The 69,566-nt window shown below is 43.0% G+C and overlaps 4 protein-coding genes across 12 annotated transcripts in view; 1 reads left to right on the top strand and 3 right to left on the bottom strand.

The window, feature by feature from the left end:
• SFRP2 (secreted frizzled related protein 2) overlaps nt 1–3,492 on the top strand; it is a 4,810-nt gene extending 1,318 nt beyond the window's left edge. The window contains exons 2-4 of the mRNA XM_017736746.1: nt 6–304; nt 945–1,025; nt 2,427–3,492. Coding sequence (XP_017592235.1) covers nt 6–304; nt 945–1,025; nt 2,427–2,731 — 685 coding nt within the window. The 3' untranslated portion in view covers nt 2,732–3,492. The remainder of the gene's footprint in view (nt 1–5; nt 305–944; nt 1,026–2,426) is intronic.
• A 33,467-nt stretch (nt 3,493–36,959) lies between these two features.
• Nucleotides 36,960–44,349, bottom strand: LOC103617360 (toll-like receptor 2 type-2). Its single transcript, XM_017736870.1, has 3 exons — nt 43,100–44,349; nt 37,636–39,476; nt 36,960–37,519 (listed from the first exon to the last, which is right to left on the bottom strand). The coding sequence occupies exons 2-3, from the start codon at nt 39,466–39,468 to the stop codon at nt 37,001–37,003; spliced, it is 2,352 nt and encodes a 783-aa protein (XP_017592359.1). The 5' UTR covers nt 39,469–39,476; nt 43,100–44,349; the 3' UTR covers nt 36,960–37,000.
• A 93-nt stretch (nt 44,350–44,442) lies between these two features.
• Nucleotides 44,443–64,418, bottom strand: LOC103617361 (toll-like receptor 2 type-1). 4 transcript variants are annotated; one of them, XM_017736868.1, is made up of 4 exons: nt 64,264–64,418; nt 52,427–52,711; nt 49,007–49,076; nt 44,443–47,207 (listed from the first exon to the last, which is right to left on the bottom strand). In XM_017736868.1, the coding sequence occupies exon 4, from the start codon at nt 47,201–47,203 to the stop codon at nt 44,822–44,824; it is 2,382 nt and encodes a 793-aa protein (XP_017592357.1). In that variant the 5' UTR covers nt 47,204–47,207; nt 49,007–49,076; nt 52,427–52,711; nt 64,264–64,418; the 3' UTR covers nt 44,443–44,821. The 4 variants fall into 4 exon arrangements, with proteins under 4 accessions (XP_017592357.1, XP_017592358.1, XP_008633869.1 ...); XM_017736869.1 differs by lacking the exon at nt 64,264–64,418 and adding an exon at nt 52,851–53,028; XM_008635647.2 differs by lacking the exons at nt 52,427–52,711; nt 64,264–64,418 and adding an exon at nt 49,232–49,460.
• Nucleotides 64,419–68,461: 4,043 nt separating this feature from the next.
• Nucleotides 68,462–69,566, bottom strand: part of KIAA0922 (KIAA0922 ortholog) — a 73,911-nt gene continuing 72,806 nt past the window's right edge. For all 6 annotated transcript variants that reach the window (XM_017736809.1, XM_017736808.1, XM_017736810.1 and 3 more), the window contains exon 33: nt 68,462–68,873. In XM_017736809.1, coding sequence (XP_017592298.1) covers nt 68,595–68,873 — 279 coding nt within the window. In that variant the 3' untranslated portion in view covers nt 68,462–68,594. The remainder of the gene's footprint in view (nt 68,874–69,566) is intronic.

The raw sequence follows: 69,566 nt of genomic DNA, 5'->3' as shown, positions 1-69,566 counted from the left end.
GAGAGGGGACAGGAGGTGCTGGAGCAGGCGTCCACCTGGATCCCGCTGGTGCAGAAGCAGTGCCACCCCGACACCAGGAAGTTCCTTTGCTCCCTCTTTGCCCCCGTCTGCATCGACGACCTGGACGAGATCATCCAGCCTTGCCACTCGCTCTGCGAGGAGGTGAAAGAGAGCTGCGCCCCGGTGATGTCCGCCTTCGGCTTCCCCTGGCCCGACATGCTGGACTGCAGCCGCTTCCCCAAGGACAACGACCTCTGCATCCCGCTGGCCAGCAGCGATCACATCCTCCCCGTCACCAGGGAAGGTAAGAAGGAGCGGCCGAGTGGCCCCGGGCCGGCAGCATCTGCGCCCGATGAGCCGCCCCGACAGCGGGGTCCCTCCCCGGCTTTCCACAAGGGGACCAAAGCGTCTGCCTTGAGTTACAGCACGCCCCGGTGCTCCGGGACGAGGGGACCGGGGAGGTGGCCGCAGACCAGGCTCAGGCAGGCTTTTCCAAAGGGGCCGGGGAAACGGCAGGCGCCGTCGGGGGACTGTCACCGGCCTGCACCCGTCTCCACCCTCAAAGAAAAGGTCTGGGATTCGGCACTGGAGCCGCGCGGCATCCAGAGGGTTGATCGCCTTGTGCGAGGGTCGTCGCTGTAGCGCGGAGCTGGGGTGCTCTGTGTCGTGTTTCGATCTCCCTCCCCACCCCCTTTGCACTTTTTTCCCCGTTAAAACAAAAACTTTTGGTCGAGGCATGACCTTAAAAGCCCACCGTGACCCCTGAAGCGGGTCTGCAGCAGGGTAAGGCGCCACAAAGTGCTCGGGCAGCTCCGGAGCTGGGGGGAGAAGGAGCAGGCTCTGGGGTGAAGGGAGGGAAAGCTGGCGTTTCCCAAAGGGTTCCCAACGCCACCTGCTGTTCCTTTCTCCCCGGGTCTGACGGGGGCTGTTGCTTGCATTTCCAGCACCCAAGGTCTGTGATGCCTGCAAAAATAAAAATGAAGATGATAATGACATCGTGGAAAACCTCTGCAAAAACGACTTTGGTAAGTGGAAGCAGAGCTCCTCTCGCTTGAAACTTGAGAGTCGAGGATCAGGTACACCTCCCGCTGGAGTCAGTAAGAGATGTGCCTGAATAAAGGCAGGGCTTTGACCGTTGGGTCATGAAACACAAAATTCCACCTTGGAGTAAAAGGCAGCCCTTTTTATCATTCTTTTCTGTTTACTGTTTTGAAGTACTGCTCTTTTATGTGGACGTTGCTGGCAAGCCCAATAGAAAGTAAAATGAAGAAAAGAAAAAAAAAAAGAGAGAATCTTTCATGCAGACTATTGCCTGGGGAGAAGTAGAGCAAAGCTTCATTTAGATGTTTGAGACAGAGCCGCATGACCAATCTCAGTCTATCGTAAGAAAGACTCTCTCTGCAGATTAAGAATGAAGCTCTATATATCATTTGACAGAGAAGGTAATGCACAGACAATTGGGGATATAAACTTAATGGGAAGATCTGGGGTTAGAAGAGGACAAGAAAGCCCCTTCAGCACAGACAGCTGAAGGACACATTATCCACACATTAGCATTTCAAGAGCAAAAGGGAATAAGGAGGGGAATCCTTTTACAATAGGTCAGTGTTTAATACCTGGAAACAGATTTGTAGTATAAGTATCTACAACAATTCAAAAGTCTTTCTTTAAAAAAAAGAAAACAAAAACCCACCCAAAACCTGAAACCATGATTGTGGCACATAATTGCTAAAACAACCAATAGTTTTGGCCTGGCAAATTGCACTCAGATAAATCCTCCTAAAGCTAAACATGCCCCACAGCTTCTTACAGAGCCCTGTATCCCCCTCCTAGTTATTTTACCAAATCTAATGCAGCTGTTGGACCAATTTGCCCTCCGTGGGATCTATTCTTTCAAAAAAACAATGCATGTGAAATATCATTTCCTTGCAGGTTTGCCTAAAATCCTCTCCAGCCTAATAAATTAAGTGTAGAAGTTTTGAGCTGCAGCAGAGATCAGGTTTCAGATTAGGTCTAGGTACTTGCCTCCCCACCTCCCCTTCAAACGCTACTTTCGGGAAGGCTGTCCTCTCCTAGCAGAAAAAATGGTGCTCTGGTTAGTGTAGCAAACCTGCCCTCTCTCTGTTGCAAACAGGAGAAAAGCTGGAAAAAATATTAATTTAGAAAGGAAGGGAAAAGAGGGGGAGGGGAAAGAGGAGAAAAGAAATCCAAAAAACCTCAGCCCTAAGGTTGATTCAAACTGAAATGACTTGCATGCCCTTTGTGGCTTTAGAAATGGAGCCACCTGCTGCCTCTTCTGTCAGCCCTGACAGTTTAATTAGCAATAGAGCACCTCCCTCCCCAGGTCCTCTTTATGTGCACTAATGGGAAAAAAACCTCTCAATCTCTCTCCCTCTCCCCACTTCCCCCTCCCCTCGCTCTATTAGCCTTGAAGATAAAAGTGAAGGAGATTGCCTACATCAATGGGGATACCAAGATCACCCCCGAAACAAAGAGCAAAACCATCTACAAGCTGAATGGGCTGACAGAAAGAGATCTGAGGAAGATAGTGCTCTGGCTCAAAGGTGGCCTGCAGTGTACCTGCGACGAGATGAACGACATCAACGTCCCCTACTTGGTGATGGGGCAGAAGCAAGCTGGGGAACTCGTGATCACCTCGCTGAAGCGGTGGCAGAAAGGGCAGCGGGCTTTCAAGCGGTTCTCCCGCAGCATCCGCAAACTCCAGTGTTAGTGGCGTCATCCCTGGCTGTCTCCAGCAGCCACCCCTGCCCCAAGCTCTCTGGGCCTCCCGCACCTTCCTGCTTTGGCCCCTCTGAGCCTCGAGATGCCGTGGGCACAAGACACAGTGACCGCTCTCCGAGAGGGGAAGAACCCCTCCGTTTCTGTACATAGGTTAAAATGTAATAAAAAAAAAAAATAATGACTATTTTTGGGAAGTATTAAAGTATCTCGCTTAAAGCTTGGGGGGTTTTTTATGGTTGCAAACGTGACTTTGGTCTGAGGTCTTTCCCTCTTTGTTTCGGTAATGCTGGTTCATTTATATTGCTGCTTCTCTGTAAATGTGCATGTTTGTTGTGCCACAGTAGGAGATGCAGAGAAAGCCAGGCGTGCTGCTGGCCTGTCACCGCGGGCACAGCGCTTCCGCTGAGGTGACATGGCTTGCTGTCTGTATTAACTCTATAAAGGTCACATTACGACTCTTGCATGTGATACATAGGCACCAGTAAGAGTATATTAACCATTCTCACATTTTATTTTCTACAAGTCTCAGCCCTTCACTCTCAGAAAAAAAACCAACAAGTTTTGGAGCTGATTAATCTGAATGCAACTTTTTTTGGTTTTTAATTGTTTTGCAAATTAAACCATCTGTAGCCTAACTGTAATATACCCAGTGGTTAACCTGAAAGAGTTGTAAAATATTGCTTTAATTAACCTTGTAAATACTCCAGATGAATGTTATATTCTTGTATATAAACTTTACATCATAGTTTACTCATTGTCTCTGTCTGTATTCACTTTAATCCATTTTGGGAGAACTGGGAGAAAGCTGTCCAACTGGGCTTTGTAATGGCAAAGCAGGATTTGTCATTCCACCCTAAGTGGCCAGTAGAAAAGCACGAGGAAGCCTCTAGTGCTGCAATCAGAAAATCGTAGTGGACCTCATTTCCCCAAAAATGAGCCCACAAGACACAGGACTGGGGTTCAGTCAGCTCATTTTAATATTGTCTGTGGAGCTTTAGGAGATGAGGCTTCTTTTCTGTGGCTCTGTTGTTCGACTGCCTGCATTTCATCTTCTCAGAGGACTTTCCTGACATGGAATTTCAATGAGACCACTGTCTTAAAAATTAAATCCATCTTTACATTTCTTGAAAAAGACATATTAAGGAAAAAATGTCATTCGCAACTTGCAATTCAGAATAATGGTAGAGAAAGGCATTTTTTTGTGTGTATGTACACTCACTATTCTTATTGAAAAAGAAAATAAAACCTACCTAATAGTGTAACTAAATGAATGTTTTTTAGCATTTTTCTTACAAATGTTTTCTGATGAAGAGTATTACCTGAATTTTACTGTACTTACCCTGAAAAATAATCTTGCCTCCCAGTGCTGTTACACGTAGCAAATTCTTCTTAGCTTCACTGACAGGATGAGCAGTCCCATATTCCCAAGAACAACATTTTATGTTAACACTTCACTGATTAACTACAAATCCAACACTTGGTTTTTCTTTAAAGTAAAAAAATCACATTATTTTCATAAATTTAGTGTTATTTTTCACCATCAGGATCAAAAGGTGAAATGTAAAGATCCAACATGTATGTTGTTTTAGAAAAATTGTTTGCCCTCTCCCACAGTCTTAATGCATTCACTACACCTCATACAGAGGTAGGATGCTGACCAGAGCAAGAAAAGAGCAATCCTCACAAATGTCCCCAAAAGTACAAGAATTTTAAAACAAAATTTTTTTAAAGGAAAAATGTAACCAATCACCAAACAAAAAGCCCCATTCCAAACTGGCTCTTAATTATTTTGTGAAATAGCATCTGTATTTAAAGGCCAATACCTTGCTGAAATGTCATTAAAACTTTTCTTCTGAATGAACCTGACTTACCAGGATACAGATTTGACTCTTTTCATGTTATGGTGTAATTATTTTAACACCAGCACTATGTCCATCATCTTACAGACCCATTGCATATCACTCTACACCATTACATGTGGTGTAATGCCTGTACCTGAACAGCTGTGGTTTTAGAGGGAACGAGCTCACAGATAGAGAGAAGCTGTCTGAAGGTGAACCTTCAGGAAACAGGCATGTGTGCCTCGTGGAGGAAAGCACTTTGAAGAGGCAGTTGTTGCAATGCAGTCATTGGGGACTGAAAATGAACAGCCAGAACTGTTGCACACAGCCTGCCTTGCAGATACTAAGTTGTCCTACAGCAGCCATAAAATTTTCTTAATTGGGCTGTCCTAGAAGGCAGCAGTACTGATGCTGATGAGGACAGACAGGTCACAAGTTACTCACTCCGGGGTCACGTTAAGGTCAAGACCATACAACAGATTTTTGCCAAATTGCTTAAATGTATGAGGACGTATTACCTATGATCAACAGTGCCCTGTCTTAAAAACCTATACCACATTCCTCTTTCTCTATCACAACATAAATACAGTTATACCAGAAGAATCCTGTTCCTGTCAGGACAAATTCAGGAGAAGAAGAACAAACTAAACTGGCAAACATTGAATTTTACTAGTATAATCAGCATCCTGGATTAAGAGCACCCTGCCATACAGATGCCCTAAGGATAAAGCCTTCTGCATGTGGCCCTTGGCTGAATCATTTGGACTATCCACCCTCAAGGTGAATTGGCAGGGGTAGGACTACCTTTCAGATAAATAGGATTTAGGCAAATGTGAAGAGTAGTGGGATTCACCTTTTCCCAAAGTTCCATTACCTTGTTCCAACAGTATTGTATTTAAAGATGGGTCATATCCACCTCACCAAGAAGTGTCAATGTTTGTTGTACTGTTTCTAGTGGTGTAAGAGCCAGACACTGCAAACTACTCAACTGAAAATTAGGATTAAGTCACAGCCTTAGGAAACTTCACCTCCCAGATACTGGCAAAGAAGTAAACACATACATTTTTACTCTTACTTACTCAAAAATAACTGAAAATCTTTGACTGTGCCAGGAAAATAGTGAGCCAAACATATAACAAAAATTATCAGAGCCTGTTACTTCTCATAATTGTGTCACATATACTTCAGAGTAACTTTATTACCTGGTATGGTATGGTTCACTCCTAACAAAGATTTTTGCAATTGATGAAAAAAGGCAACCCACTGCTGCATTTTTTCAGACACTTTTTGTCTTTTTTCTAAATAAAACAACATTTTTATGCTGCCAATTATGTAGCTTCCATTGTATTTGCTTTCATAAAAACTATAAAAGCAGCTGACTACAATGGATTAGTTTAAGAACAATAATAATGACACTTGACATTTATACAGAAGTTTCCATTTAGTTTCTCAGACTGCCTTCACAAAAATAGGCATTAATATCCTTCTTTTGCAGATCAGGAAAATGAGGCACAGTGAAGTGAAATAACTCATTCAAAACCACCCAGCAAGTCTTTTACAGTCAAGAAAAACAGAGTATTTTTTTCTCCAAGTTTTATGCTCTAATCACTAGCCCACAGCAATCAGAATGATGTATAATCACAGCAGCACTTAGATTATAATTCGAAAGCATAACAGCAACCAAGGCTCCCTCCAACTTCTTCCCCCCAGGTGTGTAAAAAAATGTCCACCCAAATTCAAATTTAAAACCCATCAGCAATATTCCTCACAGTCTTTTTCTTTCTTTCTTATTGATCATTCTCTTTATCCTTTAACTATTTCTTAATCCTTTGTTTTCTCCGTCACTTCTCATTCACTTCAGACACCCACAGAGAAGCCACCCAGTCCCTCTCTCCCCTCTCATACAGACACTTTTGCCCTCAGAATGGTTTATTAAAGAACTCATGCAGTATAACTACACACAAGCCACAAAAATCCTAATGACCGGCTCAAGACTTAAAAAGACCCATGTGGGAAATCCAGCAAGAGACATGTAAATTTAATTTATGATTTTTTCTGAGGGCAGGAGGGCAGTTAGGTGCCACAAGGAACATCACAGGCACATGCTGGTCAGCTCAGGCCACTATACCTATTCTGCAGCAGGAGAATATGAAGATATTTAAGGAATATATGAGCAAGAATGAAGACTAAACAGATAAAACACACCTTGCCTTGCTGACCAGGTCTCCTGTATATCTCCCTGTTGTTATAACCCTTTGTTCTCCCATCTTGGGCCATGGAGCACCTCTCTCAACCCTCTTCCAGGGGTCTCGCTAGCTCTCTTCAGCCATCAAGGGTATCAACCAAGAGCAGAGCCACCAAGACTCCAGAAAGGACCACCACCTCGTCCCCTGGGTGCCTGGTGGGACATGAAAAACCCCCATGCAACCAGCAGGGCAGCTCGGCTTCAGCTGCTTTGGCAGCACTCTGCCATCCTCACCAAGCCTATCAGCTCTGACAGCTGTTGTGATGTGGCCACAGTTGGCAATGCCAGAGGAAGGGGGATGGATTGATTGCTTCCCGAGCAGTAGGCAGCCTTCCCTAGGCTGGGCAGCCAGGCTTTTGTTATTGGAGCCAGAAGTTCTTATTTCTAGGCTTCAGAGACCTGCCTATATGATTTATCTAGAAGTTGCTTTCTTATCAGCAGATGTAGTTTTAGTACAGCCTGACTGTCTGGTGAAACAACCACAGGAATGGATCTTGTTTGCCTCTGTACGAAAAGGAGAGTGCAAGATATTCACATCACAGGAATCCAAGACCCCAAGCTCTCATACAAACATAAATTAGCCCATACTATATCCCTTTGGGGTGAGTTTAATAGAGTAACATTTTCCAAATGCATCAACTGCTTTCAGGGTGAGCCACGGGCTCCTAAATCACCTAGATGCCTTGGAAAATATTAGCTGCTATCCTGCACCAGAGTTAAAGCCAGTTGGCCGGGGTCAGCCAGCAAGGCTGTCACCCAGCCAGGAGGAACACCTCAGCAATCAGCCAGCCAGCCCATCGCTCTCACGGCTGATCAAAATAACCAACCAACACAGAAAGCTGCGCTGTGGAGCAGCTGATGGAGCAAACTCCAAAACCAATCACCTCGCACACAGAGCAGCTGTCCGGCCAGAAGGACCAGCACAAGTTAGAGGTATGCTCAGTGTCTTACAGGACAGACACGAGAAAGAATTTATATACCTTCTAAGACTCACAGTGAGGCAATATTACTAAGGCAGCTCTTTCAAAACCCAGATGCTGCAGATCATCCTTTTAGAGACATTTTCAGACCACAAAAGTGATGCTAAAATAGTGGAGAATTTTCTGTTTGGACACAACAGGTTGCCATTAGAGGCACAGCCAAAACTAGCAGCAACTGGCAGACTTAGGACTGCTCTAAGAAGGTAGCAGAAATGCTAATTTAAGAACATTTTCAACTTTCCAGATCTTTGTTTTCAGAACTTAACCCTGACAGTCTTCATTAGACATAAAACTTTCCATATGGAGCCACTATGGAAGGACAATTAAAGAGTTTTCCAGTGATACCTGTTTTTGTCAGGCAAGAGATAACTAATCCTTCCCAGGCAATTTCCCTGCATTGTTAGTTAAATTCAAATCCCTAACATTGTCTAATTGCCTTTTTTGTTATGTGAATCTCCAGCCATGCACCACAGGGAACCCTGGCTGGTTACACACTGAGACAGGTGCTTTAGTGGCTGCACGGCTCACATTGTTAGGCACACGCAGAGCTATTAATCATTTCAGTTTACTCCGAGGCACAAACCTGAATTAAGTCAGGCCACTTTCCTAAGCAAAACAATAGCTTAATTGTAACAGGTAAGGCAAAAGCGTTTTGAGAGGTAGAGTTTCAGGAACTAGGGCACCTCCCACCCTCCCCCCCCCAAAAAAAAAAAAGAAGAATCAGGCAAGACAAGAAAATACACTGTAATTTAAGAATTAGGAGGTTTAATCATTTGTTTTCAACAAGGAAAGAAAGATAATTTGAAGATAATCTTTTAGCCTCACACAGCCTGTTTCCTTCAGATGCTGAATTCTTCAATATAGGAAAAGTTGTCTCATTTGCATTCTGTGATCTGTAGCACTGCAATCATCCCAGTGATATGAATGGCGGGTTATTTGGGGTTTTTTTCACACAATGGGGAGTTTTAAATAGAGATGGATTTTCAAAATCATCTACTAAAGCACACGTTCAAAGATTTCAAAAGTATTCTTAGGTTTTGATTTTGTAAGTAACTTACACGACAGAAGGAGGAAAAAAAATAACTGTTGGAATCAACGTAAGAAGACATATTTAAAATCCTGTTAGATGCTTACAGATGCTTATCTGTTTCTTGAGGTACCCACATATATTTAAAAATCTGGCTGCAAGACATATCCTTAGAGAGTTTAATGTACCTGGCACCCAGGGATTTTGGAAATGGGACCTAGACTGTTGAAAATATTAGCAAGTAGTAGTGTTATAATCTATCCCACACATGTGAAATGATAAATTTATCTTTACTCTTTTGTTTCAGCCTTTCACTAGAATACGATAGTTACTGGAAGAGCTGAAATAAGACATCTTAGCTTCCCCACAGAAACAGACTTTGTAAATTCATAAGGTACCTCTGGAATTCTAAAGCTAGCTCTGCCTTCACAAGAAAACACTGGGTGGAAATCAGTCCCTAAATTCAGAACTAAGCTTTAGAAACCTTGCTAGAAAGATTGACATCCTTCTCAACTTTGTACTGCTCATTAAGTAGATGAACAAGAAAAGATTTGTATGAAAAACTTCTGTCTACGACACAATACAGCTGGAAACTACATTAACTGTTAAGGCTTGCCTTGCAACTGCTGCAACTAACTAGTAAACAGCAAGGAGTAGTATGAAAGTCAAAAGTAAAGTTCACAGAATCACAGATTATTTTGAGTTGGAAGGGACCCACAAGGATCATCAAGTCTGACTCTTAAGTGAATGGCTTATACAGGTATGAGACCGGCGAATTTGGCATTGTTAGCACCATGCTCTAACCAACTGAGCTGATCTCAAAATGGATGGAAGAGATGCATTTTCTCGCATGTGAAACTCAAAAGGATCACTGGATCTAGAATGTGGATTACAATATAGCACATCTATGCTGGTAAAGTGCCACAACCTACCTTAGGGTGAAGTTCACCCAGTGATAATTACACTTATTGTTTGTATATTGTATCCAAATGTGAGCTGCTCCATGGAGCATCCTTCTTCTGCACACCTGCCAACTGTGTGCTCCCACCATCTTCCTCAGTCACACAAGGGTTAAGGGTGTGGGCTCAGCTCTTTTACCCAAGCCCAAATGAGCACTGAATGAAAACAACTAGATACCATGAGTGGTTTGTGATGAGTTTGGCAGCCGAGCAGGAGACCTACCTAGTTCCATGGCTGTTCCTGCAATCTCCATTTCTGCATGGGAACCAAGCAATGCAGGGAGGTCACATAAAGTGCACCTCAAAAACAGGCCCTCAGCCCAGACATTTGCAAAGAAACAAGTATGTTACAGCAGGTTCAGTTTTGATTTGCTGCCATGGCTTGCCCAGCACCAAGGTAAGTTGGTGAGGGCAGATAAAGCATTTGCAGTATCAGTTTCATCTTGGTGTAGCCTGTCTCTGGAGCACATTAAAGGGTCCCCCAGGGATGTACCCTCCATCACAAGGAGCCAGGGCTGGGGTGCTGTTCCACAAGCCAGGAGAGCAGCAAGCAGGAAATGGCAATCTAATGACCATCTGCAGGGCAGGGCTAAGCACACCTGAGTCTTGGACAGGAAAAATATACCTTTTCAGTCTTATGGTAGTCTTGATAAGGCTGAGCACCCCAAGGCCTAGGCTTGCAGCATTTGGCAGCTGAACTCCCCCCTGCTTGTCTGTCTCTCACACTCATTCTATCTTTGATCCTCTCAAGGAGAAAAAGGATCTAGAAGAGCTTGTGGAAAACTTTACACACAGCAGTACTCAAAAAAGAGATAAGAAGGAGGTGCTGGTGAATACTGTAATGGCATAATCTACTTCAGTGGGAGATTCTCGTCTGGCTGATGCATTTCATTTCTGACACACTATTGAAAGGACAGTGCAGAAACAGGGGTAAAAAAAAAAAGAGGGCAAAATTTGCCAGGGAATTTGGTACCAACACATATTCTAGGTGGAGTTAATGAAGTGTGAAATGATGGCCTAGAGCTGGTCCTAGGGAAATAAGCAGTAAAATTCCATATACATTAATAGAAGCAGAAGTACCAGTATTGACTATTTTGAAGAGTCTGACTGTTCAATAGCAAGAGAATCTATTTTCTAATTTTCATGCTATGTCTAAGTCAAGGACACCAAGGATCCAGAAGAGCCACTCCTGCTCAAACTCAAATTAGAAGAGAAGCATTGTAAGTAGATTTAATGGAGCCCTACTGAAGCCACTGCACTATGTCTAATGTTTAGCTGATAGCTAAAATGCAAGAGCTGACAATGTCCGAATAAAACATGTATTTATATACAGATGCAATGGCAAAAGCTATCGGGAAGAAAAAACATCAACCCTGATTGTCAGTGTGTGGGCATATAAAGAGGTGGAGAAGTAACTGTGGTCAGGACAAAGTCATTCTCACGGTATAGTGTTGGGCAACTGGCTAAGTGCAAAGCTGCCCAAAGTTCAGTGAAGTCAGCCTGGTGACATGTGGAGCAGATGCTGAAAGCCTGACAGCTGGAAATGTTGGAAGCACTTGTCATCAAAAGGTGGCAGGAAGCTTATGTCAGCTGGAAAAGAGCCTGGATGCTTGTTGCTAGGGCAGCGGAGAGGGTTTTGACAGATAAAAGTGTTGGTGAGCAACGACTAGAGATAAGAGCTCAGATCCCTGGGAAGGCGGAGGAGGGCTGGCTCTTCACGTTTATCTTTAGTGATAGGGATACAAAAGGTCACTGCAAACCCCAGTTTGGGGCAAGGCCTTGCATAGTCCTCAAGTCATCTGCCACTAGCTTAACCCTAGAAGGGAATTGTTAGTAGGACATTTCATGCTCATTCTCAGCGTTATGGTATAAATGCCACAGCTAGCCAGGAGGCTGCAGATGGGGGGTGTGGAGAAGAAAGTATTTGTCTTTGGGAAGAGTTAGATTTGTTAGACTTGACCTTGAGAACTTGAATGACAAAAGTTACGTCTGTGCCTGGCAAAGCACCTTCTTTTTGTATTTTACTTCTCTCTAGACACATTCAGAGTAAAGCAAAAAAGACATAGCAGACCTGTCCTCAAGTAAATCTTACTTGGTCCTGTAAAAAACAGAGGGGAAAAAAGACCCAAAAGTTCTTTATTGGGATAGCTAAATCATAAGTATGTTAAAGAACAGGAAGAAAACCCAAGGACTATCAAAAAATGCAGTCTTCAGAAAGACTGAAAAATAAAACCTTGTTAGTTGCTGGTTTCAGTCCAGATCCAGTAAAAAAAACCTAGAAAACAACAAAAAATAGAAATCCCTTTGCAAGTTTTTTTTAAACAAGTTTCCCAAATGTACAATATTACTCAGAGATTTTCCAGAGCAAAAGCCTCTTCAAAAAACATAATAAAAGTTACAGTATTGATAGCAATTTCAGATAAATGGAACACCCAAGGTCTTCGTCAATTTTCACACTATGAGAAGTTTCATTAATCAAGTACAGCTGGTTGAACATTTTTTTCATTATATGGTTTATTGGTTTGGATGACTCAAATAAATTGGGGAAATTCACCTAGTGCTGTTTCCCTTTCGTTTCCAAGGTTGGCAGTGGACATTTCTGAAGTGATATATTCCAGTTCTGGTAACAGATTTGCACAGTCAGTCATCAGTTATACTCACTCATGCACGCTCAAACAGATAAGTGAGACAAGATGGCAAATACTTGTCTAGGCCATGGGAGACCCAGGTTCAAATCTGTCCTCTCTGCCCCTCCGTGTTCCATGTCTCTGTTCACACTGTGACCTTAACCAATAACCAGGGGATTTGGTAACTACACATTTGAATGGAGAGTATGCTCCAAATTATATAAGATTATAGAATAAATCAGAAAGAGGAAGAATAATCTTATGGCCCAATGACTGTGTTACTCACTTTGCACAGCAGTGAGAGGACATGGATTAGAAGGGTCAGAGCCCTTCTCTGAACCTTAGTGTCTCTCTTGCCTCTGTAGATGTGTGCTGTGCTCCCACATCAGGCTTGCAAACAAAGATTTAGCACAAGAAATCTGACCCACAAATTCTGATTTACTTGCTTGATGCATTTGGGTTATTTTTAAAATCTAGTTATCCTAGGAAAGAAACAGAGGTCCTGCTCAAAATACTTCATTTCCAGCATTAAGACTTTCGTCCAAGCGTTAGGCAAACCTTTTAGTAAAAAGTTTGAAACAGTTTGGAGTCTTGAATTTAAGTTGTTAACATCCCAGGTAAATTGCCCTACTCACTCAACCAGCAGATAAAATGGGAGAGCTGGGACTACTTACCTCTCATGTTTATGATCCAATCCTTTTCTTTTATTAAATATACATGAAAACCAAATGAAACAGTTTGCCAGGTGTTAAAAAATGTTTCTATAACCTCAAATCAATCCTTGTGCTGTGCTAACAAATCTAAAGAAATTAAGTTTCCATTCAGTCCATAACATTTTCTTTGCAGCTCAGCTGCCAAAATATTTTAAACCCAGCAACTATTTGCACAGCCCTATAAATTAGGTTTACTAAAGGAAACAATTAGCAAGCCTGTAGCTTACAGGAATTTCAATTGGTACTGTTACAGTGCATTGTTTAAGTAATTAGAAAATTATTCCAACTATTGTAAGTATTTGCAACACAAATCTGGTGCACTTAGATGCTCTCCTATTAATAATGAAAGCTATAAAAAGCTTGAAAAGCTATTCTGCAGAGGAGGTCACATGCTTATTAGTCTAATCCGTATATGTTTTTCATTGTTACTGAATAGCAATATTAAAATAAAATAGGAGCATACAGGGAAATGTGCTCCTGTGCTGCTAAATTTGTGAGAAATCTAAAGATACAGATGTGTCACTTACTCCATTCAAGTTTAAACATATAAGGATCTGGATAAAGACATTAATACAATAATTATTGATGTTAAGGTGTACCACTGGACTAGGGTTCTGTATTAAATACTTAGCAGAGCTATAAAATCAGCAGCAAAATGTCATGAAACCTAAATGAGTTTCCAAATGAGTGTCTATTTCCAAATGGAAATAGCGTCAATCCTAAATGAGATGCTTTCAGCACAATTTAGTACTCTCTACAATCCTGAAATGCAATTAATCTGCTAAAGACAGTAACACTTCCAATAATGATTAGCAGCCTTAAAAAATTCTGCACCTCAGATTTAGCTATTAAGCTCTAGACATGGGCTAGCAGCCAGATGTTTATAAACTCTTTTCAGGTTACAATTTAGTTACGGTTACAGGGTTAGACAATGTACTCTCATTTAGCCCTCCAACTGACTAGCTTAACCATTATCTGCCGCTACGCTGGGCATATGCACCCTGCTGGCTGCCACTGTCCAATGCCAAGTCATCTATTTCCCCGCTACTGCTCGGCTGAGGCTGCTCCATTCATCCCCTAGACAGCCTCCTTTCAGGGGAGCATTACAGGCTCAACAGACCTCTTTGTTGGAGTTCTATTTACACCACCATTTTTTGTTACTCAGACTGTGAAAGGAAACAACAGGAGATGGAGAGGAGACGGACTGCTAACACAGTGGACCAGAAGTCATCAACCTCAGTTCTTTGAAGTGATATGCACAGTAAATACGGAAACTATACCAATATGTGAAATAACCTGGTGGTCTAAGTGCAGTTCCCAGCAGACGTGCGGATCTATATCTACAAAAAGTCAGCGTCATAATCAGCAATCACTGGCAACCTTCCCCACTATTTATAAAGAACTGCAGTGTAATTATTCACCCGGCTCCCATTGATTATAATGGGATTTGGCCGGATAAATCCCCATGTAGCTCTTTGAAAATTTGGGAGCTTTAGGGCAGTTGCTACTCCAAGGTGTAAAACCCTGTACACATTGGGATGGAATGTGCTCCCTTCTGACACAGCTAAAATGCAGCAGTAAGTATTGTGAGCCCTTGACTTGATTACTGCTGTCTGCAAGCTGTTGTGAGATAGAAATGCACCTCCCTGCAGCAGGACAGCACAATGACCCTGTGCCTCCCGGGCACAGGAGTGCTGGAGCACATGCCAAACTTTGAAGACGTGTTTAATTCCCGTTGACTTCCACGTGACTAAAGCACGCACACGACTGCTTCGTGGCATGGATTTCAGCGTGTGACCAGGACGTAAGGCATACACCAGTGCTCGGGAGGCCTCACAGCAGCTTCAGTTGTCAGGTTTTATTTGGGGAAGCTGCCTTGCACACACACCAGGCTGCTCAGCAGCTGCATCCCCAGTGCGCCGTGGGCTGGCTGCGCCTTTCCCCCGCCACAAAGACACTTTCCGCGACGTTTTTTATTTCAGCGAGTGATGGCAGCACCAGGGCTTTATGTACTGAGGCGACAGACACGGTATATTGAACCACCAGCTGAGCAGGCATAAAGGGCTTGGGTTCAGTGAACTCTGTCTGTGCCTTTCAGATCTCCTACACCAGAGAGCAGCTCCATTAAGGGTACATATGTATCCCTCATTTCTTTGCCGCACTCTGACTGAAATACACCTCTTATCCCCCAGCCCTGTTATCTTCATTATTTACTGCAGCACCTTACCTCCAGCTTCAGCTTCCTCCCTCCTACTCCTTTCTGAGCTTCCCTGAATGGCAGCTCTGTGCCTCTTCAGTTACCAGATTTAGTTTGCAAGACCATGGCACCCTGGTCCCACTGGCCATGTTGGCCATTGGTTGTTCCAGCACTCTCCACTCCCATCTTCCCATCCGGTGGTGCCTTAGACAAAATAAACATCACCAGAGGCAAAGTTAATGTTACTTCTCTATGACAACTATCTCCCATTTCTATAGTGGGACAGATGCCAATAAGTGGTGTTGTGGAAGATGAGTCTGCATGTGCTGCCTTTACGATGGCCCACAACCAGTCTCTCAGAACATTTTATTGGTACAGATTCTGGGGTTCTGGCATGATAAAGATCTCACCTGCTTTCATTTTATAAAATGCACATTTTTGGATTTTCTTTTTCAAACAAAAAAAGATTTGAAATAGAGAAGCCTAGCACCTAAAAAATTTAAAATTACTAAGAGAAAGTATGTTGTTATTACAGAAAAGTTTCTCTTCCTAAACCAGTCGCACCATTGGGAAAACAAGGGGATTGGTTCTTGAATTTTCATTATTTGAAGTAAAGAGGCTTGCTTCACTAACTTTTGCAGATATGAGGAGAAAACACATTTTAATGTCCCGCTTTTTGGCAGATTAATTTACTATTACTTGTCTGGTGTGTTTTGCTGCTTTTTAAGAACACCTTCACAAGCGAACAGTGTTCTTCTTTTATCTGACAATATCCAGAAGCTGGACATAAAATAGACAATGTACAGAGCACTGTGTGTGCATGCATGTTTCAGTGCATAGAAATTTGCACTTTTAATTTTAACCAGAGCAAATGACAACTAAAAGCAATAGCCTTTCAACTTTTGCAAAAGGAGGTCCCATTTTTGCATTTTATGGGGTAGTTAGAAAAACAAAATTTTATTGCCTGTAGAGGGGAACAATTTTCAGTAATTTGAGCTTATAGTGAAACCAGCTGATCTCCATCTTGCTTTATCTGTATTGTTTTATTCTTTGATCATAAATGCATCCAATGAATATTTTTACTTTTTTTTTAATAAATTGTATGCATCATGAGATAAAAATTATACTGGTTACTATTATTTCCCTAATGGGTTTTCCCTTCCTGTACAGTATTTTCTGTAGTTATCATATTGAGAATTTGCCAGAGTTATCTGACAGACCCAGCCTAGAGCTTCAGCAATTCTGACATTCCCACAAAAGTTCCAAGAAGAAGAAAAAAATCTATTTTTTTTTACTTCCTAGGAGCCTCAGAATCCAGCCTAGTCAGTCAGAAAAAGTTGTTGTCTTGTAAGGGTAAAGCACGCTTTGAAGCATGTCAAGTTTATGAAAACATAGACAAATCCAGAAAAGCATTCTTCAGGGAAAAGCTCAAAGAATAAAATTTAAATTGTTTCTTATGTTCTTCTGATTGGTGGGTTAAAGATAACAACTTACAGGGCTGCCTGGTCATCAAGAGGTTGGGATGGAAAAACAGAGCCCCTGATGTTAATTGCACACAATTTAAATTTGGCTTAGGCTATCTTACACAGCCCCTTGCTTTTGATTAGATTTCTGCCAAGTGCTCTGACGCTCTTGTTTGGTAAGTGCTACAAAGGTACAGTGTGCTCAGGCTGAACTTGGGTGCTGTTAGTTCATCCAGAAACATTCCTCTGTCGCCCAGTGCCATTTTGGCCGCCTACTCCTGTTTCTTAAAACACTGTAGAACAAAAGGGAAAAAGTAGGATAACAACATATAACTTTTCCCTTAACAATTTCTGCTTTGTGGGAGGTAAATTCTCTTTAGGTTTCCTTTTTTTTTTTTTTTAAGATTCTGCTGTTGCATTTTAAACAGCACTTGGAAATATAAACAAACTGCTTTTATAACAGAAAAACATCTCATGATTTAAGATTATTGCAAAGATTTTGATTCATATTCTGGGTTAAATGCACAGTATGGAAGCTATACAATGAAACTGCATTACATTATGACATGCAACCTACTGTGTTGAAATATGTACATATTTGAAAAATATATGTACTTGTAGGGAATATACCTAGGAAAGGTTCACCACAGTGATCAGGGACTTGCAAAGGGTGGCCATCTCTTCAGGATCCTCAATAACAGACTCAGAAAGGGTCAGGAGACCACAGGCCACTGCCATTTTGGTGTCTCATGCACCAGATAACAAAATGAAGTCATTATGTGGCAACAACAAACAATAATAAAGTTCAATTTGCTGCTGCCTTGGGAGGTTTTGAGGAGGCTGCTCAAGAGATCTCTCAGGCTGCTTCCCCACAGCTGCTCATCAGGCACATGAAGCAAACTCAGCAGGGGGAGTAATAAAGACACATGTCCTCCCTCATGTTTAGAACAGAGAGTGGAAAGGCCAACAGAGGGCTGCATTGGGTCAGATGGAACAGAGGCAGCCTTGACTGCTCTTGATGCCAGCCTGCCAGCCCTGCCACCAAGAGACCATGGGCTTGGGTGGACACCTGGCAGTGGCACCTTCCTCCCCACCTGCTGCTGGGGGCACGACTACTCCCATGGCTGTGGCATGGTCCTGGAGGGACAGCAGCAGAGCTGGAGGGAAGAGGAGGGCAGAGGGTGGCTGGAGAGAGGCTGGTGGTGGCAGGAGGTGTGGGGCAGCTGCAGCCATGTGTGTGTGCAGGGGTGTGTGCATAGACAGGTGCCTGGCTAAGAGGTGGTGTTGGATGTGTGATGAGAAGCCACATTTTCAGCTCCAGTGTCCCACAGGCTGGGAGGGAACACAGGTCTGGGGGGAGGCCAGATGCACCCCAGGCATCTGAAAGAAGGAGCAGAGACAAGCCTGCACCTCTAAAGGAAAACCCAGTGCTCCTGCTCCAAAAGAGGCACTCATTCTTCTCAGCCCGCTGGCTTGGCATCACCCATCCTTCCTGGCCAGCCCAGCAGGACTGGGCACCCCCTTACCAGCTCACTCCTGGGGAGCAAGACTGTCAGGCCTCCTCTGCCTTTATGCATTTTTCCTTCACTCTTGGAAAATGGAGCAATCAAGAGACTTTCAACCATTTCCTGACCTAATACAGCTTTCAGAGAATTTTACAAAAGCTGGCAAGGGTGAAATGGTAGCTCTCTGTACAACCCTATGCGCTAACCACAATCACTGTTCATTACAACTGTAGTAGTATCAAAAAGCTCTAGCACAATTTTTGGGTAATGCTAATTTACACCTCATTAGCAAGTACTTTCTACCCAGCCACGAGAAGAGAGGCCCTGACTGCACAAATGGTATCTAGTCCTTATCTGAGTCTGCTGCTGACAGACACTGTGTTTACAGGAGAGTTTAGCATTTATAGCAAATACTTTTTGCCAGGTCAGTTTGCCACTACTGAGGGGACAAGTCATGCCATGGCCATACATTCACTGATCATCCATTACACACTGATGTTACGGATCCCTGCTGCAACCAAATCCTTTCATTGTTCTTTGCCTGGAGGCCAAATAAAAATTTCACTGTCACATCTATATTCTGGCACAGATAGGCTGATACATGAAGAAAAGATGTCATCATCAGAATGTGTTGGGTTAAAAAAACAACAACAACAAACTGAAGAAACAACAAAAAAGTCAGTGTTTTCTATAACTTCCTCACTTTAATAAGGTGGAAAAGAGTATACTAGCAAATGGTCTGCTGCCTTTGAAATAAAACTAATTTTGTTAAGACCCAGTTAACTGGGTTAACTCTCAACTGGTCCCTAGCTTGCTACAGAGACAAATTATGGTGTGCAGTGTTGAGTAAAGCAGGATCGAAACCATCCCAAGCGATTTCCAGTTTTATTGCATACTGACAACAGAAATCAGATTTAATTAGCAAGACATGAATGCATTTTCAGAATCTGCAAGTTTTTTATCACTTGCTAGCTGGTAAACAAATAAATTATGCAGTGTGAATTGAAACACATCTCTACTTGGAGCTATATAATGTAATTGTTGTAATTTAATTCAGTTCTAATGAGATTAGAGTTTGCAGACGTGTAATCCAGTATTTTTGTAAAGATACATTACCATACATTTGAAGTACAAAAGCAAGTCTGTTTTACTGTATTTGCTGACTTGTCAACACCTTTACTTGACTCTGCAAAAGTTTAGTGAGTGTTTTCTTTTCCCTTGTTCCCTCAATTTGATCCTCGTGACCTTTAAAAGACATCAGATCAGGAGCTTCTTGCCTTACACTTTTTCTGACAGAAACAGCAAAAACAACTGAGAAAGCAGAATGGCAGCTGGACATCTGGATAGCTTTGAAGTTCCTGCTAGGTGAAGTTGTATCTTTTGATACTTAAATACTTCTAAGAGTGTACATCTCTCCCCAAGTGAATGGTGACTTGCATTCCCTGTTTCTCCCTTAACTGAGTACAAAGTGCCATGCAGTCCTTTAAGGCAGATGGCATAACTGTAGCATATCCCTCAGTACTCAGGAGCAAAACTCAAGGGCACATCACCCATAGGGCTAAGGTGTATATGGCAAAAAACAACATAAAGGGGCACACTTCAATTCTTAGTAACCATAACAACGACCACTACATATGGACATTACAACTGAAAAAAAAAAAAACAAACCAAAAAAAACAACAATAAATATTTGTAAAAAATAAGGAAAATATTATCCTCTTCAGTTTTATAATTTCTATAGAAAATTTAAAGACATTTAAAGAATTGGAAGATTTGGGAGGAAAAACAGGAACAAAATACCATCTTTGATAATGACCACTTCTAGGATATTTCAGTTTGGAACCAGAAGTACTATTTTTAGACTTCATTGAGTACTCAAAGTCAACTTTTCAGACTCTTTCTGTGTGAGCTATACCACGGGCTTTATGGTGTACCTGTACAGTTGCTGGATTAATGCATCTGAAAGATCAGACCCAGACCTTTTTGATTAAGCCTAGAAGACACTTTGTTTAAACCTCAGCTTGCTAATCTTTTTGCAGTGATTTTGCCCCCATGTATTGAAGAAGTAAAAGAGAATTTGCTGCCACAGGAGGGGCCCAGAGAGGCACTGAAATATCCATCCATGAAGATTTTAATAATCCAGCTGGACTCAGCCCTGAGCAACACGATGTCCTCACTCTGTTTCGTGCTGGTCCAGATAACTGCCAAGGTCCCTTTTGGCTGAAGTCATGCTGTAACTGTAGGTCTCTAGAATACCCCATCATCTCTGTTGGTCAGTCACCCTGAAGGAATTGCATGACCACTACTGATGTACTGCAAGTTCCTAAGCATTTTCCATGCAAGAGGGGCAGAGGGAACTTAACAACATCCAGCAACTCGTGGGACAAAGGGGGTGATGAGGGTGAAGGGAAGAAACCCTCATCTGGCTGTTGTTCAACTTGAAGCTATAGTATTTGTTTTGAATGCATTTCAGGAAGGTGATTTATTATAAGCAGAGGAACAATGGAAGTAAGTTAATTTACATATTACTTGCAAATATTTTGATAATCAAGTTGTTTATGTTTACAGCAATACCAGAAACATTCAACATTTTGTTCACAGAAGTATAGTTAATAAGGAATTTTCTTTTCTTGCAAAACTGTACTGGGATTCTTATTATGTCAGTTTAATCAGTTCCTCAGAAAAACAAAATAGGGAGTGGCTTTCCAGTGATCATTATGCAGATTGCTGCTGTAGTACAATGTTTTCCTTTAGGTGCAATAAATATAATGCTTCCTGCAAGTGTAACATAAAGAAATGATCCTTTAACCATCATCTTAAGACCTGCTTCGCCGGGGGATGGGTGGGAGAGGGTGGAGAGGAAAGCTTGTTACAGCCCTGCTTCCGCCTCACCTTTTCCTCGTTCCTTAATTACTTGTTTTCTTAATCGCGCCATCTCCAGCGCTGGGCTTGCCGGTGCACTCCCCATAAGGGGGCATCCTTGGGTGCGTCCTGAGGGACCTCGACGGGCTGCTCCGAGATGCTGAGCGCCGGCACGCTGCCACCGGCGCTGATGTGGTGTCCGGTGGTGCCCACATAGAGCTGGGAAATGACACAGTCAGCTCTGGTACCAGTACCTGCTGCAGCGCTGCAACATCTCAGCTCAGCATCCATCATCTAGCCACTTCTTTCCAGATGGAAAAGAGTGTGGGTACTATTGCACTTTTTCTTCTGAAGAAGGCATGGGACGGAGCTGTGTGCTTAAAACCCATATCCAGATTTCTGCAAAGTCAAAAGTTTTGATTGGATGCAAACTTTGTCTAACATGAGATAGTAACTAATAGCAACAAAGAATGGCCTCTTGCTTTTGCCTGGTTGCTTGCTCCAATCTGGATCCCAACAGGTTTAACACCAGCTGTGTCTGAACAAAGAAGCTGCTGCCTGTCAGCCACCACGACACAAGGTCTGGGTCTGCAAACATCCCAGGCAGGCATCACACAGAATGCTGCAGCTCCCTTCCAGGAAGGGAGACAGTGCGCGTCTGTCTCTTTAGCTTTATTTCAGGTTGTAGTTGAGTCGATGCACACACAGATCTGTAAGCCAGGAGGTGCCTGCTGACTCCTTAAATGTAGGCCCAGAAGGCTCCAGGTCAGAGGGAAATCAGCATCCAGGTTCATCTGAGTCAAGCTCAGATGAAGAACAAGATTCTTAACTACAAGGACATGAGACTCTAATCAAACACAGAAGCTCACTCAGACTTAGATATGATAAGAGACTGATTTATAGCTCTAAGACAATCCCCTCCTTCCTTAGGGGCTCAAGGAAACTTTTATTAACTCTAGAAGGAAGAGAAATACCAGTTACAATTCTCACTTTATATAGAAGGAAGCAGAAGCAGGACTTTAAGCCCTCTTCTGAGTTTGCATTTACTTTGGATAGTGCAGCCTTGGCTGTTGCCCAGATTGTGCTTGTTCAGTGGAAACAAAGCCACTGTTGGTCCTACAATGTGAATGGCTTTTCAGAAAGAGCCGTTTTGGAGCTGCCATGCTTAAGACAACATCCTTCTCCAGTTACAGCTGAGAGTCATGGCACAGTCCTCAGGGGTTACATCTGGCAAGACAACCAAGCCTCTGTGGAAAGCAGCAAGCCATGGCTTTTGTTCAGGTGAAGAATAGCTTTTATATAGGAGGAAAAAGCCAAATTGTGTTTTATTTTCTGTGTATGTGCACTGATGCTGTTGCCAGTCTTTTAGCAGGTTAAAACTTTTAAGGAAAGTACTCGGAGTTTTCAAACTGTCTAATAATGGACTACGTAGGAGAAAAAAGTCACTACCCTTATCTAGATGAAATATTGCACGGAGAGTTTACTGAAAGAATTGAAGACCCCTACTCATCAAATTACTCAGGCACATGCCTAATTGGAGAGAAAGCTTGTTTTGTGGTTAAGGTGCTATAACTGGGGCTCAGGATGGTCTGGCTCACTTCCTTCCATCTACCACAGGCTTATCTGCAAACCTGAGAAAACTAGAGTAATATGTTTTCCACACCAGACCTCCCTATTCAGTAGTTTTAAAACAGGTAAGGCATCTCAGAAAGGACCAGTCCTTAAAAAGCAATTTATGAGTTTTAAGGGGATGTTAAACAAATAATGAGGATTACACAGCTATTGCACACAGGCAGAATTGTAAGCACACAAGCAGCTTCTTTGCTTTTCCATCTTCATCAGCTGATGAGTGCCCTAAGCCATCTGTAGATTGAAATCCAGTTTTTCGTAACTGATCTTCCTGAACTGTGGTATCAGTAACTTGCATGATCAGTACTTTATCTCTTGACAATTGCCCCTCAGATTCTGAGGCATCATACCTCCTTGATTTGACAGCTCTGCCAAACTCTAAGGCATGAAACCTTGAGTACAATTTACAGAAACTGTTTCAGTACCACATACAGAACTAGCCTGACCTATGACAGCCTAACTGTCAGGGGCTTTCCACAGCAACGTCAAATTGCAGTGGAGAGATTGCGAAACAGGCTCTTTAACTATATGGCACAGTGACAAAGTGTTTGTCATAGCCTCATATACACAGGTGAAGCATCTAATGAAGTCACAGATAGTGCGGCTCATTGAAGGTTTTAGCTTCATGGCACAAACTCTCTACCTTTACAAACACAAGCTCCTAACCCTGAGTGCACACAATACCTGAGAGCACATAGTATAATCATATGCAATACTACTTTATCATTATGTTCCCTTTAATTTCTCTTCTAGACCGGTGTGCTGTATGATTTAATCATTTTATGTTCATGTTAGCATCTCAGCCTTTCAAGTATTTTTTTTCTATGAATTTTTGCCTTACTGATTTTAACAGACACTTAGAATAAAGAGCACAACACTGAAGTGACTAAGGTCACTCGGGTCATCCACATATGTTTTCCGTTGAAAATATTTTGCACCAGACTGGTATTGAATCAGTGCTGAAACACTTGAATTCAAAGTGCACATACTGGGAAGGTTCCTGTCTGCCTGGGAAAGCCTGTGGGATTCTAAAAAGCATGCACTCTATGTTGCCTTGGCATTATTCTCCTCAACTGTATTTAAAGTTAGTTAATATGTACTACAGAGAATCAACCACTATTAAAAAAAAAAGCTTATAATTCTTACAATTCTATTACTTGTGTAACTCAGCCTTCAACAATTGAAGCTTCTTTCTCAACCATTAGTTTACTGGAGCCAGTCACACCCACAAGGTGAAATAAGCAATACAGAAAAAAATACATTTTTAAATATGTTTAATCTAATTTAGGGAGAATTCTGTACAACTGAATCCATACAACACTTTAATAAGATTTTGTGATGGTTTTTGTAGTGCATTTAAAAATAAACAAAATATCTGCACCAGAAACATGTTGGGGCCTCAATTTTCAGTGCATAGCTGCATGACAGCAGCAAAGGCTCCTTCTCCAGTAAAAGAGGAACTGAAGCAGAGCCTTTTTCAGTAAAAATAGCAGTTGAAGTTCACTCTGCACTGAGTTTTGGCAGTTCTGCTTCATGGTCTGTTTAGCTGGGAGAGCAATGTCTTTTCACACCTACCAACTATCTGAGTATGAAGTTACTTCATAATAGTGAACACTGGTCACTGTGGGTCTCTTCCAGTAGAGGGTTTATTGCATTTATTCCATGTTAGATAACTTAAGAGTCACCTGTACAACTTCCAGGTTTGTGTATTAAGTAGTAACTGCCCTAACGTTTCATATCCAGAGATTTTCTATAGTTTTCTAACACACTGTTGATCTCCTTGAATGAGCATACTCTCTTTAAAAGCATGTCATATAGCAACGCTAAAGTTAAAAATTTCTACCCATATAGTAAGCACCAACATCTGATCCCTACATTTCAAAGACTAGCAAATAGGACAAACATCAAGAAACAAAGCTGGATGATTAATGAGATATATTAAAAATAACTAGCATACATTTTTGCATCAGATAAGAAAGCCACCTTATTCAGGAGCAGAAAATGTAAAGATGGTCGTATTTAGGATTTTAAAAGCTTGGTTAAGGCATACAGGAAATTGTCCATTCAAGATGAAAACAAACAGAAAAAAAAATCTACTGCTGCCCTAAGTACAGGCAGGTCTAGACTTCTGCATTGCTGTTCTTGCAGGTGGCAATTATTATTCTTGCATTCGTGTGCATATATTTTTAGTTTAATTTGGTGAGAAACATTGAAATAAGTCAAAATTTGAAAACCACCACATACTCATTGAAAACAGCCCTCTGCTTTTGCTTGCTTACACATTTCTCCTACTCGCCACCCAGTCTTTGCCAACTTGGTTTATGCCTGTATGGTTCACATACAGGTTACACAGCAGAGTGTCTAGTACTGGGAGAGAAGACACCAAACACTTTTCTCTGCCCCTAACAACATCTGCATCTTTAGGAGCAAAAGACAGGGGAAATGAGATGAAGAGGTAGAACCCGCTATTTTCAATGGGAGGGGTAAACCTAGGGCTCCTTTATCTGATCAAAAACTGCTTTCTTTTCCATTTTCTGTTCCAAGAGCCCAATGAAGCAAGTAGCCAGCCCTCCATTGAATATCATGGCTTGGTAGACAGCATCAGCTGGCAAAACTTTCTGTCTGAGTCTGAGGTCACGGCGGGTCTTCGCACACATACACTTCCCTGCTCTGGATAGTCATGCTAATCTCAGACATAGCAAGAGCCCAGAGAGAATTGCACAGTCCTGTTAGTAGAAATAAAGCAAAAGATTGCAATGATTGACTCCCACCCTTCCCTTCAAAGTGCTTTGCAAACATGTGAAAAAGAAAAGCTTGGTTTCTTTCTGAAAGAAGAAGGAAATGAAGGTCAAAGGGAGCATAAAATCAGCCCTAAATGGAAAGGGCATTCATTAGCTTTCTCAAAAAGAACAAAAAAATAAAAAGCAGCAACTACTTACTAGATGCAAGAGAAACAGCAACAGCCTGTACCTTCCAAAAGAGCCTTATCCAGGCTTATCAAGAATGTAAAACGTCTCCTGAAAAAAAGAGGCATGCTGGGGAAGGCTCCTATTTCAAAGAGGCCATAGCAAAAAAAGTTGCAGCAAAGCAACCAAGGTTCAGCTGTAGATAATTTTGGGCAAGAGGGAAGAGATTGCCCTTCACCAGATGGCCACATATAAAGTAGTACAGAGGAAGGGGCTAGGAAAAGGGGAAAAGAAAAAAAAGGAAGATGAAGAGTTGGCTTTAGATTTTTTTTCTCTTAAGTCTTGGCCTGAAATAAAACATAGGCTATTCTGATAACTGTGCTTTTTCCTTCAGATGGTAGCTGACATTTTGGGGTTAACTTCCACATGACAAGGAAGCCAATTAGAGAAAATGATTGTTTCTCGGTTACTTCTGAGAATTTTGCTATTTCAGATTTTGAAAAATAAACATGAAGCCTGTGTTCTGCTAATTCACCTTATAAAAACCTGATTTCCAGTGGGTTTGCATATGTGCTCAAATAACACTCTTGTTTCTCCATTTTACTCAAAAATTTTGCACTTAGTGAGGTGCAGGCAATCGCTTGCAACTGTATTATGTACCCTGGGATGTGGGATGGCAACAAACAACGCTAGTCAGAGAATTACCATCCTTGAAAAAACATTCTGTCCTGTCCTAGCCTAGCCTATCCATTTTTCTCAACATAAAGGCAGAAGTCTAATATAGCAAAGGGAGAAGGAAGGAAAAAGCTTATTAGCTTATTAGTATTCTGACTCTATAGTTTCCCAAAGGAAATTCTGACTATCAGGTACTCAACTGATTCTTGTAATGCAATTTGCTTGCCGTTGGAAGATGTCCATTGCTGGAAATTAAATAAATATGATACATAGGAACAAAGTTGTTCTCCCCTGGCATAATACTAATCCTAAATATCTCATATAGAAAGGTAGATCAAATGCAAAAGCTTTGCATCTGGTACCATAGGTGGCTTTCCACTTTACTGATTGTATAACTTGTATCATATGGCAGTCACGGAATCAGAACTTACTTGGGAATATATTTGAAAAATGAAACGGCATAGTCATGACAGCATTGATTTCTGTACTGAAGTAACGAGGCAAATCTTGCAAAAATAAGGTTGGGTGATTTACTTAACATAGAAATTCCTGCCAATTTTCAATGTGCTGTCAAATATAATCATATTAACTAAACCTTAAAACCCCTAACAGCCTGATATATTATTTCTTCAATGCATGTTTTTGGGTATTTGAATATGCCTACATCAAAAGAAACTAGATTTTTAGGGAGCCAGCTAGTTTGTGTTGCCAAGTTAACAAGTTCTGGTAAGGTCAATCTCTTACAATAAATCCAATTATTACACAGTTATTTTCATTATGTATACAGTTTTTACCTTATGCTATAAGACGGAAAGGATAGTGGGATAATGCTCTTATGTTGAATTTCCTGGTGATAGCCATTCTTACTTCCTCAGAGTGGGGGAGAGCATTGTGAGGGAAGCAGAGGACAGACGGATGTTTTTCAGTTGGTGCTTGCACGACCTATTCAATCTGCATAATTAGAAAATGGGAAAGTTGTCTATGACGCTGATGCTGACTTCATTTCTAGGTCTTTTTGAGCTCATTTAAAGTATGGTAATGAGAAAAACATTTTACCTTTGGGCAGCAATCTAATTTGTCAGGAAATTCCTCTTGCTATGATGAGTGGATGAGGAAAATTTGGAATAATATGATCCAGATGTTAAAGCTCCTATTTAGCAGCAATGCAGATGTATTATTTTATGGAATTGTCCAGATGGTGACCTTCCAGTATTAATAATAAATCTATACTGAGGTTTGCATCTGTATGACTCCATTCCTATCTTTGTTCTCATTTATATGACGAAATACTCATGCATTTCATGTAGAAGCTAATAGTATTAAAATTAACAATCTGGAAGACATAAAAATCAAAAAGGAAAGTTGAAACAATTACTGCAAGTAATATATACCAATTGATCCAGTAACAGCATCACCCAAGAAAAGGTTGCACTACCATTTTTTAATTAACTAGCATTTAATTTTGCAGCTAACATGATGACAAAATTCTGTTACCATTTTTTTTATTAGAAAGTAGCCAATTTACTGAAAATGTGTACTCACGTGGTTTTGGCTTCACTGCTTAAATTCAAACTTTACTTTACTGGAAAACAAAAAAGCAACCCACAGAACATAAGCACAGTGAACAGGAGAGGGTTCATGTTGGACAGTAACCAGCCAGGCAGGCAACAGAAAACCTTCGGTGGCCTCTGGTGACAGCCGGGAAACCTCAGGATCTGCGGTCAGGGGTGAGTAGAGGCCACTGACCTGTGGCATGTGAGAAGGGCAGCAGGGCCTGGAAAGAGCTCTGTCACTTTTATGGTCACAGACAGCAGACTATGCTCTCCTAAAGTCAGGGCTGGAGAAAGGCCTAACACTGATGTGATCTAGTGATGCTGTGTTGTTATCTTCTACAGGTGTTTCTATCTCTTAATTCATTTAAAATTATATTGCACAATACCAGTTTGTTCAAGGGTTCCATGTTTTTTGGGGCTTGTGGGAGATTATTTTTAAGGGTTTCTCCTTTTTTCTTAAAGAAAACGAATTGAGTCCTCCTTCAGTTGAAATCTGTGGCAAAACTGGTTTAAGTTGAACACACATTCATTCAGAATTCTACCTTTTGGATTAAGGAAAGAGATTCATCTTCCATAGAGACATCCTTTTACTCTAGGTGAATCGTGCTTTTTTGTTTGCTTTTAAAGAATCCCCCTGCACCAAACCAAACATAAATTTTAAAACTGTCTCCCCTCAGAGTTTTTGGGGATTTTATTTTTAGTAACATTTCTGTAAGGATCCAGGAGTTAACTCTACAAACATATACTAAAGCCAGTCTTGCTTTATCTTTGCCATCATCAGGCTTTCACAATCCCAAATCCATGGTTTATTAACATGACTAGAGAGAGAACTGACATTACAGGGCTTTTAACTCTTCAGCGGGTGTCAAATATGTGCTTATTGGAAAAGAAATACAATATTTCATCACTGTGGGCAACTCAAGCCAATATAGGTATTGAGTTTGATGTAATTTCATTTAGGGAAAAAAGTTTAAAACTTTAAGCCACAGCATTTTGTTTTGAAGAAAGAGTTTTTAAGAAAATCCTTCATCAGTGTGGGTGTGTACGCAAGCACCACCCAGAGCAGTGCAACCAAATGTGCCTTTCTGAAAGCTCCTAAGAGCAGCTCTAAGGCTTAAAGGACAAAGTGCCTCCTCTGATTTCAGAAAACTTGCTCCCAGAGCTTTAACCTTGCAGTCACCATATGTAATTTGAGTTCTATACCAAACTTTAATGTTTGTACCAGTAAAAATAATTCTATCAGCAGACAATTTAGGTTTTAAGGATATCATGTGAGGGGTTTGATGAGTTGTCTCTCGTTGTTATAACCAATTACTACATTGGATTTACTAATTATTCACAGGGTGCAAGGCAGACTAACATTCTAGAGTCAAAGGCACTCCTGGGTCAGATGCTGTACAAGTAACATTTTATGTCTAAGTTTTAGAATTTGACACTGTTATTCAAACCTGACCATGCACAATGGCAACATGGGATGTCATTACTTCGAAATAGTCTCAATTTTGCCAACAGTCCCACTGCTGCTTCTGTGAGTTGTTTATTTCACCATCAACCTTTGCTGGTAGAAAACCCTGTCCATGTGAGGAATGCTCTCAGTTATTAGTTACATCACTTTCAGAGCAACCTCTCTTGGGAAGAACATCACAGGATATCCTGGTTTTGTTGGTTTTTAAGTGGTATAGATAAATTTCATAGGTGGTATACTGAATTAACTGTATCTAACTAACCTCAGTTGTTTTTTACCTCTTTTTGTCCTGTTCTGTCCTTTGTTTCCCTCCTTCACAAATCTAAACTATTAGTTTTAATTATCTTAGCAATTTGTTCACAATTACCATTTCTTGTGAAGACTGAAGCAAAACAAACTGGGTTTGATGGGGGTTCTTTCCTGTACTTTTTTTCTGTATTATACATTTTTATTCACCTCTAAGTAAGAGCAAAATACAGAAGCATAAACCTTGTTGAATTTATATAAATACTTCAGTAGAAGATACACATGCAGCATTCTGCACCACTGCAAAATACACAAGATCTTGAGCAGTCTTTCTTTCTTCTATCCATATGTTAGTGTACAAATTGTTCCTCATGATCCATAAATGCAATTTGAATTGGGGGTTATCTAGGTATAATGTTTACCATGTTTGGATTTAATTAATTCTTTAGGTAGTTAAGTTCAGGTAAAATTGGGATTGGCAACAGTTAGGATTTTCTATTTGATAGATTTTTCTTTGTATGCAGTGAAATTGCTCTAGGCTGATCTCTTCACCACCCAGCTCTACATATGAAACCCCTTTTGCATTGTGGACCTGTAAGTCCTCTTACTTCTTGGGGGTTTCTTATTGCATAGATGACCTGAAGTTTGATAATAAGTCATTTCACAATTTGTGTCTGTGGTGTGAAGAGATAAGGGGAAAACCCTTCAACTTTGTACAGCCACTGTGTTTACTCATTTAATCCCCTAACTTCTGAGTTAATCCTCAGTTCTCCATTTATGCACCTGAAGGTGATGAGACATCAAAAGTCTTGACATAATGGATAAAAATAAATAAGTACATTCATATCAAAACCACATTGTAATTTCTGATGATCATGACTCTACCAGGCTATAATGTTGCTTGGAGATCTCTTTATTTTGACTATTGCCAAAGATTTTTACCCCAATGAGTTCCTGCTTCCTTCAAACTGCAGGCTAATTTTCATTTTGTTTTGCAGGAGCAAACACCCTAACACTAAAAGTATGAATATGCTTGACAGCCAGCACTGTTGAGAGCAGGTTATGAACTGCTTTTGGAGCCACAGCTGCTCAGCTTTGCTATAGGTAGGCCAAGCTGACACATTTTCTTATAGAAAGGGACTTTGTTTACAGTCTTATACAGAACAATTAGATTCATTTCCCTGTTTTGCAGAAGCAACAAGATCAGCCAAATCTCAATAAGCCGTAACATGCCAGTCAAAGAAATGTTAAGTTTCTGTAGCTGAAAGAGCCCACTGAATATAAATCCTCAGAGCAAAATTTTTGCTAAAATGCAGTGGTATTTAAAGTGGTATCTAATCCCCTACCCACAAACCTCTCAACCCAATAGAGTCTGCAAAAACGTTAATGTCTCCTGTCAACTCTCTGAGACTGTGTTATGTGTAACAGGTCTTGGGAGACTGAAACCTGGCTACAAAATATTATGAAACTGAAGCTTCTCAGCACTAAAAAAGACTTGTCATTTCTGCTGCTACAGGACACAAAGTAAAAGCCTTTGCATCAGAGCTAACAAATTTTGTAGCTGTATCTTAGAAATACACCGGTGGGGAGTTTAGCTAAAGAAAATAGTTCGACAGAATAAAGCTGAACAGCATTGGTAACACAAGACTGCTAAGTTTCTGCCAAGAATTTTCCATCAGAGCTACATACTTTTAGATTAATCAACTATACAATATATGGGCAATAGTTCTGAGACTTAAAGGAACAGCTGATTTATATGTGTGCAATACCTGCAACCCTTTCAAGAAGTGTTGGACTTACATCAGATGCATTATGAGTTTGATCTACTCATTCTTGAGGAATCCCTGGAATTTCTGGTCAGACAGCACCTCAGACTGAGTCCAGCACAGTAGCTCTTGAGTGGGATGCAGAAATCCTGGACAAACATAAAGAAAATTCAAATTCTACCCAGGAAAAAATTCTAGGTGAATTAAGAAGTTCTGGTGTTTTAGTGAAGAACAGGCTGACATGAGTAATCTTTCGTGGTCTTATGACAGAAAAGAGTCTGATGACTGATCCGCTCTGATGTGGATTTTGCAGTGACACTGCTTTTTTATGTATGTGGGAATTTTACGTGGGAATGATGGGAAGAGACTCTGGAGATTTGTCCTGCCGACATGGCTTCCACCACTGCTGTACCTGCCAGGGTACATCGCCCCCAATACCACTTGCAAGGACTGGAAGGGAGCTCTTTAATTTCTTGTGCCCCTGGGTTCATGACAATAAGGTCTACTGGATACTCCTGCAGTAAACTAACCTCACTTTTCCTTGAGAAGAGCTGTCCTTGTGCCAGACAAAGGTTGAACTCCCTTGACAATCCTATGATTAGGAGAACACTGTTAATGCAGTAGCCACTGCCATGTGCCAGGCCTTTGGGGATTTGGGGTTTCCAAAAGGCAGATCCCAATGTGCAAGAAACTACACAATTTTCCTAATTGCCATAGGAGAACAAGTTTCTTCCTTCCCCAAAGTCTGTGAAAGACTCTTCTTGTCCTTTTCTTTTTATAGCTCCTATTTTCCCCTTTCAAATAAGAGAATTACGCTGACATAATCACCTTACGTCCAGTTACTTAACATCAAGCAGATGGTCGCTAAAGCCCTTGCATCAGCAATAAGATTTTAATTATTTTTTGGTAACTGTGAATCCCGGCACTAGTAAACTTAGACAACTGTAGCCATTTTCATGCTGTTTTTATCTTCGATGGCAGCTGAAATGTGTTTATGCATCCTTGACTCTAAGCAAATATTTTGTTGTTCATTGGCTTCTTTTTTTTCCTGTAAATTTAATCTTGACACTTTTACAACATCAGTGGCATACCAACAAGACATTTGTCCAATTACATCTGTGCAGTCTGTGGGCAGAAAATCCTTGTGGATATAAAAAAAGAGGGGATCATTGAAAATACCTAACAGCTGTCCTGTTATCATGGATATCCTTTCCACTTAATTATGAAACTATTGTTTTCTCCTCTTTTATGCTGTATTAAAAAATAATGATGACAATAAATACCAAGAAAAAAAGGAACCAAAACCACATTCAGAAACAACATTGTGCAGAGGTGAAAATAGGAACACAAACTATTTTTCAGTTCTGTAACACAAGTTGAGGCCGTGCAGATTTTTGGCCGACAAACTGATGCAAGAGTGGCCATAATCCTATAGTTTCAGGCTTAAATCCACCTTCCAGGTACTTGGTGCACAGCCTTTGTGGGTGTGCCTGGCAGGACATTAGACCAGGCATGCTGACCCATCAGCCAGGTCTGCTAATTCAGGCTCCGCTCCTGTGTAGTGCAGAGGATTTCCTCCAGCTGTGCCTGGGGCTGTTTGCCAGGTAATTTTAAGGCAGATGTGGAACCCTTCTCAACCAATGTCCTGTACCCTACAGCTTGACAGAAGACCCAGTGACCCAGGGATACCAAGCAACTCCACATCTTGCATTCCAGAAACTAAAATGAAACATATTGAATATGTGCTGGAACAGTTACTAATCACCCATTTCTGCACATCATAAAAGTATCCTTGCTTCTTGCGAGCTGGAAAATATGAATACCAGTCTGGATGTTCAGGACATTGGATTCAGCTTTACAATAATTCCAAATAGTCCAACTATTTTAAGTAATTTGAAACTGCTTGGTTATAAAACCAGGCAGTGTCCACACTCAGTCATTAAAATTATCTGTTGATGGTTTGACCAGGTTTGCAGATGTAAGCGCTGAGTCTTTTTTGCATTTGAAAGATTCCTTAACAATACACATGATACTGCGTTTCATGAATCCTGCACCCACAGCAGCTGCATTGTTGGCAAGAATGAAACTCACACAGACTGCCCTAAGAAAGTTGATTTGAAGGGGTTGTTAAGCAACCCATACCCTCTCTGTAACAAGTGTGCTTTTCATTTGGATTTTCTAAACCATGGCCTGATTACTTACTAATTCTTGTTTTGATCTGCAGTGGAGGGATGAGATGGCCACATTAAATGAATGGAAAACCTGTTGTTATTATTAAGGAAAAATTATATTTAGGGAAGATGATAGTTCTGTTTGCCTTTACCTTATATAAGACCCCAAGCAAGCTAGGAAAAGTGCATATATATTTTCCTTCTTGATTTCAAGACATCCAGAAATAATTTTTATATTAAGAGAATCACTTTAAAGAATATAAATCACAGTTTTATAAAGACCATGCAGTGGATTTTGTTCTTTAAGAATTTTTTTTAAATTATATAATGCACTTTCAGAACAAGTGGTTTTTTCCCTTTTAGTAGTTAGTAAACAAGACTTTTCCTTTAGCAAGTAAAAAAATAGTTGAAGATCTGTTCTTGTGTCTGTAGAAACCTGCTTGAATGAAAGCAAAGTTTGGCTTATTTTCTTAGATCCTCTTTAATCATAGGCTACTTAATTTTAACCTTACCTCTATAAAAAAAGGAAGTAAATTATGAGCATATTAACCCAATACTGTATCTTTGATTCTGACTAAGAAAAACACCAAGATTTACCTATTGTTGCATTTTCTCTCCAGCTTCCTTATGAACAGATTGTGTGGGAACACCCAACTATTGTATGGACAGCTTCTGGACTGTCTCTGCTATCTGGTGGTTTGGCAGTCGATTATTACAGGTATCATCCAAGGCATTACTTACTCACTGGTTCTAGAATAGGATGCAGATTATTGGTGAGAATTCAAACTGTTGGATATTTACCTGCCTACATAATATGCATATTCTGTGCTTAATTTTAAAAGACTAGAGAAAATAGCAATTTGTGGAATTCTGGTATGCTAGAAACACTTTTGCCTCTTTTTGCATTACAGCAAGGCTATACAGCCTGCTGTGTAAACTTACTTTCTCCAAGTAAGAATTAAAAGAAATTGATGGTTTTAATGGGAAGCTTGTGCTAGAAAATAAATAGATTTATTTCCTAGAATGAAGAAGTAGATATCAGAAGTAGCTTCTGAATTAAAATTAAACATGGTCAGTATTTTAAGCATCTCTACACTGTTATTAGAAATCAGAGATACACTTAACTTACTTTTATAAAAGAATAAAGCAGGTATTTTATGCAACCATCCACAGGTGAAAGTAAGGTTTAGATGCTAAAAATAGGAAACGATGCACTTAAAAAAACCCAAAGTAAATAAAAGAGAAAATCTTAAGTACATAGGAAGAAGGTGGCTTTTTAGCTTAGATGAAGTAACAAAGTTAATAATTCTTATAATGTGTTATACCTGCATTCATAATTGCAAGTAAATAAGCTGTTAATTTTCATAGCGCTGTCAAAGTTGCCTACTTGTGGGTGTAATGGAAGGAGGTGTGTCCTCAGCCTTCCCAATGGTGAGCAAAGAACAGGGGTACTTTGCTCTCACTGACATTTTGGCTGTGCAGAGAACTTGCTAAAGTAACTTACAACAAGTAACCAGCTGTGAGAGGAGACTTCGATACAATCAACTCAGTTGCAGTGAGGTGTTTGAACAGAGTTTTTGTACCACATTAGATGTCCAAGATCAAAACAGCAATAAAAACACTAACCTGGACATGGTCTCATCACAGTTAGAGCCAAATGTTGTAGGTGTTTCCATTTGAAAGCTTCTATATGTGCCTGGAAATGTCCTAAGCTGCGCCTAAGCCCTGTACTGATCCAGAAGTTCATAGTCCCTCTGGCCTACCAGACTCAAACTACTAGGGTTCACCTGAAATTTCCTGTGCCTACAAGGAAAATATCACAAAGACACCCCTTTCTTTTTAAATCAGCTCTGAAGGAAGCTGGTGAGTCTTTTTTGCCAGACTGGTGCCAGTCTTCCATTTGTTGCACTTTTCCAGCAATTAGGACCCTTGTCCCAGTAACCTTCTCAAGAAAACACAACCCCATCTGACAGCAAACACAGTGTGCTATGTGGGATGTTCTCCACCCACTCTAGTTTTGTGGACTACATTTACAGAGAGAGCAAAAGGTAAGAAACACCCTTTTCATGCCTGCGTTAAGGTTGCTGAACAAAGAGAGGGACATGGCGTTGGATTCAAAGACTATATATTTGTGTTTCCCACACTGTAGCTGAGAATAGCTTAAACTCCACTTGTGCAAGTCAGAAGGGCTTTTGAACCCTACCCTGAAGCATCTATTGCCACATGTAGTACAATGACATTAGACAGAAGCCGTCCTCGATAGATGTCTTTCATAAAGGAAATTATAGAACCTATGAGCTACAACACACAGAACTGCAGTGAGAAAGCCCATTTCTACATTAAGCCTTGCAGCCACAATTTTCAGGAGATCTGGGCATTTAACTTGCTGTGACAATAAAATACTGAGAACTAATCCTTAGATCCACTGACTTAGGAGAGCTAGGACAAAATTCTTTACTGCATAGATTGACTTTTATAGCATTTGATGAGAAGCGGTTTATACAAAGAATGCAAAAAAACCCCCTTGGCTAGGCAGGTTCTCTCCTAAAACTTTTGCAAAGATTAAGACACATAAACTACATAGCTGTATATCTAAACAACTTTTCATCTTTAAATATTTAAATGAAACAGCTTTTGCTCATACTGCTGATTAACATGTGTAGATAACTATTGTGGTTTAACCTCGGAAGGCAGCTCAGCACCATGCATGCACTCTCTGACTCTCCCCGCTGCGGAACAGGGGAAAAAATCTGAAGGGTAAAAGTGAGAAAACCTGTGAGTTGAGATTTAGGCAGTTCAACAGGTAAAATAAAAGCTATGCTCACAAGCAAAGCAGAACAAGGAATCAATTCACCACTTCCTACCAACAGGCAAATGATTAGCCATTGCCATGACAGCAGGACTCCATGACGCAGAACGTTTACTTGGGAAGGCAAATATGGTAACTCCAAATATCCTCCCTTACTCTTTCTTTCCCACAACTTTTAGTGCTGGTTTTGTTATCATGGGTCATGACTTTATGTGTGGGACATCCTTTTTGTCAGCTGGGATCAGCTGTCCTAGCTGTGTCCCCTCCCATATTATGATGCAGCCCCTGCCTGCTCGCTGGCAGGACGGCATGAGAACAGGAAAGACCTTGATGTTGTGCAAGCACTGATGAGCACTAACTAAAAAGCCCCTGTGTTATGGAGACTGTTTTGGGCACAAATGCAAACCACAGCACCATAGAAGGAACTATAAAGAAAATTAATTCTATTCCAGCCCAAACCTGTACAACTATTCAGAATGATGGCTACAAAAATCATAGCATTAGAATTTGCAGTAGCCCAGTGCTGTGTTCTTGAGATGCAGATAAGTGATGGGAAAAACAGGCAAGTGAAACAAATCCAGAGTACATTCACTACATATTTATTCTTTAACATCCCTGCCTAAGATCTTAGAGCTATTTTCAAATTAAACCAAAACATCTCCTGCTGCTCTTCACCAGCAGGCCACTCCAGGTAGGTCTTTGTGTTCATGATCTTCCGCAGCTTGCAGAACCTCTTGGGAATGGCTTTGCTCTGGATGGGCTCCAGGAGGATGAGAATCGCCGCGTCGTTGTTCTCATCAAAGAGGCGGAAATGCGAGAAGTCCAGCTCGTATTTGCACCACTCGCTCTGCACAAAGTGCTCGGACAGCACAAAGAGCGTTTTGCGGCTCTTCTCAATGGAGTCGATGATGTTGTCCACAATCCACTTCCCGGGCACAAAGTCCCGCTTGTGCAGGCAGAGCCGAAAGGGAGGGCAGGCCTGCTCCAGCTCCTGCACCATGGTGTTCTCCACCCAGTCGGAGTCGTTCTCGCTGTAGGAGACAAAAGCGTCGTAGCAGACGTCCTTGGGCGGGGCTCGCTTGGGCTTCCGCTTGGCTTGCAGCCATGCCCACGTCATCCGCATGTACCAGACCACGTGGTACTTGTAGCCGGCGGCCCCCAAGCGTCGTAGCAGACGTCCTTGGGCGGGGCTCGCTTGGGCTTCCGCTTGGCTTGCAGCCATGCCCACGTCATCCGCATGTACCAGACCACGTGGTACTTGTAGCCGACGGCCACCAGCAGCAGGATGACCAGGAACACCAGGACGCAGATCAACGACACCACCAGGGACCTGTGGCACTCCATCAGGGACAGGTGCACGGCGCCAACCTGCGCTCCTCTCACTGCCAGCGGAGAGTCACACACGTACTCGTCCGGCCACCCCACCAGCACCTGGGCTATCCTGGCCTCGTGGTGGATGAAGGAGAGGAACTCACAGGAGCAGATGAAGTTGTTGTCACTGGCATCCAGCAGCTCCATTCTCTTGAAGGACTCAAACTCCTCTTTGGAGAAACTGTTCAGCTTGTTTCTTCTGACAGACAAGGCCACTAAGTTTGGAATGGGTGCGGCACCAGGCAGGGCCTTCAGCTGGTTTTTTGTGAGGTACAGCTCTTTCAGAGATGGGAGCTGCAGTCCAAACTCCTTCAGGTTGTTTGCACTAACATCCAAAACTTCCAGCGATCGAGGAATGCAGGCTGTTACTTTAGGAATTTGAGTGCTGGAGAGGTTTAAATACTTCAGGGTTTTGGGCCATTCACACACATCTGGAATCTCACCAAAATTATTTTGGCTAATGTCTAAAACAATTAGGTTTCCTAGATGAGACAAGCTTTTACTTGTCATTTCTAAGTCACTCAGTGAATTCCGACTTAAATTTAGAGTTTGTAGGGATGGCCAACCACCCTGACAAGCTGAATGTTCTAAACTCTGGTCTCCAAGCAGATTTGCACTAAGGTCAAGATATTCTAATGACAGAAGACATTGGGAAATTCTGCATGGTACCAAAAAGACCTTGGTGTTTTGAACTGTGACTCTCCTAAAAAGAGATATTAGACCTTCCACAGCCTGAAGATCTGTAAACAAGTAAAATTCTTCTATAGATAATTTCTCTATTGTGAAAACTCTAAGGGTCTGTGATTGCTTTGCTTGAATTTGTATTTTCCATTGTCCAGTTCCCAAGAGTCTACAGTCTACCAGCTCCAGTTCTACTAGTTTTGGCATGTCTTCTAAAATGGTGACAAGCTCAGGCACAGTAGCATCTGTTAATAAGGTCTGCCTAAAAGAAATTTTCTTTGCAAAGGATGAAGACATGACTCTCAATAGTTGCATTTCTGCAGCGATACTGAATGCTATCCTTCTGACTTCCAGCCAAGCGACAGAGTGCAGAAGATCCCTAACAATGTCTGAGAATACATTAATACTTCTTATGTTTATGATCATGTGATTTATCGTCTTAATTGATTTCAAACTTCCTTGCTCGTACTGACTGAGATTGCTACCATCAATCCACAACTTGTGCAGAAGCTCAATGCCCTCAAAGTTCCCTTGCCTTATCACAGAGAACCACGGGTTGCCCAGGTGGAGAGAGCTCAGGTTCCTCAGGCTAGAAAAAGGGGAGCTCTCCCCCAGGTCTCTGTAGGAATTGCCTTGCAGGTGGAGGTGCTGGAGTGAAAAAAGGTGCCCAAACCACACAGGGGACACGTGAGCCAAGCTGTTATTTGATAAGTCCAAGAGCTCCAGTTTTGCCAGGGACTGAAACGAGTCCTCATCTATGGAGCTGATTTTGTTGGACTGCAGCTGCAGGACTCTCAGGTTCACAGCCTGCTGCAGGTCCTGGGATCGGATGTGCTTTATCCTGTTGTGGGCCAGGTCTAATACTGTGATTTTGGCCGTGAGTCCCAGGGGAACGAAGTCCAAGCCCATGGAAGAGCAGTTGCAAAGCTGACTGGTACCACATGAAGGACAAGCCTGCTTCAGCGCTTGCTGTTCGGAGAGGTTTGCAGCTAAGATCATGTAGACGGCCAACACTCGCCAGGTGTGTGTAGTCATTATATTGCCTAAAATATAAAATACAGTCAGAGCAAATATAAAATGCATAGCTTGTTTTGGAGAAGGTGTATTTTGGATAAATCTAACTTTTACTGTTCTGTCTTGTTGAAGGCACTGTTAAAATATTTGGTTTTAAGACAGTTCAGAGTTGAAATAGATTGGTTACTACTCTGATCCTCTTCCTGTTTACTAAGTAGCCTTCATACTTTGATCCCACCTCAGGTCTTTTTCTTCAGATTCTGTGAATATTATATTCATTTTTTGCTACAGGGAGTCTCCTGTACATGTTTCAAATCCTGGTTACATCAAGAAGAGTCAGCATCTTACAGTAGATACTAACATTCAGGTTTAATACTTACTTCAAGCATATGTCTAATCTCTGTTCTGACAATGGGGAGAAAAGGAATGCATTTGTTTCAGTCCAGTCCTCCTTTTATCTGCCTTTTCCTACTCTGATTGTAAATGTCCTGTGAGCAGGGAAACAAACACTTGCCAGGGTGACTCTCATGTTGCCATCAGTCTGATACTTGCTAATGAAATTTAAGATTGTAAAACTGACCATTGTTGCCTACTGCCTCAGCTCTTCCTTTTTACTGCCACATCCTTCTCCTCTGTCAGTTCCTTTTCTCTTTTGGGAACCTGTGGCAGAGAGAAGATCAAGCCAAGCCACAGGGCAGAGCCAGGGGCTCAGATCAGATCAGCTGATTGGACAAGATAGCTTTTTCCAGTCCCACAGCCTGTTTCTGGTCTGCTGGACTGAAATGAATCACGAGAAGCCACACAGATGTGGATCCTGTGTCACTTCACTTGCCTCTCACACTTTTCATAATGCTGATTTGGAATGGCTTTTTTTCTATTACAGAGCTTCCTGCAATATCCAACTTGTCCTTACTCCCAACAAGATGCCTTTAGTTCCTCTATCCTTCTGAGGAGGTGGAAAAACAATTTTTGAAGCCTGAGAGAGCTCTTTTCCCTAGTGTGCCACAAAACCCACCTGCCTCAGTAGGTATCTTACCGTGCGTGACAAGAGTGAACAATCCTACTCCCAACAAGATGCCTTTAGTTCCTCTATCCTTCTGAGGAGGTGGAAAAACAATTTTTGAAGCCTGAGAGAGCTCTTTTCCCTAGTGTGACACAAAACCCACCTGCCTCAGTAGGTATCTTACCGTGGGCGGAAAGAGTGAACAATCCCCAAAGAGGCCAATCAGTGAGTTCTCAAAATCATTCTGAGCTCTCCAGCAGGTTAATTGGGCTAGACTGGCTCCTTGAGAACTGCTTTCTCCCTCAGTCATCCCACTGAGATTCTGTGCAGAAGATCTACTCTACTGTGAATTCATATTCTGATTTGTTTTACAGTAGCTGACCCACATATACAAGTTAATACAGAGAAGTTCCACCCTTCCAGTTGCATTATTTTTAGCCATAACTGCTTAAGATTATCCAAAAGGGGCAGAATTGACTGAGATGGTTTGGGCATATGGGGAGGGGAGGAAAAGTTATGGATAATTTTTTCAGTCATTCCATCTCTTCCCACCTGCAGGACTATAAACATTTTGACCTCTTTTGTTACTTCCCTTTTACCTCTGCCTGTTTTTGATGTAGAGCTTTGGATCTTGAAGGACAAAGTTCTCTTCCCTGTCTTTAGGTGCCCACGGCTGAACTGGTCATCCACCATGACTCTCTCCAAAGTCAATGGAGAGAAAGAACATCTTTTAGGAGCAATTAATATCGTGTGTCTTGGACACCCAGATTAAGATGTGATGACTCCAAGAGAAATGATCCCATTGCCTTAAAATGGCATATCACAGTTTAGATACCTAGATATTTGTCCATGTGAATCCCACACAAAAAATTGTGATCTGTACTTAAGACTCATCTGCTGTCCAGCTGAGGCTCTTTTACAGGACTTTTTGGTCTCCCAAGAGTAACTGGATAAGACAGTGCAGCAGGCTACAGGAGTAAAGCCAGGAGTAGCACGAGTTTCACTAGCAACGGACTTAAGTGGTATTTTTAAAGTTGTCACCAAAATACTTACTGTTAGAAAATTATACAACCAGGCAACCTAATCACTCAAAAGCTGCCTATAGGCAGGTTATTTATAGATGGAAAATTGACAGTACACAAGGGAACTGGGCAGGTACTGCACAGGAAATACTAGAAGAGCCTAATGGCTCTCTCCACCTTACCAGCCTGATACCATCCAGGGACTGCAGGACTGAACTGCATTGGGTGGTTCGGGACGTTTCCCTTCCAGTTTTTTTGCTCATCTGTAATCTGAGCAGACACCCAGAGAAATCCCATTCCCACCCTCACTCACTTTCAGCCATTCTCTTCCCCTTCCCATTTCTGTCTAATGATTCTGCTTGAGACCCTGACTTACAAGGTCATTTCAGGCCTCTCCACACCCACTCAGACATACAGCCCCAGTCCATGATATCATTGCCCTGTCAAGAAATCACTTCTCCCTGTTGTGCTGGGAAATTAAAAATCCACATTAAAAAAATTAAATTGAAATGCAACTAAAAATACATGAATTTGCACAGATGCCCTTGTACCATAATGTGCTGTGATGAACCAGGCGTTCAAAATGTTTCAGAGTTATGGAAAAAGGGCCCAAGCCATCAGACATGCTCAGTGTTATTTTCCCTGGCCCATATGAGTAGAAGAATTTGAGGAAATATGCACATATTCTTAAACAAAACCATGACTGACAACAGAATGATGTTCTATAAATGCTAACAAATGGGGAAGGTTACTATAAGTGCTAAAATAAAGCATGCCAATAGTGTGCAAATTGATTCTAGCTTGGGGAGCTCTACCCAGCTAAATGCTGGCTGGTAAATTTGAGCAGTGCTATGGAGCCTGCAGAGGGAGAGCCACTGGTTGGTGAAGAGGTCAAACCACAAGCAGACTGGGGAAAGCTACTGCTCTCCACCTGGCTGTGTGTGGGTTATCCATGTCCTAGTTCTCAGCCCCCAGCAGTGCCTTAATAGCACGTACGCACATCCACACATACACACACACATGCCTCTGCTTGTTTCCAGCACAGAGGATGTGCTGGAAGCACAAGCAGGTCAGAGTTAGGTGTGGAGGCAGCTGATGCCCTGAGGCCATTGTTCAGTGAGCTCTTTCCTGGCTGAATTCCTGAAACTAAGGCACCCCTCCTTCATGCCCAAACTTCCCTGGGCAGTCTGTGTTAACACCCAAGTGGGACAACATACAAATAGGACAAAGTACATACAAGGCACCCTCCCACAAGGAAACTGAGCAGAAATGGCACAGTCTGACCCAATTTGTCCCTTTTTCATTTGCTGCTTTCCTCTCTCCCATTTCCCAAAGGATATTGCTCCCATCAGCATGTCCCAGCTCTGCATCCTGCCTGCCGTGCATCCTTGCCAGGTGCCTGTGATTGCGCCTTCCTGCTCTACTTCTGCTGGCAGTCAGAAATCCCTCCCCACCCTGCACTCCTGCACAGCAGCCTTGAGCACCCTCAATCCCCCATGCAGAGGAGGATTGGTAGCAGAGATTAGGTTGCCTCTTCCCAGGGCTCTCCCTGTGTGCTTCTTGCTCTGGCATTGCAGCTCCACTGTCCTTCCCTGCATCTCCAGCCTTCACCTACCTGAAAACTCACCTCTGTGCTGAAAAAATTCCCAGAAACGCCACCTTCAGCTCTGGTGCCTGCATATGCTGTGTTTTGTCTCTCTCTTGCTGATCCTTCTTTTCCCAGCTTCCTCTCACGCTGCTGTTTCGTTTCCACTTCACTGCTCAGCCTTGACAGTGCAAGCAGGGGAATTCCCACTGGGTGATCCGATTGGCCTAAGAGCAGGAACACTATCAGTCCTTTCGAATGTGCCAACACACAAAAGTCTGGGTCTGTGGTAAGAGTCTACTGTGTGAACTAAGGCTTCTCCCACATCTCTCTTTGACCCTCTCTTCATAATGACGGGCAAGACTTATTTCCCTTCTTAACCTCTAGGCACACATTTCTCCTAATTTGTTTTTTCAATGCTCATTGTTTGCTCTCTGATGATTCACTCATTACCTGCCTGGAGTTCAGCCTTGATTAGACCATGAGCTGTGTTTCTCCAAGGGAGTTAACAGAAAAATCACCTTGTTGCAGACTGTGGACTAGCCCCGGAGATAACATTGTAATAGGAAAACAGAACTGAAAGTAGTGTTTGCAGGTTGCACCCACAGAAATTATCTTGTGTAGACAGATGTACACATACACACCGGAGTGTGAATATATACACATTTATAAAAGCACATACACATATAAATATATATATTAACATATATATATAAAAAAATATAGCAACAGACAATATAATCAAATTTGACTATTTTTCAAGTACTCAGTCAGCCCATATGCCAAGGCTTTAGTATTTCTCCACAAAATAACTGCACGGCTAAAATTTAATCAAGATCTAGACTCTCCTGTACTTAAACTCCAGCAAAACAAGCAAAGGGAAAATGTTGAGTTAGAGAAACCACACCTAACTTAATCCCCTCAGAGACAATTTCAGGTTCCCATAAGAACCTCTAAAACACAAGAAATCCAATCACTCGGTGTCGGACTACCTCGATATACGCATCTGTATCTACCTGCTTGTCTAGACTCCCTTTGTAATCAGTGAAGGGCAATATGGTAATTCTAGGAAATACCTCACGCTGAAGTAGAGAGATGAACTGCCTCTTAGCCCTGTAATTTTCTTCACCAACTACAAAGGAAGAGAAGTTGAGCTGTAAGAGTTGCACGGCCCAGCGATTACATAAATATGCTTTACAAAGTAGAAGACCAAAACCAAGAACTGAGCCAGTCTGCAACACCATCTAGCCCACACATTAGAAACAAAAATCTCACACCCCAGAAATAGAAGGCTTTCACTCTTTCTGCAGGTAGGTAGAAAGGAAAGTGGTGGCAATCAGGAAGAGAAAACCAAGTATGCCCAGGGAGAAATGGACACAGGGGAATACTGATTGAAGCCCTTGGCTTTTAATTTCACTTGCAAATTACAATGGCATTGTTAGAAACTAGTTGGGGATCGCGGTAACGGGAGTAAAAAGTACAGAAATACCCCACACCCAGCAAAATGTACTTAGAAAAGCAGATCAAGTCCAACACGGTTTCCAAATATCAGAGTTATTGGCAGGGACTTTTAAAGACCAGAGTATCAAATCACTGGAAAGCCTAAAACAGGTCTTTACCAGCTGGTAAAATGACAATTATCTCTATATGCAACAAAGCCAGTTGCAGTTACGAAGAAAAATAAGCAAGAAAAGATTCTTAACAGTAAGAAACAGTGATATACAGGCTTTTGTGGAAATACGTTGAAATGGGGGCTGCTGACTTCTATGACTTCAAGGCTCCTTTCAAGTTTTCCCAAAACACCTGCTGCTGCTCTTCACCAGCAGGCCACTCCAGGTAGGTCTTTGTGTTCATGATCTTCCGCAGCTTGCAGAACCTCTTGGGAATGGCTTTGCTCTGGATGGGCTCCAGGAGGATGAGAATCGCCGCGTCGTTGTTCTCATCAAAGAGGCGGAAATGCGAGAAGTCCAGCTCGTATTTGCACCACTCGCTCTGCACAAAGTGCTCGGACAGCACAAAGAGCGTTTTGCGGCTCTTCTCAATGGAGTCGATGATGTTGTCCACAATCCACTTCCCGGGCACAAAGTCCCGCTTGTGCAGGCAGAGCCGAAAGGGAGGGCAGGCCTGCTCCAGCTCCTGCACCATGGTGTTCTCCACCCAGTCGGAGTCGTTCTCGCTGTAGGAGACAAAAGCGTCGTAGCAGACGTCCTTGGGCGGGGCTCGCTTGGGCTTCCGCTTGGCTTGCAGCCATGCCCACGTCATCCGCATGTACCAGACCACGTGGTACTTGTAGCCGACGGCCACCAGCAGCAGGATGACCAGGAACACCAGGACGCAGATCAACGACACCACCAGGGACCTGTGGCACTCCATCAGGGACAGGTGCACGGCGCCAACCTGCGCCCCTCTCACTGCCAGCGGAGAGTCACACACGTACTCGTCCGGCCACCCCACCAGCACCTGGGCTATCCTGGCCTCGTGGTGGATGAAGGAGAGGAACTCACAGGAGCAGATGAAGTTGTTGTCACTGGCATCCAGCAGCTCCATTCTCTTGAAGGACTCAAACTCCTCTTTGGAGAAACTGTTCAGCTTGTTTCTTCTGACAGACAAGGCCACTAAGTTTGGAATGGGTGCAGCACCAGGCAGGGCCTTCAGCTGGTTTTTTGTGAGGTACAGCTCTTTCAGAGATGGGAGCTGCAGTCCAAACTCCTTCAGGTTGTTTGCACTAACATCCAAAACTTCCAGCGATCGAGGAATGCAGGCTGTTACTTTAGGAATTTGAGTGCTGGAGAGGTTTAAATACTTCAGGGTTTTGGGCCATTCACACACATCTGGAATCTCACCAAAATTATTTCGGCTAATGTCAAGATTAGTCAGTTTGGGTAGACGGGATGTACAGTTTGCAGTCTTTTCCAGAAATTTTAGAGAGTTTTGGCTTAGATTTAAAGTTTGCAATGAAGGCCAGGAACCTTCACAGATTGTCTCATATAAACGGTTATTTGCAAGCAAATTATCATGAAAGTCCAGATACAGAAGTGATGAAAAACTTCTTGAAATGTTGCATGGTACCATGAAAACATTAGAGCTTGCAATAGTGAGTCTTTTCAGGTTGTTTATTTGTGACTCCATACCATTCAGGTCAAAAAACAAATGAAAATTCTGAATCACTACGTTTATTATCATTATTGTTTCAACAAAACTTTGCCCACTCCTCGCAATTTCTCTCATGTTCCAGTTTCCCTTCCCCTCAAGCACACAATTGACTGCCTCTAACTCTTTTAAAGAGGTGATTTCCTTCAGTAACACTATTGCTCGGCTAATAGCTTGATCTGTGAAGAAAGATTCTTTAAATGTAAGTTTTTGTATCCTAAAAGGACGTCTAGAATTCTGCACCAAGCTTTTTTTTTCAACTGGTAATTTGATTTCTGTGACTTCCAGCCAAGCGACAGAGTGCAGAAGATCCCTAACAATGTCTGAAAATATATTACTATTTCTTATGTTTATGATCATGTGATTTATCGTCTTAATTGATTTCAAACTTCCTTGCTCGTACTGACTGAGATTGCTACCATCAATCCACAACTTGTGCAGAAGCTCAATGCCCTCAAAGTTCCCTTGCCTTATCACAGAGAACCACGGGTTGCCCAGGTGGAGAGAGCTCAGGTTCCTCAGGCTAGAAAAAGGGGAGCTCTCCCCCAGGTCTCTGTAGGAATTGCCTTGCAGGTGGAGGTGCTGGAGTGAAAAAAGGTGCCCAAACCACACAGGGGACACGTGAGCCAAGCTGTTATTTGATAAGTCCAAGAGCTCCAGTTTTGCCAGGGACTGAAACGAGTCCTCATCTATGGAGCTGATTTTGTTGGACTGCAGCTGCAGGACTCTCAGGTTCACAGCCTGCTGCAGGTCCTGGGATCGGATGTGCTTTATCCTGTTGTGGGCCAGGTCTAATACTGTGATTTTGGCCGTGAGTCCCAGGGGAACGAAGTCCAAGCCCATGGAAGAGCAGTTGCAAAGCTGACTGGTACCGCATGAAGGACAAGCCTGCTTCAGCGCTTGCTGTTCGGAGAGGTTTGCAGCTAAGATCATGTAGATGGCCAACACTCGCCAGGTGTGTGTAGTTCTTGATTTGTGTTTTGCGTGGATGGACATTTTGCTGTAGGAAACAGAAAGGAGAGAAGGTAGGGTCAAATTTTAATTTTGAACAGCACCTGAAAACTCTTGAAAACCTCCACTATTTTATTAGTAATTTCATATTAATTTTTTTTTTTTTAAGTGTTATCCTGTGATGTCCGTCTTCCTCTCCTACTTGAGTTTCTCAGTCCTGCAACCACAGTGTGCTGCTCATCCCTAGAGTACAGCCATATCACTTGTCAAGAGCCATAAAGGACCAGCCTTGGTGTCCCGGCTTTTCACAGGCATGTTGGCTATGGCTCTCACCTCTTTCATCTCTCACATTATGCCTCGTCTCAGCAAAGAAGCTACAGCTGGATGTTTCGGCCCCAAACAGGGGAAGATGGTTAGATCCTCAATGATCTGGATGAGGAGATCGAGTGCACACTCAGTTTGCAGACAACACCAAATTGGGTGGGAGTGTTAATCTGCTGCAGGGTAAGGAGGCTTTACAGAGGGATCTGGATTGGATGGATCCATGGCCTGAGGCCAATTGTATGAGACTCAACAAAGTGAAGCACCATGTGCTGCACTTGGGTCACAACAACCCCATGCAGCACTAAATGCTGGGGTCAGAGTGGCTGGAAAGCTGCCCAGCAGAAAAGGATCTGGAGGTGCTGGTCAACAGGTAGCTGAATATGATCCAGCATATGCCCAGGTGGCCAAGAAGGCCAATGGTATCCTAGCTTGTATCAGGAATATTGTGACCAACAGGACCAGGGCAGTGATTGTTCCCCTGTACTTGGCACTGGTGAGGCCTCACCTCAAATCCTGTGCTCAGTTCTGGGCCCCTCACTTCCAGAAGGACACTGAGGTCCTGGAGCATGTCCAGAGCAGGGCAACAGAGCTGGGGAAGGGTCTAGAATGTAAGTCTTAGGAGGACCAGCTGAGGGAGATATAGTTGTTTAGCCTGGAGAAAAAGGAGGCTCAGCGGGAACTTTATCACTCTCTACAACAGTCTGAAATGAGGCTGTAGACAGGTGGGGGTCAGTCTCTTCTCACAGGTAACAAGTGACAGGAAAAGAGGAAATGGCCTCAAGTTGCACTAAGGGACGTTTAGATTGGATATCAGGAAATTTTTTTCACAGAAAAGGAAGTCAAGCACTGGCACAGACTGCCTAGGGAAGTGGTGGAGTCACCATCCCTGGAGGTATTTAAAAGACATACAGACGTGGTGCTTAGGGACATAGTTGTGGTAGGCTTGGCAGCATTTGGTTAATGGTTTGACTCAATGGTCTTAAGGGTCTTTTTAAACCAAAGTGATTCTGTGATTCTATGATTACAAACGTTCCCAGCCCTTCCAGAGTCAGCCTGCCCATTTTGTATGGCTACATGGCCCAGACAGAGCCTGCTCCCCCTCTCAGCCCTTCCAGTGGTCTGAGGTTTCCAACACCACAAACTTTACCAGAAGAGACAGAGGGGTCCCCTGCATGGAGTCTCACCAGCCTCAGGGCTTCTAAAAGCAGAGCTCCTGCCACACCCTTTTGCACACTGTGTAAGCAATTCACATTCTTTAGTGAAAAGGCAGAGCAAGCTGATATGCAATGAAGTCTATCAGACTTTTCTGTAAAACAACACTAGTAATAGACGGGAATTGGATGTTACTGTCACCCCATAAACAGTGGATGTAATTATAACAACACTGATTTTAATGTAAAGAAGGGCTGTGTTTCATGCCACAGGTGCCAAAGGACACTGCACCAAGTTTGAACTGTAAACAGTTCCAGTACTGCAGATGAACACTGCCCATAAACCCTGAATAAGCAGAGGTTAAGTACTTACCTTGAGTGCTGCACGCTGTGTTTCAGTCTCCTCGGGTGCTGATCATGGCATCTGAATGGTCACCTCATACCTGCAAACACAATGAAAGCTGGAAATTTTTGGCAGGTCTGATGAGGTGACAGTCCTCAACTGAGAAAATATTCCACCCTCAAAATACTGTTCTCCTCAAACAAAACTTCATGTTCCCAGTTTCCCAGTGTCCTTTAACTATCCAGTGAATCATACCAGTTTGCACCTCTTCTCACTAGTGGTGGCTCCCCTAAGGAAACCAGGGCTTCTGAGGAGTCCAGGATTGTCCAGCATGTATGGCTTGCCCTTCAAACTCACATTTCGACCAATTCTATTGCTGCTGCTGCTGGAGATGCAAAAATGGGAACAGCTCGTGCTTGAACTCTCTTCTTTGCAAGATAAAATTTAATGTCAGTCTCTTCTTTTTGTCAGTCAACTCCCATTGCTGGAAAGGCTGATGCAACCATTTTGCGCAATTCTTTCATAATCACTTCCTCCACTATTAAGTGCAGAAATAGTTCCCAGGCAGAACTGCATTCACCTCCCTGTACCTCTACTTTCAATACTTTTTGTCTGGTAGGCACTGGGGGGGTTGTTCACTGTGCTGATGTCTTGGGGTGACTTTATGGTGTGTATCCCATATTGCTGCCCTATGCCCAGAAATTAACTTTGTGCCTTTCTACGCCTTTAAACTGAACCTGAGAGGGGGAAGAAAAAACTGAGCAAAACTTTATCGAAGCAGTTTGCAGCTTGTTCAAGGTCCCACAGAGATAGGGACTTTTTTTTTCCCCAGCTGTGGCAGGGGAGCAAGGAGGCACCCAGCTTGCAGTTTTTCCAGTCAGTTTTTGGCCAGTTGTTCAGTTTCTTTTTCTCCGGAGAGAGACTGAGAGTTGAACTTTTTTCCTTCCCTGGAATTTCGGATTTTCTCCCTTTTCTGCTGGACTGCTTCAACCTCCGAGCACATCAGGAGGACTTTCCACCGGGCACAGAGGGCCTGGCCCTGGGCCAAGCCCCAGCTCTGAGGAGACCAAAGGGAGGACTCTAACACTTTCCCAGGTTTTTCTCCACAGCGAGATTTTTATTATTTAGCATTATTTTCCTTTTCCTGTGTGTTTGTTCAATAAATAGTTTTTATCTCCTTCACTTTCCTTCAAGGAAAATTTATTTTTCCCGAACCTGGTGGGGAGGGGTGGTGGTGACCTGCCTTCTCTCAGAAGATATATTTCTAAATTTGGCCAAACCAGAACAGCTGAGAAACAGAACATCTCAGCACAACCAAGTTATGTAAGTTCTGTAAAATATTATCAATATATAGAGTGGTACATATATTAAGTGTTGGAGTCAAATTGTTTAGTCAAGGAGAGTACTATAGAAACAGTCAGCATCCTTTCATTTCCTAGGACACTACAGTCATATGTTGTCAACAGAAAATTAGTAAGAATAGGAATTATATTTTGTCTGAAGCACAAGACACAGTCTGAAGGAAAGTATCTCTCTGTAAACATCAAAGGCAGTTTTGAGAGAGGAGGTTTGGTGGTATTTATTTTAACCTGACTGAAGTAACATATGGTTGGTCAAACAGCCAAGTATGCTGCTTGCATAAAGGGGCAGGGATTCATCCCACCAGCTCTGAAAGGGAAGTCTATTACACTCAAACACTAACATTCCTGTTGCAGTTACCATTTTTTTTCTGTGTTCAGAAATTGTCACATTTTTCTGCCCTCTTACACCGAGAAGTACCTGCCTGAGAGCAGACAGACAGACTGATTCCTGCCACGTGTCAGAGGGCCCACAGCTGCATCTGTGTGATCAAGAGTGGGAAAGCCAACAGAGAGCCCAAATGCATCTCATAGCAACTTCAGTCCCACTGCACTGACATTAGCATTGCACATTAGGCTAAGAAAAAAAGAAACTGAAAGACTGAGATAGCCTTGTATTTTCTGTCTACTACAGAGGACAGCTGATAAGCATAACAACATTGTAAAATAGAGACAAAGCAGCTGTGGGGCAGAGCAGAGAAGGGAAATGGTCTTCTAGTGAAGGGATGTCATCAACTTCTCCAAAGCCACCTCTTCCCTCTAGCACCTCTCAGCTGAAATGGTTCTTGTTCTTCAACAGGGAAAACCTTCAGTTTTCAAAATATTAACTCCAGGTTCAGTGAGACTCATTCCTATATATTTTTGTCTTCAAAATTGTGCCTCCATGATACAGTTAAAAATTTTAGTTAAATTTGGGAAGAGCTTTGGAGAAGAAGACCATGTATATAATTCAGTGTGAAATGGGCACACTCTTCTGTCTATTACAGCTTCATCACCACACATTCATGGAGACTTGAGGTAAGTACCCACTTTCTCCTAACATCCAGGCTCAGCCAGCTCTCATCATGGATCTACACTGGGCCAGGTTTCTGGCTTCTCTCAGAAAGAGAAGACTAGTGTGACCATGCCACAGTTCACAAACCAAGGAGGCCATTTCAGCACGCTGCTTAAAACGCCAAGAAATGGGGGTGATTGTCAGGGTTTATCACATTATCCAGAGTCAGGAAGGTTTGAGGATGCTCAAAAATGCTCTCCACAAGCTGCCCCACACACAGAGACAAGGTACCAGCCACCTGCCTCCCAGTGCGTTAGCTTTCAAATTGTGCTGCAGCATGGCTCAAAACGACTTGTTTTGAAACCAAGGAATCTAAAGTAGGAGAAAGCTGCTGTCTTTTAAGATGAGAATACTCTTCAACTGCTTTTTCTCCAGAGTAACTGCATGTTTAGCATTGAACAAAGGTGCACCTTGTAGGTGCTTTCTCTTCTCTTCCAAGTTTAAGCTATGATTAACCTTCCTTCCTCTTTTATACTGTTTAAAACAAGCCACATGCCTTCACCCACATTACATTTTCCCAAGAGAAGCACGTGGATCTGCAACAAGCCTGTGCTTTTGTAACTGCAGATGTTCCAAGCATAGACACCACACAAGCCTTTGCCAGCAGGTAGATGGGGATAAGATAGAGACGTGGTCATTATTTTTGAAGCTGTCTTGCTTTAAATGTTCCCGTCTATCCAACAGCAGCACAAGCAGTACACAAACTGGGCATGATGCACTCTTTAAGCACTTCCCATTCCCAGTCTCACACGGGAGGATCCTGCAGCCCATCCCCTCCCTTCCTCTCTTTCCTCCTCTATGTCAGTGTCCACATTCAGAGCTGCCTGTTGCTTTCCTGTGTAGAAAGGACAAGTGAGCAGTGCAGAAGTGACCCAACACAGGCAATACTGCGCCCCAGATCCCTGCCTCAAAGAAAAAGCAGAAGCAGTAGAAAAGGGAGGGACACACAAATCCATTGACATATATCCAGCCTGTGACACAAGCAGAAACGCTTTCCAAATCTTTGTAAACAGCACAAAACTGCTTCCTCATACTCACCCATGGTAACCAGGATGTGCCAGCACGTCAGCTTGGCCGCAGCAGTGCCAGGCAGGCTGAACCTGGGATGCTCTTACCCTAAGCGCCCCCCCGAAAAGGATGGCAAGGAAAAGCTGAAAGTCAAATCTGTCCTTGCGGTCTTTGGAGCAGGAGGTATAATACTCAAGTAATTGAAAGCAGAATGGCTTGGCATCCTTTCATGGTCCTGGGAACAGATCTTTTGCATGCACTGCTAGTGGCTGTGCTTTAACCTGTCTTGCAGGGCTTCAGGTATTCATCTTCAAGCTGCAACAAAAAGGTACATGATAATGAAAAGTAAACCATTTTAACTTTGTTGTGTTCCATATCAGGCCTACCCTGCCAGCTGCTCAACCCCCTGGTCAGATCTTCAGACTGAAAGTTTAAATGCAAAGGACCTGATTACCTTTGTTTTTCTTCTGGGCAATCCTCACACTGCAGTTGTGGCAGAGCAGGATAATGATGTATAACTGGTTAGTCATTCAGCAGCCAGCCTACAGCACTGCCTCTTCCAAGGAAGCAGAGTTGTTGATTTATTTTTGTCATATCCTTTCTGAAAGCACTCAGTCAGAAAAACATAACACTGTTTTGCTGCCTTAACTGAGGAGCTGCTTGCAGGGAAGTTCGCAGGCTAAGACATCAAAGCTTATCCTAATGATATGGATAGTTTCATTTTTCTAGCATATTTGTAACAGCATGACTCAACAAGAGAAAACACATAATTTCTGCCAAAGTATTTCTGATGAGTTCTTGACTCCCAAGGAAACTGCATCAACAGGAAAAAGCCTACATGCAAGGCAAAGCTGGACAACGCCGTTCCTTTCTCACCTTGTCCTTTAGGTACAGTGAAAAGACTTGTTTCTGACAGGAATGCTAGGATACACAGTAAATACATATTTTCCAGTAGTATGCAGTGAAAAAAAGGCAAGTTTTGACAGCCTATTCTGGAGACCACTGTGACAAACACACAAAATCCTGTTACCACCACACAGATTTGTTACTCCAAAACGAGAACTCTGGGACAACTCACATGAAAGAGGTCCCCACAATCATTGCTGCTTGTTCCCCCAGCCTGCATGGGGCTGGATGCCAGTCAACTGTGCTGATGAGTAGCTCAGCCACACACAAACGCAGGACATGCAGTGGGATCAATGGCACCCACATCTGGCAGGAGGCTTCCTGGCATGCTGCAGAAAGAAAGGTAAAATAAAAGCTGATACCGACAACTGATGATCTCCCTTGGTGCACATAGGGGAGAGGTCTGTCTGGAAATATATCCAGTTGAGTACAACTTCCTCTGAGCATCGCCCAGAGCTTCCTGCATCCCTGTGCAAGGGGTCCAGCTCCCAGAGAAGATACAGGGATGGGAACCATACATGGGGAGAGGTGTCGAAGACTCATCCTGCTCAGAGCAGCCTTGACCTCAGCTTTTCTGACAGACCAGCTTGGCTACACCAGCCCTTATACTTTCCATATTCACAACCCTGGATCTCCATAGGCATGACAGAGGCAGAGCCTAGTCAGGCTGTAGGACTCAGAAACCTGAAACACATACATGGTACTGGGACCTCAGAGGTCAGCCCAAATGAACTTGGGCAGATAGGCTCCCTGCTGCCAGGGATCCATCCCCTAAAAACAGACATAATCTGGAAATCATATTTTCTTTTAAAATATTTTCTGCAATTTTCATAGTGTTGATTGGTTCAACATTATAAATGTACCAAGCTGGTTCTTGTTTTAGAGATCTTCAGGAAATACTTCTGTGTAGCTTTCCCGAGGACCACTCACACAGTGTTTTGAAGGACTTTTTTCTTTGCTCTATGTCTATCTCACTCTTTTGTGTTTTTCAGTTTGCTTTGCTGTATCCCAGACATATGACAGAGGTCATCTATTATGGGCTGCCCAGAATGGTATTTGGACACCTAAGCCATATTTCCAGTTTTTAAACAAAGATGTGCCATTCCTGTTTCCAAAGATTTTGCAGGGTTTTGGGCAGAGCCACAAACACTTATGGCTATGGGCTCCCAGCACAGGCTGCACTACCAGAGGGGCAGGGTCAGGAAGAGAGAGGAATGGATCTCTTATGCTCGCTGTTTCAACAGCTTCTCCTTCATTTCATCTCACCAGGAGAGAACACACCCTGTCACAGCCCAGCGGGTGCAAGCCATCACTGGCAGGCTGTTGTGAGGAAGTTAGGCTTTAACATCCTGGCTCTGGAATTTCCCATAAGGAGGAAAAAAGCTTCGCTCAGCTTCAAGTAAAAACTCCTTCAAGAGGCTGGGCAAAGGGACATGAATGTTGATGCATTCCAGTATGGGAAAGGTTCAGCAAATCTTGTCTTGCCTCATTCAGAGGAATGCATGGACATATTTTGTGTTTATGCCTACTTAGTGCTAATAGGCTGGAAAAAGTATTTTCTTTTTAACCTTTTGTTTTGGGGTTTTTTGTTTCTTGGGTTTTTTTTTTAATGGAAGGGAAACATTCCTGGGAATGGGAGCAAGTCATTGCAGAACCAACTAGAGTTTGTTTCCTGTACGGAGGTGGAAAGCACTTTGCTGGGATGCAGAGATACGTATTTAACTGCTTGTTATACAAAAGAAAAGAAATTGTGTTTAACAGTTGGACAATTTTTTTAGCAGGAAATGAAGCAGATCATTATCATGTACCATAAAAATATCAAGATTTTTGTATTTCTTCCAAAAAAGATAATGCCAGGATATATTTTGCACAGGTAGTTCAGGCTTCACATTCAGCTGCTGACTCCCTCTCTATCTGATGCCATAAAATATTTCAGACATAACAGTGGATTTCAGAAAGAGAAAACTAGTCAATTCCAAATCTCTTTTTTCTCAGCTATTCAAGACCTCAGAAGTTCTTTCTTCAGTGTAGGTACTTTTCTGGATTTATAGCCTATCAAAACTCCACATTTTTTAAAAATACAAAAAAATCTAAGGTACTATTTCCTGCAGTTTTTTTACTCACTGGAAAAATGACATGTTTTGTGAGTCTCTTGCAGGGATTATTTCTATTGTCTTCTTTTGCAATTGTATAATTTTTTAAACAAACCCCTTAGAAGCTTGACTTAAACCAAGTTGTAAACATTCATGAAAACATAATTTTTACTGAAAATTAAAAGTCTGATCATAAAAAGATGTCAGAAAATATTTTAAAAGTGTGTGTGGTTTCTGATAGGGCCACCAAACCATCTTCAAATAATAAGTGATTTCCAATATCAGACCATTCTCTGACTTTCTGAATTTGAACATGATTGAAAACAGACAGCCGAAGCTGATTTTCAAGCACACACTCAGCTATTTTAATCATTCCTTCTAAATTATCCTCATATTGCATTTCTTGCTCTTCTGTGAGTTTTCTTGACTGTAACAGCTTAGTAATGACAGATTCAGAAAAGACCATGCAATTAGAGCATGTGCTGCCTTTTTGTCTTTATCACAGTATCTACAGAAAGAAACACACCATACCAGATGATCAACCCCAAAACCAAGGTGTTTTCTACTGCTGTGAAATACCTATATTTACAAACTTTGAGCTGAATGGATCTCTAACATCCTGAGTAAGTTACTTGGACATGCCGGGAAGAGCGTGGCTGTGCTGTGGCATTGCAACAGAGGGTTGTAGCAATGCTAAAAAGACTTTTGCATAGCTCTAATGAGTATAGAAAGCATGGTAACTCATGTTTTTAAGTAACTTGCTCTGCCTTTCACAGCTTTTGGATGGAAGAGTTGTCAAAGGAAGAGGAATCAAAGAAAATAGAGGTAAAAAACCAGCAAACAACAACCAAATTCCATCTCCATAGCTGAAACTACAGGACCAGAATAAGTTGGCTGAGAGATAGCCATAAGGTAATAGAATTTGTCTACCTTACATCTGCTCTACCATGGGAAAGAGCACCAAATTAGATGCACTCTCCTACCTTGTATCAACTCCAGTAATACTCCTTCAATGCTTTACTCACTGTGAAGTTTGCACCTGTGGGCACAAGTTCTTTATTTCTTTGGATCTTATTATCCAAAGTCTAACAACTCCTACCCAACCGACCGGCCACCTGGTATGTTTTCAGCTTATAACTTACACAAGTGTCAGCATAAATATTCTTTTCTATTTATAGAAATTATGTTACATTTGCACTTCTTTCATGAGCTGTTTTTATGACATCATGTAAAATTAATTTCCTGAATGTTCCATGATTAATAGTGTCAACAAATTTCCCTAAAATCAGTTCTTTGGAGTACTTTATTTCTCTGGGGTTCATTCCTTGAACTCTTTGTTCCCAGCTCACAAAAGGCCAGGCAGAGCATACTGAGATGCACAACCCTCTGTTGAGAGGAATCTTTCTTGGTGATCTCTCTGGTGTCTCCACGTTTGCCTTTGACAGTGTCCTCTCTGATATTTGCAAAGCCTTCCAGCTGAACGGAATTTTTCAAGAGTCACTACCAAAAATGCAATGAGTAATGGGAGAAGGGATGGGTAAAGTGAAGGTTGGCTGGACTCTTCTCCCCTACTGTTCAGTGGTCTAAACTTTTCTGTAAAATAAGTATTTCTCACACTTCTCATGATGAAACACAGCCTGTGAATGAGTTTGGCTGGTTCCCTGTTTCTGCAGGTGGAGAAATCCTGCCTCCAGGCTGGGCAGCCCTTTCCGTTTCAGGGGGAATTCAGCAAGGAGCTGGCAAGCTGGTTTGCTGGACAAGAAATCTGTGAGCTCCAAACTTCTCACTGAGTAACAGGACAATATTGATACCAGTCCCTCACTCAGGGTGAGTCAGGTCTGCAACTGGATTAAGGGAGAAGGGAACGTCTCCATCCGTTTTGGCTCGTCATGTCAAAACAGCCTGCCGTCTGTGAAGGAGCTGCTTTGTGCTCCCCTCTGCTTTTTACTCCTTGCAGGAAGGCCCCAAATAAATGCCCCATCCCACAGGAATTCCACCAATCATAAAATAATCCCTCTCCAACTGCTTTCCCTAACTCTGCTGGCACAACGATGACTGCATGCTCTGCCAAAGTTAACAAGCAGGCACATTAATCCCCCCTCTTGCTAGAGAGTCTTTCCAGACCTGCCTCAGCTTTCTGTCAGTCGCTGTGCATGGAGGCAGGTTTGTCCCAGGATGATTCCTTACAAGCATATTTGCAAGAGAATGCCAAGTGAGCACCTAATCTGAAACGACTGAGGCCCTTGGAGGCAAGGTACCAGCTGTGCCGTGAGGCTGGCTCTTTCATTTGCAATTTTTCTTTTGTGTGGTTTACTTTGGCTGCTCGTTCTTGGTAAACATTGTACAACCCTGAAACCAGAAAATTCCTAAAATAAATTAAAAATGGACGACGACTAATAGATTTTGCTTTGTCTTTCCAAGGATCAGCCTTACTGAGCCCAGATTCTTGCCATCCAAAGAGGAGTAAAACCTCCCTGGGAATCTATCAGGAGTGAAGGACACCTCTAGCAGGGAAGGCAGGGATAGGGAAGCTGCTGGTCTCATGCAACCATGCTAGGACCAGCTCAGCAAGCCTTTGGAAATGACAGGCAGAGCAAGAGCCTCACCCAGCTGCCAAATGCAAAGCCCACCATCATGCTTTAGAGCTGGTTTGTCCTAAAAGGCTTGCACTTCCCACCCCACAGTTCAGCCAGGGGTTTTCCTTCCCCTCCAACCCTCGCTTTTCCCTATGACCTCTGGTGTGCAACAACTCTGTAGACAAAGCCACACCTTTTGCAGTGCATGTACTCTGCAATTAGATGAACCCCTAATGCATTTTAAAGGAAAAATCAGATAATGAAGGTACTGAGGGACTGCAGGGCTGGAGCAGGGCTTCCTTGTTCCCTCTCCTCCAGGGTGGAAAGTCAGAAGGGCAACAAGATCCCCTAGCTCCCAGTCCTCACCAGTGGGAAAGCAGCTGAGAGCTGGGTCCCCATCCAATCAACCCTGTACATTTGTGGGCAGCAGGACAAGACTGCTCCTGCACACAGACTGGCTTTGCCCGGCTCTGGGAAGCCATAACCTTCTGTTCAAGAGGTCGGTGGCAGGGGGAAATCACTGAGACAAGCTGTCACCACTGCTCCTTTTCCTGCAGTAAGCAGGACAATAAGGAAATTCAGGGAAGATACACCATGACTGCTCCAGTTTCATAGCAGAGAGAGGGAATTTTTTTTGTGGGCTCCCTAAACCTCTGTAAATGCTACTACGGCTGAGACACAGAACAAAAGGAGGTGATTCTTCTGGACAAGCTTTCTGGAGGAGCCAGGTGATTAAGAACTGGATTAAGCCTTGCAGAAAATGTGGGCGAAGAAGATACAAGCAAGCGTTTAACTACAGGATCCTGTCAGAGATGGATGATGCTGACCGAGTACCAGCTGTGCTGAGACATCCTGAGCATACTCAGAAGCAGACACAGAAATCCAACAGCAATTAATGGTATCCAAACTCCAGAGTCTCCAGACACCAGTGTCAGTTGAATATGGGACATCCCAGAACTAAATGCTAAACACTTACTTGTCTAAAGAGGCAGCAGGATCCCAAATTTTGCCCAAGTCTCTCTCCTGGTTGTCACTGCGGTAGGACAGTTTTCTAATTCTTAAAGCACTGCACAAATGTCACTAACTGTGACTTGCTGATACCTGCTATACCCTACAACTACCTACCAAAAGAAAGCTGACAGTCCTTCTTTCTCTCTTTGTTTCAGGAGATATGTTAAAGTCTAATGGGTAAGATGAAATTCAAGGGAAAAAAACATCCCTGCTACAGATTTTTTGCATAATTTTTGGAGGTGACATCGACATTCAGCTTCATACATAGAGCTTCTAGAAGCTCAACTCCAGACTGTTTTGATGTGGAATGCAGGGGAAAGGTACCATTACCAGATCCAGAGATTTCAGTGTGCTTATATTTCTATCTCCACTGCCAAAAATATGCTTTTCAAACAAGCTAAGTAAAAGGTTAGACTGCTTAAAAACAACCATTCATGTGACACACAAACCAGGGAAACAAAAGAGAGGCCCATGTCCTGGGAAGTTTCAGTAAGGTAAAAGGGGCCAAGAGTGCAGGCACACACAGCGGCGTTCCCCTCCCATAGCATGGGGTTTGGCTCCCAGAGCAGAGCAGCAGGCACCAGAGAGAGACAGACTGTAAGCCAGTGTGCAGTGTTTGTGGAAAGCAGAAGCAGCTGTTGGGCAGAAAAACTAATCAAAGTCAGCATCTTGCACAAGGGCAAGCATTAGCTCAGCTGTAACTCCACATAGTGTGGACTCCGAAAGGTTTATTCCAGCTCATGAAAAATGGCCTCTTTTGTCCTCAGAATAAATTGTACAACTGGAAAACAGTTTTCAGAATAAATTGCACAACTGAGGCTAGTTTCTGGAGCTTGCAGCAGGTGGCACACAGCATTTCCACCTGCTGCTAGGCAGTGCTGCAGTTCCCGTGGGTTCAGTCATCTTAGACATCATTCATACAACCTGTCTGAGAGACTGTGCGGCAGTGCAGAGCCTGCTTGTGCAAATCCATGTCAGGCATGCTGTGGTCTGTCTTCTCCTTGTACTTTTCTAGGAATTAATACAGATACTCATGAGTAAGCAGACTGATCTAAACAGCAGTGGATGCTGACAAACTCAGACACTTAAGGAGACCTGGGCAGCTCCAGAGGCTTCCTACTCCTTTCTCTCATGAAATGCTTCCTTACCAGGCTCTCTCTCAGATCCCAGACTTGCAGACTTCTCTTAATACCTGCAGCATGTTCGAGGCAACACTGGGTCGACAGTAGTAGTAATAAAAATAATAATAAAAAAAACCCAACCAGAGCAGTCATTAGGCATTATTTGCTGCAGGAATACGGGGGGAATTTGAAATTGGCAAGTCAGTCCCATTACTGTAAGGATACATTTGGTCTGTCGTCTGTTAGAACACATGGCTCCGTGTGCCTGGCAAGTGCTTTAAAGTTGTTCTTTTGATCTTTGCTAAGATAAAACTGTAATATTTTGTAGGCATTTGAGAACATTAGTTACTGGCCTAGTTAAAAACCACTTAACCACTTGGAATTGGTGCCATCTGTTTCCTATTTTTATTCACAGAAATCAATACTCAGTTTTTTGAGGACTTCTCTAACAAACTCTCTCTATACGAAACATGATGCTCTGGCCAAGACAGCTGAACTTGTCCTTGACAGGTTCCCTGATGGGGCTGTTCAACTGACATAGGACGACCCAGACAAGAGGGAGCAAGGAGAAGGACAGAACAAAGGCCAAGTCCTTTAGCTCATCCCTCAAATCAGCTCTTCAGAAAGAATAATACTGTCTTGGTTAGATTTCAGGTTTCTCTATTACGGGAAACGGCACATGAGGTTCTTGCAACCAAAATCAAACCTGCAGCTTACTGAGCATCAGTCATGTCAGCCATTCTGGAAGATGCACCCAGGCTTACATTTTACTAAGGAAGCTGAGAAAAAAGAGATAAAAAATATTTCATATTCATTTAAGGATTGTGAAGCATATGTATAAACCATTATTTGGTCCTCAGCTAATTGTAATTTATCAGTACTTAAATTGAATTATTAATAAAAACCTTTAAAGAGAATGGAAAGGCTCCTTTCTTTAAAAAAGTCCAAACAAACCCTCCACCAAACAGTAAATAAGCAGGCCATCTATAAAAGGCACAAAGATATCTCTCCTTAATGATATTGTGAATTGAGGGCAATCACAAGTTGCACATTGCTGTAGGGTATCACACTGGGTCACAAAGTTCAGCTACTACAAGAGAAACTCATAATCTTGCCTGTGAACCCCACTCAGAAGGCAGAAATACTTACAGACAGGAAAAGTTTGTGTCACTGTGAGCTCAGCAGGCTGTCCACCCCTGGGCATTTTCATCAGGACTTTGTGTCCCAGGTTTCTGCTTGCCATCAGGGGCATCCCACCCTGCAAGCCACAGATGACTCAGGCCAGGCTGTGCTGAGCTGTGATGTTCAAGACTGCAATCAAAAGCAAAAGCAAACCCTGCAAGCTGGGAGAGGAAGACCAGCTGCACTTGCTGTGATGTGTGAGTGGTGAAAGTGATAGCAAAGTGTCAGGAGAAAATTGCTCAGCCACATCTGTGCTCACCAGAGGGCTGGTGTGGGAAAATTGGACAGCTGAGTTTTGATTAAGCAAAAGACACCTATGGTCTGATTTCTAGCTGCCCTGGAAAGTGCAGTACATGCCAAGAACATACAGATGGGAAAAACTGAAACTTGGTGTGCTAAGTCATTTGGCAAATGCACAAACTGCACACAGTGAGAGCCCAAAATCAAATACAGCGAGTGCCTCGTCCTTAGCCAATGGGAGAGACTGGAAGGTGCCTAATTGAAGGCTAATAATGAAAGGAGGAAGACAACCTGGGACTAAGTGGAGGCTTTTACCAACAGAAGCAGGGCTAGTATCTCCTCTGGTTAACAGCTGCTTGCTTGTCTGCAGTGGGACTGATCAACCTGCAGGCAGCTCTGGAAAGAGCTGATCAATACGAAACTGCCACTGAGCTCCAGAAACCATTCACACCACAGACTGTGGGTTGTGTGGCTGAGAAGTGTGGGGGAAGGCAAGGAGGAGAAAGGGCTTCCCACGCTGGTTTGGAAAAAGGGCAGCCGTGAGGTCATTTTCCATTCCCTCACATGTGCCATGCACCCTGTCCAGGATGTACATGTGCCATCATGAGATGGGCTGAAGGCAGAATGAGCCAGCCTGCCTGCAAGCAGCTGGAGGAGCACTGCTGGTATGCTGCCTTTCTCATATGAATGCAGCTGATAATAGAGCAATAAGCTCCACTGTCTCACAGGTCTGGGGAGAGCAGTGGGAATGGTACAGCATTTCCTGACATTTCTGCAAGCTTCCCTCATGATCTTGAACATCTGTTTTGCACTCTTCAGCATTTCCTACACCACACTGCAAATCACCTTTCATCTAACAAGGCTGTGTTAGGTGAATGAAGTGAAACATTTTTCTCACAAAATCAGAACCAGCCATGGTAGCAGGTTCTTGTAGGCACTGATGGACAAGTGCACTGCTGCAGCACCTCAGCATTGCATGAGAAGGAGGTTATTTCCAATTTTGAAATAGCCCTGCACTGTTACATTATTTCTAACATTGAAATAGCGCCCACTGATACCCAGCCCTGGGAAGGTAGCCCACCTTCCACGTCTCTGTCTCTGAGAGCTGGAGCAGGGTCCAGGCATAGGCTCCCCCCACATCTGTGCTAACGAAGACGTGTGAAAGCATTAGCTTCCCTTCACAAATTGTACATCCAGTCAAAATTAAAACCAAATGGCTCCTAGAAAACAGAGCATTTTTCCAGAGTGGTTGGAGAAGAGGTCTAGCACAGCCAGTCAGCCCATGGGTACAGCAGTCATAACCCAGGGGATGGCAGGAACAGTCACAGGTATGATCTGTTGCCTTCTCAAAATCCCTGCACAAGAGCTGAGTTTGCTGAAGAGGATGGGGCCTTTCTGGTCACTCATGAGGGTGACGTTGTTCTTCCAAGAGATGAGTACACTTGCGCTCAGCTGCAAACCAAGCCTGGCTGCTGGCAGTTTAGCTGACAGTGACTACATCACCAGTTTATGCTAGATGAGAAGCTAGTCCACAACAGCCAAAGAAGTTCATCTGGCACTAGTTTGTACACTGGGCAGGTCCTGCATTCTGAGCCAGCATGGTCCCTGCGCGTGCAGGTTGCTGGCAGCCTCCAGGCAACAAAATCTGCAGAGAGGTGCACGGGGCCATGTGGAATCACCCAAACCTCCACTGCCTCTAAACAAGGCTGCTAAAACCCCAAACAGCCCAGGGAGTAACGCCCACATACAACCAGGGGAAAAATCCTTCAGAGCAACCCCAGGCGTAGAAGAGGTTTGAGGGATTGTGCTGCTGTTGCTGCTGAAGAACACAGTGAAAATTAAATGCAGCAGAGCAGAAAAAGCGAGCTGCACAGTGTGTGGCCCAGAGTTACAAAGGAGGTGTTTTTGTCAAGCTGGCACAGACAGCTTTTGCAGAGAAACCCACTCTAGAGATGGAGGGAGGAACAGCAAGATTCAGATTGCAGCAGGCCAGGAGTGCCTACATCCACATGTTAGTAATGAGCTGCAGAAGTGGGTGCAAGCCCCCAGGACCTCAGCTGCAACACCACCTTGTAGGGCTGGGACAACAAACCCTCTCCCCTACTCTGCTCTGTCGCTTGCTCACAATGGGACAGAGCAGAGCTACCATTGCCTCCCACTCCTCCAGGTCCTTCAGCTTGCAGAGACAGGAAGCATCGCTGGGACTTGCCCAGCAAAGCCTCCTCCAGTGCAGGACTGGGCAACTGCCCCAAGCAACACCAGGGACCTCCTTCTCCAGCTGGGACACCGACCTCTGTCTCTATGGCAATCCAACACTCACCCTGCCTTTCTGACAGGCAGAGTAGGGCCACAACAGTACAGCAGTCCTGGGGAGACAGTGAGCCTTCAGTCCACCCAAGCATGTTGCAGAAGAGGACATGATAAGCCCTGCCCTGAGCCTTTTTCTCCATACGAGTGGTCAGAGAGACTGAACAACAGGACGGGGCAATCAAAGGTAGAAGTAAAACACGCCCATGGTGACAGGGAGGTGCCACTGTGCACCTTTTCCAGTAGTTGCTGAAAGCAAAGCAAGTATGTGAAAAGAGCAAAGCAAGTATGTGAAAAGGGCAAAGCAAATGGAGGTGACCCAGTGACTAAGAAAAATAAACAGTGGGTGTTTCACAAGGATGAAAGGGAAGAAAACAAATGCTGGAAACCAACACCCATCCTACCACTGTAAATACCAGCCAGGAGCTCACCTGGTAGGACGGCTCTGCAGGAACCTGCGGTGCTGCGAAGGCCGCGACGTCCCAGGAGTCACTGAGGCTTCTCCAGAGGCAGAAAGAAGTTGGGTGGTGGAGCTGCAGGCACTGCCAGCCCTAATGCAGGTGGTGGAAACCTCCCTTGCTTCCTCCTCTTCCGCTCTCTTCAGAAGATTAAGTTAACAGCTCTCCAGTGAAGTCATTTGGCCCCCGGCAATCAGATCCCTCACCTGCCCTCGGAGTTTTAGGCTCATTCTGCCAGCATCGCTGCTTGCTGGTCATCGCTTCTTCCAGCAGCTGGAACAGTCCTGCATGCCCAGGTGCAGCTGCAGGAGCGGTAGGACACATCTGCCAATTGCCACCGTGCTTGTGACAAACTCCCAAGAGCAAGCGGCAGCGGTGCTCCCCAGCTGAGCCTGCCTTGGGGACAAGCCCTGTCCCCCGCAGCTCTGAGCCCGCACCGGGGCTGACAGCTTGGCCCAGCCTGTCTGCTGCTCCCAAGGAGCTCAAACCAGCCTCCCAGGCCGGACCGGCGGCAGCCAGGCTGCTGGGCAGTCCAGATCCCTCCCTGCAGGAGCAAGCTCAGCGCTGTGCCAGCCCCACACGCCAACAAAAGCGGGTCCCAACGGAGCACTGCCCCTCTCCTACAGGGAAGCTGCGTTGGATGCTCCCCTTCCCGCAGTTCTACAGCGTAATGCTGTGAGGGGCTTGCTGCAGCCTGGCAAGGCTAGGGCACGCAAAGACCCTGCTGCAGATTCTGGTTTTGCCCAAATGCTGTCTCTCATAGTACCAATAAACCTCCAGGAATGTTCTCTGGCTCCATAATGGAAATACTAGCCCAACCAGGCAGGCTTGGCCACTATACCTTGTGATAATCAAGGACAGTGATAACGTGGTACCCCTCAATACACATATAAGAAGCCACAAACCTGATGGGAGCAGAAAGCAGGGTGGCTGTCACTTCTTCCCAGTTCTCTTCTTAGGAAAACAGTCAATGCCTGGAGACTGTAGTGCTCACACTGATAGAAGTCAATACTGAATGCTTGGAACTGCACCGATGGGGATTTTTTCCCCCTGCTCCATCATCAGCCCTACTAGTGAACTGTGCAAGTTATTGCTCTTTTATATATATGTTTTTAGTCTTCCCTTTCCAATTTTAGGCACTTCTTTGGTTAACCAAAACCAACTTTTGCAAAAGTCTCTTAAAAAAAGGGTACCAGTTTCAGAGGGATCAGTGAAGCTCCCAATGCCACTATAGGGACAAGGCAGGAAGTTGGAAAGTACTTTGCTCCTGACAATGAGATGTCTTTAGAACAGCCTCTCCAGTTCACTCCAGCAGAATTACAATCACTTTGGTACAAAGCAATTATTTATTTCATCTTTCCCTTTACTGTAGGAGGAATGATTTTTAACGGAGCCCAACTCCACTTGCATTCAAGTAGATTGCTAATTAAGCTACAGATGTCTCCTGATGGCAGCAATTATTTCTAGTAATCTTAATGAGCTTATTACATTCCTTAGTTATTGTTATGAAAAGTTATATGAAAAACTTTGCCTAATACTACAGAGCTCCCGGAGGAATTACTTCTTGATCTGTTCTGGTTTGATTAAAGGGAATGATTGTTTCCTTTCTTCGCAGTATTTCTCAAGCTCTTTGTGGCTAATTCCCCTTGTCTTTTGTTGGCACTTTCAACAAGTCTGATCGAATTTTTCACATGAGTCTTCTCTTCCAAACATTTCTATCTGGTTTTGCTCTCCCTAAGTTCTCCAAGCCTTTGCTTGGTTTATTGCATACATTTTTCCCTCTTTTTTCCAGTGATTGACTCTGTTTGGAACATACACTTTACTTACAACAGGGACTCAGTTCCTATCAGAACTCCACAGGGCTTTGAGGTTGTTGTTATAGTTTGTTGGAGATGTAAGAAATCCATGTCCTTACACTGGAACTTGAGGAAAAGCCTCCCTTCAGTGCTAGTAAATAAGGATCTCCTTGAAACATTGAATGGAATTAACAGAATAAACTAAGACAACTAAGCACAGCTTTCCACGTCCTCTCCTCTCTCCTGTGCCTTTTAATGCAAAATCCATGCACGCTATACAACAAGCAATATTATCCAGGGAATAAAGAACTTAATTGCATTTCAAACCAAAGGATCACTTTTTTTTTTTTTTAAAATCTGTATTTATTGTGTTTGTACTCCCACTCTATTCCTCCTGAAGTCTCCTACCATAGGCAGGAGGTGCACAGAAAGCATGTCAGTGGTTATGACTACTTCTCATGGCTTAGTACCAATTTCAGGAGCATCAAAGTTCATAGGAACATGTGAACTTTCCTTCAGAATCACAAGCAATTACGATTAAACTCGAGTCAAACAGATTCCTGCCCCGCACAACACATCATGGAAAGCAGACGAAGACTCCAGGTGCTAGTTCCTGATCAAGCAATTAAAACACCACAGTTCAGAGAAGCATTCAGTGACGATCCCATTTTTCTGACACCGAAACCAAAGGAAGGCTCAGGAGCACCTTCCACACGAGCAATTAGAGCAGGTAAATGTAGCAGCTTTTGAGTTTCCCAACCAGTCCGTGACCACCTTCTGAACTAACCCAAACACATGCGAAAGCACAGCTGGCAGGGTAAAGCTTATTTTGCAGGAACTGCTGATTTACTGAAACAAACCTTTTGCGGAAATGCGCTGTTTCTGCTAAAATATTTCAAGCCCTGGAATGGCATTTCTGGATGAAACCAGCAAGATAAAGGAGCTGGTCTAATAGCTGAGCAATGTGGTGAGACTGGCAGGGCCAGAATTTAGGTCTGAGAGCTCAGATTACTGAGTAGCCTTGCATGCAGGCTGTGAATTATCTTGCAGTGCTTTTTCTGCTCTCCTTTGAATAAAAACAAATAAAACCCCCTTGATTTCTTATTGTCAAACAGACCTCTTGGCTTCCAGTCACTCTGTGAACAAAGGGCAAGAGGAAGTTAAGTAGCAAAAAGTAAGGAACTTGCTCAAGCTCGCAGAATCCTCAGATAGTGTCTGGACCCTGGTGGTCTCCAGTCTGGCCTCCCATGAGGAGAAGGACTGCCACCACCACTACAGCAGGTCACATGTGGCTTCATTCAGCCACATCATGAACATCAAGCAGAGATGTGTCCACCTGTTGAGGCACGTGTTCTCCTGCAGCATTGCCCTCCAAGGGACATCATTTTTCCTCATGTTCAACCTCCCATGTGGCAATCCATGACCACTGCCACTTGCCATAATGCCTGTTGCCACCACAACACAGAATTTGGTTCTGCCATCTCTGTGGCTCCTCTTGATGCAGTTGCACAAGACAGCTACAGGATCCGCCTTCACTCTCTCTTCAGGCTTGACAAGTGCCCTTGTGCCAAGGACATCTCTGAACCTAAGGGATGCCTCCCCCTCCTTTTGATGTCCAGACCACTCTGCCATGAAGAAGAAAAGACTCTACAGGAAGGGTAAGCAGAGACATCTTGCATGATGGACTGGGTGCTGGCATGGGTGGCAGCACTTCCTCAGCTACTTTTCCCACTAGAGAGTTTCAGTCTCCTAACATGAGCCAGCACAATACCATTCTGTTTTGGGGAGTGGTGTGAACTCTGCTCTCAAATAAACATTTCTTTTAGTTCAAGCTTTGGCATTTTAAACAAGTGCAATTACATGCACTGAAAATGCTATTGCAACATGAAGGCTAAAAATGAAAACACAAAATGCCAGGAGTCACTCACAAGAAAAGTTCCTGGAAGAAATGCCCACTCACCCACACTGCACAAGCATAACATTGTCCAAGTGACAGCTTGCATTTTGAAGCCAGATAAACAAGACACTTTTCTACTGTCAGAAGTTTGCACTCACAAACAACCATATCAGCACTATAAGTGGTACCATTTGGAAACTCTCTGATCTGCATCAACAGGTAGGTCCTCAGTGTTACTGTTTGGTACAGATGCAATGGGTGTAAATTTGTACCTACAAATGCTAAGCCACTCCTAGTTTCTACCACAGAATGTAAACTTCAGAAGAAACATGTGCAGTACAGGTTCATGGATGCTCTTAAGAACTAATACTGTCCTCATTCATGAAAAAAACTTTGAATTTTAAATCTATAGCCTTCACCTGACAATAACAGCATCCTGAATACGCTGTGCTTTTTAAAATGCACTGAATGCTCAGACTTCAGTAAAAAAATTTATTTTCAATATAAAAGTGCCAAAATATTCACCAACATTGTAATCTATTCAGCAACCAGCTTACTCTAGTAATCAAAATTGCAAGCATCTTTATTCACATTTTTAAATCAAATTCCTTTCACACGTTTCCACAATAACCCGAGTCCCTCGAAAGTGGGAAATTTGCATTTCGATTGGCTGCTGTAGTCCATATGTCCAAGTTCATGTAGGCACGGAAAGGGTTAAACCTCGGATAGTATTCCTGCTTACACATAACTGCCTGGTTCTCCACATGGGTTGAATGTTGAGTTGTGGCACTGACGGGGCAGCAGCTTTCATAAACATCACTCTGAGGTGCCCAGATGGAACCAAAAAGTCCAGACATTGGAGACAAGCTTCGGGTGCTTGAGAGGTAGGGCTGCAGAGCAAGATAAAACCAGCATGGGAAACTGCAACATGGACCATTTGCCAAAGAAAATCTGGAAATGCTAAGTACTAAACGGGAGGGAGGAAGCAACATTTATGCAGAAAACTTAAGAAATCCACAAGCAGAGAATTACACAGGTGTTTACAAAGAAATATGGCTGCCAAAAATATTACGGCAGCATTAATATGTGTGTGTGTGTGTGTGTGTGTGTGTGTTTAAAGGCCCCTCACTGAATGAAGCCATATGAGCTCCCCCCTGCACAGCCCTGCACAGCCCAGATATTACTCTAACAACAATACACTAACTCAGTTCTGATCAGACTGTTAAGGAAGACAGAGGAGAAATGGAAGACACACAAAAATCACCATGCATTCTTTGAGAGTTAAAATGAAAATAGAAGGATGCCTAGAAATGACAAGAAAAAGGCTGAAGTATGTGTCAGTCCAGAAAGACTGTGCATGCTGGGAACAGAAAGGGATATTCAGTGTGAAAAATGAGACTATAATTGGGAGCTAGGGAATTTAGTTAGAAAATTTTGAAAGCTTATAAAGAACCTCCTGGAGGGCAAGATGTGTTAGTCTGCAAGGAAGTCTCTCAGAGAAGGTCATGGAAGTCTTGGGACTTTTAAAACTGAATGAAACATTGAAATGCATTGTGGAGAAAAGCTTGCCAGGGAAATGAACT

This window comes from Corvus brachyrhynchos, unplaced genomic scaffold (genome assembly GCF_000691975.1).
Source record: "Corvus brachyrhynchos isolate BGI_N302 unplaced genomic scaffold, ASM69197v1 scaffold175, whole genome shotgun sequence".
Classification (NCBI taxonomy): domain Eukaryota; kingdom Metazoa; phylum Chordata; class Aves; order Passeriformes; family Corvidae; genus Corvus; species Corvus brachyrhynchos.
The sequence above is the reverse complement of the archived record's forward strand: the minus strand, read 5'-3'. Positions and strand labels throughout refer to the sequence as shown.

Excerpts from the sequence above, each read along its gene's own strand:
- LOC103617360 (XM_017736870.1), bottom strand. The coding sequence starts at position 39,468 with ATGACTACACACACCTGGCGAGTGTTGGCCGTCTACATGATCTTAGCT. Across the intron at positions 37,520-37,635 it reads TGGCCGTCGGCTACAAGTAC|CACGTGGTCTGGTACATGCG; the intron begins CACGTGGTCTGG and ends GGCTACAAGTAC.
- LOC103617361 (XM_017736868.1), bottom strand. The coding sequence starts at position 47,203 with ATGTCCATCCACGCAAAACACAAATCAAGAACTACACACACCTGGCGA.